Here is a 72,089-nt window from a genome sequence, read left to right as displayed (position 1 = left end):
ACTCTCATACTACAGTATCCGCGGGTGGGGTGGCTCTCCAACCTCCTAAGTTCCATGGGGTTTCATCGAAGTCCACTCAGAAGGGTCCTTAAAATTTAAAACTACAGCCTCAAATCTCCCATAGAATTGTACTGAACACGCAGTCGTGTTCCCACACTGCACCCGTCCGCCATGGGGTCCCTACTTACTCACCTTGGGTGGTTCCTTGGGGTCCCAGCGATTCTACATCCTCTAGACACTGTCTTGACTTGAGTTGTGGTTTTTATACCACTATTTTAGTATATGTTTTGGTTTCCCCCTGGAGCCCACTGTGTATTAGTGCTACTTACCGTTCTTACTGTGCTATAGCATTGTGTGCTTTGTGTTTATATGCGTATAGCAGATACTGTGTAGTATTTAGAGTGTGTTATAATAATAAATACATATTTTTATAACTACTGTGTGGATCTCCTTTCATTTAACCAATACAATAGGGTTGCATTCTGGCACGGCTAGCTGCTTAACATTCCTTCAAGACTAAGCCGGAAGGCTGCTCTCCGCAGCTACCACTTGAAAAGCTTTCTAAGGATACCTTTGACCTCTTAAATCACCAGAACGGTTGCTTGGACTGGTACAGGGTGCCCACTTTAATTAGTGGATAGCATACACCAGGCCAACTTCTCACAATTCCCTAAGAAGGTGTGCTGTTCTGAGAACTTTAGATTTTCTTCTAAGGCTATGTTTTTGACATATTCGATTCTTATTTTCGATGTTAGAACATTCAATAGTGGACAGAATAACAGATTTATCCAACAGCAGATTAGTGTCCAGCACGTTATCAAGATAATAGACACAAATCGAGAAATGACGATGGGCTCTTAAGCCCATAGTGTGTACAGCCATGTTGAATCATGTGACAAAGGGTTCATGTGAGTGTCAGAGTGGAGTGGTGGGAAGTGGTGAGTGGGAGGAGGCTAAATCTTTTAGAAGTTATACGTTTCTGAGTGGTGCCCAAAAGAATAACCAGAAGTTATCCCACACCCATTGGGTTCCCAGTGAACTATATGTACAAAATGTGTAATATCTCCAGCACCTAGTATCTGCATTCATGGCTGGAAGTGGGGAAGAGGATGGTAGTTTGAGCAGACAGCCAGCTTCCAGCAATAGAATGATGTTAGGATCAAGCTTGTTATATGAAGGAGGTAATCCACACTAGACCAGACAAGGGCCCCATATTTAATAAAATGTAGCCCGATCCAATAACCTGTGTGCCAAATGTTCATGTGAAGTTAGCGAGATTTCTATCAAATGTTGTGTTAGAGTGGGAGCCGTTAGCCTTCTACCAGTGCTCAATGATACAGATGTGTTCTATATAGGTCCATGGCCATCCTTCTCCTCTAGTGGGATATCATGTCATCTAGATCAGAGAGGTCATATAACATGCCAGGTTTTGCAAATGGCTGAAATGGACAGTCGCTGGTGGTGTGCAACACCGTGGCAAGTATTTAGACTATCAAATACAAGGCCATAGAATGTGTCAGAGGTCACAGCCAGGTGATTTACATCTCCAACTCTCATGGTTCTGGCTGGCAATCCTTTCTTCTGAGCTACAGAACCCCAGCGGCAAAGGAAGTATGAATGCTTGTGAATGTGTATTCCTGCTCTATCACACGTGCTTGATTCAATCTACTGCTACCTCGCTATGAGGTTAGCGTTCCAGCATTCTCTTGCTCATGTTGCTTGGGAAAGCAACAGCACGAGTTGAACTTCTGGGTTACGCTACATTAAAACCTGTGTCATTTAACTTGGCACTGCTTCGTATTTGTAGAGTTGTGGGCCGTAGGACCTAGGCACACATGCTACTAAAATGATAGACACGGACACAGGGAGTATGCTTTGTTATCTGCTTGGTTAACTGACCACAATCACATGCACTCGGGCCATTTTATTAGCAGGCCCACGTCACCCATGATGCCTGGGTTGGATGGGTGTGGGATGTGAGTGTGGCTGGCCCCCGAAGGAGTGAATGGTAAAACAAATGCCTGCTTAGACACTAGAACATGTCCAGCAGGACACTACATTATCCCCAAGCTTTATTCAAACCAAAACAAGTCCAACCTATGGAAATAACTATACACATAAGACACCATTTAGTCTCTCAGCCTCGAAAAGCAATCTGCTGGACAACGGTGGACAGGTGAAGCTGGGAGCATCCGGGAATCTCAGCACATGTCCATAATTTAACCAGTTGCTACTGGGCACAAACGGTTAGTCCGGACTCTTTGGCAACCTATCCGTCAGATCAATGTTCACTTACACATTGGTGGATAGACAAGTGTGCTCTTGCAGTGATGCTCTAGGGGTCAGACAACTCAAATATTGTACATCAGGAGTGTCAAACCTGCCAAGACTGGGATGGTGTTGATGATGTTTAGGACATTAACCTCTGAACTCCACTGTGCCTCTCGGTACATTCTCGGTGGAGCCACTTCCAGACCATCTCTCAATCTCTCAATGGTCGGTGTGCTTGTCAACAGGACACAGGGGTGGATGGGCAGTCAGATGGTCTCTGGACACTTGGTCTCTCTCTTCGATTGGGGGGCCCCAGTCTTGCTGCATTGCATGTGCAAGGCTCCACCCTGGTGATGATTTGCTCCTGCACTGGATAAGGTGATGCACATGGCAATGATGATGTGTTTGCCATTAGCCCTGGATGCCTTCTACAGAGACTCCAAACCATCCATAACGTCGCAGCAAGACTCATACTCGGGACTCCGTGTCAAGAACACATGACCCAATACCTACAAGACATCCACTGGCTCCCCGTGAAGAAGCGGATCACTTTCAAACTCCTCACCCACGCCTACAAATCCCTCAACAACATCAGGCCCAAATACCTCAACCAGAGAGTTTCCTTCCATGTACCCAAGAGGAACCTCTGCTCTGCCGACCTCACCCTGGCAGAGGTCCCCCGCATCAGCAGAAATAGAACCGGCGGGAGAGCCTTCTCCTACATCGCGGCCAAGTCTTGGAACGATCTCCCTGTGAACATCATACGCTCCCCGACCCTGCACACATTCAGGAAGGACCTAAAGACCTGGCTCTTCGACTGATCCAGAGCTGCTCCACCCTATCCCCCAGCACCTAGAGACCCTCACGGGTGAGTAGCGTGCTTTATAAGCCCCTGATTGATTGATTGATCAATTGAATGAGGGTGACTGGAGGGACTTTGCACCCATATAGCTCGGTGTCTGTGCCCAGGCTGTTCTTCACCTGTGGCATTTACGGTCACGAGCAGGGATGCCGTTTGACTTAAACTGCTGACACTTGGGAATTAGCGGTCGCATTGGGAAGTGTAGGGGGAGAGATGCGGTTTGTGCTTGCTGGCAGCTTACATGTGGTTCTCCCATTGAGCTGTCTTGAGGATGTCACACTGCCTTGGTGTCGGTATTGTGTCTACGGGTGCACTCTTGGCTTGTGATATGGGTCTTCTTTCTTCTCCCTCAGCGTCTGCAATTGTGAGCAGGGGTACAATTTATCTCGAGCAGCCAATGCTTGGGAACTGCTGGTCACACTGGGAAGGGTAGGGTAGAGATGCAGTTTGTGCTTGCTTGCGGCTTACGTTTGGTTCTCCCTCTTTGCTGCCACCAGGGACATCGCCCCCCCTCAGTTAATGTTAATGTTAATGTTAATCGGTATTTGTTGAGCGCTCGTACGCCCGGAGGCTTCATGGCGCTATAGGAAAGAACCAGGCGTGACAGTCAGTAAGTAGAGCTGTAATAGCTCAATAGTGTGCTTGAGAGAAGAGCCAAGTTTTCAGAGAATGTCTGAAGCTGAGGATGTTGTCATTCAGCTTTAGGTGAAGGGGGAAAGAGTTCCAAAGGACAGCAGCAAGGTGGTCGAAGCAACTGCCTCCGAGGCGCTTCCTTTTAAACGGAGGTACAATCAAAAGTGATTTGTAAGTGGACCGGAGGTGACGGGAGGGGCTGTATTTTTTGAATAAGTCTCTGATGAATAACGGGCCAGTATCGTTCAGAGACCTAAACAGAATGCACCCGGCTTTAAAGGCCACACGTTGCTCAACAGGCAGCCAATGTAGCTGCTTCAGACCGAGTCTGATTGATTGCCTCCTGGGTATATTCAGAAGGAGCCTGGCTGCTTGGTTCTGAACAAGCTGGAGACGTTTGAGCTCTCCAATTTGGAGGCCAAGATAAAGACTGTTAGAAAAGTCCAGCCTGGACAGAACCAAGGAGATGACAATCTGTGTAAGGGCTGCTGAAGAAAAGAAGCAGGCAATTTTTTTTATTTTCTTCAGCTGAAAGAAGCTAGAGGATACCACTGCTCCAACCTGTCTTTTTAGCGAGAGATCCTCGCTAATGAAGATACCCAGGCTCTTGACCGAAGATGACTTAGATGGGGGAGCGCCCATACTGGAGGGCCAAAAGCTAGAATTCCAACTGAGTATGCTCTGTCCAGGCAGGACCAGCTCGGTCTTGCCTGGGTTGAGTTTCAGGTGATTGCAGCTCATCCAACTCAAGATGTGGGACATAGTTCTTTGAAATTCAACCACAGAGTCCTTGGTGTTAAGAGGAAAGATCAGTGACTGGCTTGCATTTGTAGGGCACTCTCCGGTGGTGGCCGGGTCTTTAATCTATTCATCCTGTGATCTTGTGCATCTCTGGTCGTCCAGTTCTTCAGTGTGACTGATGAGGTCTCACTCCAATCTCTCTTCTCCATCTCATTTGTTCTTCATGATGTGGCATAATTCCATGCTCCTTCTTGCTTACAATGTGATGTGGGGTCCGGCAACGTGTTGCATGTCTTCAGTGCACATGCTGTGGTGGCAGCTTGCCATTTGGAGTGTGCGACTCTCTCTTGTTTGTCTTGGGCCTCTGGTGACTCCATCTTGTGGAAGTGTGGGGGAGGACACTCTGTGCCATCTTTAGCCCACTGTGTGGCTGTGGTAGTGCAGTGGGTATGTAGAGGCTCTCTCTTTTGACAAATGTGTGACTAAAAAGGACCCCGCCTTCCCTGGGACCATGACGCTGGTATCCCCTATACCTTAGAGTTGCAAAGACACATCATTTACTAACAGCTAGGAAAATATGGTGGGACCTACTTATGAAATCCACTGTGAACCAACCTTATCAGCTCTAATGGAATTTTATTTAGGATGATTTTCACCCACAGGGATTCACATGCCCTGTTGAATGCCCCAGACCTTATAGGCTAGTAACAGTTGGCAGAAACATGTTGGCAAGTTCTTGGGTGTGAGTTTTTAAACACTAGTACCCAACCCATTTCATTTTTAATCTTACCTAGTGTTTCACTAGGTATTTTTAGAATATTCATCTGTATCCCCTGTTACACGGTGTTGTCCAATAAGTTTTATGCAAGAACTCCCTCCTATTTAGTCAGTCTTGAAGGAGGTCGAGTCCGCCTGGGTGGCATTGTCCTACCAGCGTGGGTAGAGGACTCCTATGATGAAGAATGACACTAATACGTGTGTGAGGTTTCCTCTTCCTCTAAGGATGACTTCTCTGAAGACAAGAATCTAAGGTTCTAGTCCTGCAGAGTTTACATATACACCAGAGCCAATAACTTTGGGACTTTGAGTAAACGGTACTATATATCACTGTCACCGTACAATTACATTGTGTTAGAGGCTCTCTCTGCTGCATTCAGGCCACGCTGGGCCTTTACTCCCTTCTTTTTTCCGGAGAGCGCTTTTGGTGGGAGGCTTTGCACTGCATCTCTTTCACGGGCGCATTGTGGGCAACCAGGCTCTCTCTATGACACTGTCTCTTGGAGGGTGCTCTCTACTGGCTACCTGTATGCTTGCATCTTCTTTCTGGAAGTGGTGGTCTGCCTTGATGCTCTCCTTGTGAATTCTGAACAGTGCTCCTTTGGGCTATGGTGGTGCAGAGTCTGGCTCAGTGAGGATCAGCTGTCCTGGTAGGCTCTACATCTCTTTTGCACCTTTGCCTGTGTGGAGCTAGTCTCCATAGCTTTCCTGAGTGTGCCTGGCTTCACACGGTGGGGCATATTTACAAGAATTGCTGCTAAGCAGTTTTCACATTGATTAGCAGCAATAATTTTAGCGCCGCTGATTGCCAAATCCTAACGCTGTGTTTGCGACATATTCACAAGCCATATCGCTACATTGCGTTAGAATCAGCTAGTGGCTGGGAAATTGTCACTAACAGTAGCGTCAAGGCGATAGAAAAATACACGTTAGCATTAAAAAAGTGATGGCCCGCCAATTAACGGCAACAAATTTACGTTAGTCAGCCCAAAGTCACTTTTCAGCATCTAGAGGGAAAAATAACTTACAAATAGACTTCTGAGGAAAAAAAAACTCTGGAATGTAGAATGGAGCAGCCAAGACCCAGTTCAGCACAGGTCAACAACCCCCACCCCCCTCCCCCAAGCCTCCCGACAGCCAGGATGAACAGCCAGAGTCCCAGGGGTAGAGGAAATGCAGATTCAGGGCCTCATTCATGAAGAGTGTTGCATCGTTGAGGAAAACCAGTGATGCATCACTTTTCATTGCGCCATCCTTGTGACACCATGGATGCTCTCCATTTACAGTACGGTGCTCCATTCCGCAATGACTTAACAGATACTTCAGGAATCCTGATGTATTTGGTGCCACAATAATGAAGCATTGCTAGAGTGTGTCGAATAACTGATGCAACTCCAGCAATCTGTCAATGAAAATATAAAAGGCTCTGCGTCTCTCCTTACGCTTGCTTGAAGCAGCCCAAAGGATTGTGACGCAGCCAAGTCGTAGGAGTGGTGCAATGAAATCACATAGATTTCACTGCGCCACTTCTACGAGGCATTTTGCATGTGGAAAGCCCACCCTGTATACATTATATCTGACACAGGTATAATGTAATGCAGGGCTTTACAAAGTGACGCATCTGCCAAAAATGTGTCACTTTGTAAATAGGGCACAGTGTGGTGCTTTATTTACGTCACCTCATCACAAAAAAGTGACGCAACACAGGCACAAGCCCTCATAAATAAGGGCCTCAGTCAAGAGGAGAATGAGATCCTGATTGAGGAGGTGACGGAGCATCAACATCAGCTCTTGGTCAGCTCCAGGGTGTCATTGGGGACATAAAACGCTATATGGCAGTCCATAGTCATCAAAGTAAACTCCATCGCAGAAGGCAGAAGGGCACTGACAGACTGCAAGAAGCACTGGCATGATATCAAGTGCAAAAATAAGCAGAAACTGGCTATCAATCAACAGGCTACATTGCAGACCAGAGGCGGCAGTCCAGTGTACTTTGTGTTCATTTTTTTGCTGTTAACGGTTTAGATTGGATTTTCCTTTGACAACTCATGCACTTTGGAAGTTTTTTCCATTGTGGCTTTGAAAACGTCACACTAACTTGTAATGCAGTTAAAAAATTAACGCTAAGTGGTATGTAACCTGTATTTGAATCATTTTTTCATCAGTTGCATGCCTGGAAACAATCACTGCAATGACTTGTGACATATTTTGTGTATGTGGCTTTCATTGGTCAGATGTCTTTGGTTTTAAATGTGTCCAGGCTGTCAACATGCAAACCTTTACAGACCCATGCTGCGTCATACCTCACAATGTTTGTTTGGCAGTTCATGCAACTGTACAAGTTATACTGTTTCCTTATGTTATATGTGTGACTACATATGTGGCAATAACTCACCCCATTCCAGTAAGGTGTGTACCACTGTCATGGGGTTGAGACACACGTAAGTGTCAACCAAGCCTTTACTCCTATTTCAAAGATTTGAGGGCATGCTCACAATGCACAAACGCTAATGGGACATCAATTGTGTTTATGTAATTGTGGTGTGAATAACATCCCCATATTTACAGGGTTCCGTAAGTCCAGTTAATGTGGATTTATGACACCATGTCCATATTTGTCTTACCACAGCAGTCAGCTACAGCAAGGGGAGGGCAATTGGTGTTGTAACTTCCACCACAACATCCATAGCTTTTGATGAGGCTCCAGATCCACATATCTGGGGCTGTGTCAAATTTGACAACTCTCAAAATGCGATGCTAGACAGGCAAGACTGGGAGATATGTCTTTAGTTCTTGCGCATTTCAGCTCATTCGATGTGTGCTGCATGCTGCAACACACATGGATAAGGCTATTTCCCTTTATAGATTATTTTTGTGCTGGAAGGTGTCCCTTCATACACAGAAAATATAACCAGACAGCGCAGTCGCCCTTGCTACATGGCACACGTCTGCCAGCACTGGCACTGCCCAGATTTGTGGGCACCAGTGCAAGGCTGCTTTTAAACTGACCTCAGGCTTCAGCAGTGCACATATGCAAGTGCAGAAAGGCTGCTAGCCTCTAAACTTCCATGTCCTATTATTTACTAGGTACTTTAATGTGTTTTCACTGTATTCTAAGTGTGTCTTCAGCATTGCACTTTGCCTTGGCCTGGTTACTCAGAGCCCAAGGTCAGTCAGTTACCACCAGTACCAGTCTTTAAAGGATTTGGGGGTGCCCAGGGCACAGGATGACTTGTCAACACTACCTCATCCTTTTCTTCTTCACCCTCCCCACCTTCCAGGTGATCCTGCTCATCATTGTCATGTAGCTATGGGACTTCTATCTTCATAAATATTTTATGTGAGATGCAGCACACCAAAATGATTTACACACCATTGGTAGTGAGAAGAGCAGTCTTCCCCAGATTATTCTATGCACCCGAAGCTGGATATCTTGACTCACCTCAAATGATTACTAGCGCGTGTTGGACCCCTGAGGCGTGAGCCGGGGGCTGTCAGTTTTTAATTGTGTGCATTGAATTACTTGCTTTAAACCTTCGTTATTATTTACGTTTTAACTCACCAGACCAGGGATCTCTCCTGCACTCGTCCCCGCTCCCAGCGCAGCAGAGTCAGCGCTGACGCTGTGCGAGGCAGGGCTTTAGGAGGCCATATTGGGGGGAATCAGGGTTGGCGCTCGAGCTGTTGGTCGCCTCCCGCCCGCCCAGGTATAAAACTGGAATGAATGCGCAAGCTCGCTGATTACTAGCGCGTGTTGGACCCCTGAGGCGTGAGCCGGGGGGTGTCAGTTTTTAATTGTGTGCATTGAATTACTTGCTTTAAACCTTCGTTATTATTTACGTTTTAACTCACCAGACCAGGGATCTCTCCTGCACTCGTCCCCGCTCCCAGCGCAGCAGAGTCAGCGCTGACGCTGTGCGAGGCAGGGCTTTAGGAGGCCATATTGGGGGGAATCAGGGTTGGCGCTCGAGCTGTTGGTCGCCTCCCGCCCGCCCAGGTATAAAACTGGAATGAATGCGCAAGCGCGCTGATTACTAGTGCGTGTTGGACCCCTGAGGCGTGAGCCGGGGGCTGTCAGTTTTTAATTGTGTGCATTGAATTACTTGCTTTAAACCTTCGTTATTATTTACGTTTTAACTCACCAGACCAGGGATCTCTCCTGCACTCGTCCCCGCTCCCAGCGCAGCAGAGTCAGCGCTGAGGCTGTGCGAGGCAGGGCTTTAGGAGGCCATATTGGGGGGAATCAGGGTTGGCGCTCGAGCTGTTGGTCGCCTCCCGCCCGCCCAGGTATAAAACTGGAATGAATGCGCAAGCGCGCTGATTACTAGCGCGTGTTGGACCCCTGAGGCGTGAGCCGGGGGCTGGCAGTTTTTAATTGTGTGCATTGAATTACTTGCTTTAAACCTTTGTTATTATTTACGTTTTAACTCACCAGACCAGGGATCTCTCCTGCACTCGTCCCCGCTCCCAGCGCAGCAGAGTCAGCGCTGACGCTGTGCGAGGCAGGGCTTTAGGAGGCCATATTGGGGGGAATCAGGGTTGGCGCTCGAGCTGTTGGTCGCCTCCCGCCCGCCCAGGTATAAAACTGGAATGAATGCGCGAGCGCGCTGATTACTAGCGTGTGTTGGACCCCTGAGGCGTGAGCCGGGGGCTGTCAGTTTTTAATTGTGTGCATTGAATTACTTGCTTTAAACCTTCGTTATTATTTACGTTTTAACTCACCAGACCAGGGATCTCTCCTGCACTCGTCCCCGCTCCCAGCGCAGCAGAGTCAGCGCTGACGCTGTGCGAGGCAGGGCTTTAGGAGGCCATATTGGGGGGAATCAGGGTTGGCGCTCGAGCTGTTGGTCGCCTCCCGCCCGCCCATGTATAAAACTGGAATGAATGCGCGAGCGCCCTAATTACTAGCGCGTGTTGGACCCTTGAGGCGTGAGCCGGGGGCTGTCAGTTTTTAATTGTGTGCATTGAATTACTTGCTTTAAACCTTCGTTATTATTTACGTTTTAACTCACCAGACCAGGGATCTCTCCTGCACTCGTCCCCGCTCCCAGCGCAGCAGAGACAGCGCTGACGCTGTGCGAGGCAGGGCTTTAGGAGGCCATATTGGGGGGAATCAGGGTTGGCGCTCGAGCTGTTGGTCGCCTCCCACCCGCCTCTAACCAGTATAAAGGGATGTTGTCATCCCGTCCGCGCAGTGGGCAGGCGCAGCGGGCGCGCAGAAGGCGCGCCAAAGGCAAGCCCACCTGCGCCCGTCCGCAACCGGACGGGGCCAGGGGCCACGACCCCTGTCCATTTGCACGGCCCGCATAGAAGATATGACCTCGACGAGTTGCTCAGCTTGAGACCTTTGGCAAAGGGAAAATGTGATCATCTGTATCACCCGTTAAATCTGCCCTTTTACTGTCAACACTGCCATCTTTACCCTAGAGGCACTATGACCACTGAACACCGGCACTCTTTTAAGATGTTTCTTGTAAATTGTAGATCCTTGCCCAAGCATCTCTCAGAAGTATCCCTATTGCTCGAAGAACACAACCCGGATGCAGTCTTTTTTACGGAGACATGGTTAACCCCGTCCTCTGCGCCGGACCTCATTCAAGCACTACCACAGGGCTATCAAATAGCCAGGATAGACGGTATATCGGGGAAGGGAGGAGGCCTAGCTATAGTGTTTAAAGACAGTTACACCTGCCGATGCATTTCCACCTCTGATCTGGACTGTGAAAGCATGTCGTTCAGTCTGGTACTGTCACCAAACTTAAATTTTTCCGGAGTATTGGTTTATCGCTCTCCTGGCTCGGTCAGACAGTTCTTAGACTCCGCGCCCTCAGCAGCTGCAGATCTTGCCACTACTTCGGCTAACTTCACGCTGTTGGGCGATTTAAACATGCATTTTGAAGACATCAACGATCACGCTGCCCAAGAACTAATCGCCGGTCTATCCGCATTACAGCTGACCCAACTCGTCTCCTCACCCACACATGTGAAAGGGCATTTGCTGGACCCTGTGTTTAGCAACTACCCGGATCTAGTGATAGAGCCCCCTATTGTACTCCCGTGGACAGACCATCGACTAAATTGCCTGCTCCTTCGACAGGATTACGGGAAGTTCGAAATTGGCCCAAACTGTCAATAGATGAGTGGGCTCATGAACTTCAAGCTACAATACCTTTTATTACCACAGATCCCACGGCAGCCAATGATACCTTTAATAATTGGATAACCCAGTCATTGGACACCATTCTCCCAGTGAAGACAACACAGGCCAAAGATCTAGGATCTCAGCCCCTTGGTATACTGTAGAGCTTAGGGAGATTAAACGTAAGTGTAAAAGGCTGGAGAGGAAATGGCGTCTGGACTATACAGACCTAGACAAAGCTGCATATAGAAACTCTATCAGGGATTATAAACTGGAGATTAAGAAAGCTCAATCTCGGCACTTTACGCAAAAGATCACCGACGCTAGGTCTAATTCTAAGGAAATATACAGGATAGTAAAAAGCCTCACCGTCCTTCCCCAGCCCCCCATAAACAGTGATAATCTGCAAGTCCGTTGTAATGGGCTGGCAGACTATTTTTATAATAAAATAGACCTTATATACTCTGCCTTTCCAATTGCCCAACCAGATACCCCAGTAGCCATTCCTGGGCATTCCAAACATGGCAAGATAGATAACATGTCACCAGTGCTGGAGAATTTTCCTTTGATGCACTTGGACCTATTAGCCACCTTAATGACCCAGGTAAAATCGGGCTCTCCTAGTGATCCGGCCCCTCCGAGCTTCTTAAGGACTGTTAGTCAAACCATCCTTCCGGTTATACTAAAGGTACTCAATGCCTCAATTTCCACCAACACAGTTCCATCTAGGTGGAAAGAGGCCAGGGTAAAGGCACTTGTTAAGAAGCCCAATCTGAACATTAACAACCTCAGCGATTATCGTCCAATCTCCCTGCTCCCTTGGGCCAGTAAGTTACTGGAAAAATATATCAACAGCCTCCTGACCAATTTTCTAGAGAAGAGACAGTCTGCTTGATCCCTCGCAAACCGGCTTCCGCCCCAAGCATGGGACGGAGTCGGCCTTATTGGCGGTCCTGTAGGAAACAAGGTGCATCTTGGATCGGGGAGGATCGGTGGCAGTCATCCTCTTCCTAAAGTGCCGCTTTTGACACTGTAAACCATAATATCTTATTGCAGCGCCTCCAGGACATTGGGATTCAAGGAGGAGCGTTGGAGTGGATTCGTTCATTCTTAACCGACAGACATTTTCAGGTCTTCGAGGGATCCACCATCTCCTCCAGCAGGCCCTTGGATTGTGGAGTGCCGCAGGGTTCTTCACTCAGCCCGACGTTGTTTAATGTCTATATGAGGCCGCTGGCTGGGATCGTCCGTCCATATGGTATTAAGATCGTGACCTATGCGGACGATACCTAGCTGGTGGTCTCTCTGGCGCGGGCTGAGGACCTTGCGGGTACGGTGGATTTGGTGGGCTGCCTGAGTGAGGTCAGCAGCTGGATGACCCTGTCTTGTCTCAAACTTAATGGGGACAAGACAGAGGTCATGCTGTTGGGTCACTCAGCTCCATCGGCGATTGACCAGATGTGGCCAGCTTGCTTGGGCACTCCTCCAGTCCCTCGAGATGCCATCAAGAGCCTGGGTGTCTGGTTGGACAAGTCCTTGACGTTTGACCATCAGGCTGTTGTACTATCTGCCACCTTTTTTGGCCTCATCAGAATGTTGAGGAAGATTCTTCCTTTGTTACCATTTGAGGCCAAACAAATTGTTGTTCAGGGACTGATTCTTTCCAGGCTGTATTTTGGAAATGCTCTTTATCTTGGGGCCCCAGACCTCACACTAAAGAAGTTACAGGTGATTCAAAACTGTGCGGCCCGGACCCTGCTTCAAATCCCCCGCAGGATGTCCGTGAAACCTGGACTAATAAGATTGCATTGGCTCCCGGTAAAGGACAGGATCAGTTTTAAGTCTCTTTGTGTCGCCCACCAATCTTTCTGGGAAACTGGTCCAGTGATCAGTCGCCCCTTAATTACCCCTTAACTTCCTTGCAGACAGCTACGGTCCACCAATGCTTTACGTGCTGTTGTGCCTAAGTTCAAACGGTCTAGATCAGGAGGCCGCTCTTTTTCCCTGAATGCGGCTAGGCCTTGGAATAGTCTACCTTTTTATTTAAGATCCAACTCAGACCTTACCTATTTTAGGAAACATTTGAAAACTTTTTTATTTAATAAATAGCCTGTTTCTGTTCTGCTCACTAATTCAGCTGATAACACACTGTTAGTATTCAGCGCTTGGACGCCCATGGGCAGCTATCCGCGCTTTAAAAAACACATTTTTAATTTCATTTCATGAATGAATGATGGACCTGGTGCTGCATAGGGTACAACACATCAATCAAATAGCATTTCTCAATGGTGCCCAATCTGCATTTTGTAGTTGATACACACTACATATTTACCGGTAACAAGTAATGTCATAGGTAGTGTCATATTTTCAGCTTGATTATTCTTTTGTGTGACATACTTAAGTGCATTCACTACAGGATGCCAGAGGTATAATGTTCAAATAAGATACACAGAGCTTACAAGATGTTAGATAAGTGACTATTTATTTATAAACATACTCATGATGTAGGGGCATAAAAACAGTGGAAACTTTGCAAGTCCCCTGGTCAGACCACAAGATTATTACCTTCTCCTTGGAAGTTAAAGAAGAGATATGCAGGCCCGCCCCTCCACCTAAGAGCGTCACATACCGGGACTGGTCGAGGACCAATACCATGACTCTATTAGATAAATTTCAGTCATCAAATTTTTAACTTGCCCCAGACAGCAATACCGCCAATGATCAAATTATGGACTGGATAAGTTCTGCAGTTAGTAGTGCAGTCCCTGAAAGAAAAGTCACTTTTAAGAGGAAAACTCCTTCTCAGCCTTGGTTCTCAGAAGCTCTTAGGACACAAAAGCAGAATTGTAGGAGAGCTGAGAAAAGATGGAGGATCACCTACGACCCAGGGCTAAAAGAAGACTATAAAGCCTCCTGGGTCGCCTACAAAAAATTGATTACTGCAGAAAAAAGCAGTTATTTTACACGGAAAATTAACAAGGCAAAAAATTCCATCAAAGAACTTTTTGCCACAGTAAAAAAACTAACGAAAATAGATAGCAATAACACGGTAGCAATGACTTCCGAATTTTGCAACACTCTGGGCGAATTCTTCGTCCATATACTATCATTGGTATATAACTCTTTTAAAAGAATTGACAAAGTCACATCCGCACAGCCAATCTCAGAACCGGACAAGGAACCCCCTCTGATACCTCAGGGTCTTTGGTTCCAATTCATGCCACCCTCAACAGAGGAGATTCTGCAAGTAGTGAAAACCTCCAGATCAGGTAGTCCAATGGACCCTTGCCCACTTAAGGTGATGCAGCTTTTTCCTGAACTGCTAAGTAAACAACTGGAAAAGCTGTTCATGCAAATATTAAAGTCTGAGATTTTTCCAGACGCATGGAAGACCACCTCGGTGATGCCACTTTAAAAAAAATCTAATCTAGACTCCGAAGAACCTGGCAACTATAGACCTATTGCAAGGATACCCTTCGCCGCAAAAATCCTGGAGAAACTTCTAAACAAGCAGCTAGCCCAATTCCTCTCGGACGGAAACGTATTAGACCACTCACAGTTCGGCTTCCGGGAGGGACATGGGACAGAAACTGCACTGCTGACGGCGGTGGAAGAACTCAGGAGTGTTCTGGATGACAGAGAAAAGGCCACCTTGGTTCTATTGGACCTTTCGGTGGCCTTTGATACGGTCAGCCATGAGACACTCCTGACCCGTCTAGCGGAAGCCAGAGTTCACAGCTCAGCACGTGCTCTACTGGCATCCTATTTGTGCAACAGGACTTTTTCAGTAGAACTGGGGGAGGCAAGATCGAAATCATTTAGCTCGCCTTGTGGGATGCCGCAGGGGTCCTCATTAAGCCCTACCATTTTTAATCTGTATGTAGCCCCTTTAGCGGCAATCATAAGGAAAAGTGTCTTTATTCCAGTTTCGTATGCCGACGACACCCAGATAGTGGTGTCCATTAGCAAGGATGCTAAAGAGACAGCGGGTAAATTCAGATCATGTATGACACAAGTCAAACATTGGATGCTGAACAATTGCCTGAAATTGAATGGGGACAAAAGTGAAGTAATGTTGCTAGGGTCAGATTCTAACATATGGTCCCCGGAGTGGTGGCCAGACAGTTTTGGCAATTGTCCATCTCCAGTAAACAAGGTGAAAAACTTGGGTATGGCTCTAGACAACAAACTTTCATTTGATGCTCAGGCTAGCAAACTGGCATTATCAGTCTGGTACATACTGAAAATGATAAGGAAGCTCCTGCCTTACATCCCTTCGGACGCCCGGAAAACGGTGGTAACAGCCCTAGCCTTGTCACGGCTACATTATGGGAATGCCTTGTATGCTGGTGCCCAAGTACAAATTCTAGCAAAACTACAACACCTGCAGAATGCAGCCGCAAGGCTGGTGCTGGACGTCCCTAAACATGAGCCAATCGCCCATAGACTAAAATTTCTCCATTGGCTTCCCATCACCAAAAGAGTGAAGTTTAAATCGGTCTGCCTGGCCTATAAGGCCCTTCGCGGGTCTGGCTCTCAGTTTTTAAAAACCCATCTTAAATTGTATGAGCCTTCCAGGACTCTCAGATCAAGCCAGGCCAAATTAATTCAGGTTTCCAAACACAGATTGGCCAGATGGGGAGGGAGAAGCTTTTTATTACAAACAGTCAAGGTCTGGAACCTTCTCCCAATCTCCATCAAAAACAGTCCATCTCTGCTCTACTTTAGGAAAGCAATGAAAACATGGCTTTTTCCTGCCAGTTAGATCCTGTCCTGTCGATCCCGAGTATCTTGAATTGTCATAGCGCCAAGACGCCCATGGGCATTCGTGCGCTCTATAAAATTATAAATCAAATCAAATCAAATCAAATCATGATTTAATTTATCCATATTTTGACATGAATATTATGTTAATGTGTCAACCTGCAAAGAAATTATTGAAATTCCATCCCTCCTCCGGGTTGCTGCTGTTGTACTCTGGTCCTCTTCTTCCCCTCCATTCTCTTGATTTTCCTGATCAATATTGTTCTCGGACAAAGGTGCATTAGTCCAGACACATATGTTGTGTCTTATACAGACAAATTTGAATTTGCATATCAGTTGTGGTGAGTATAACAGTCGACCGCCAGATGTGTCCAGGCACCTAAAACGGTATTGAAGGACACCAAAGGCCCTTTCCACCATGGACCTGGTGTGGCCAAGTTCTAAACACCTTGGGGCTTTGAGATTATTTGGAATCCATTCATTGTGTGTCTGCACTGGAAATGGAAGTGCAGATTTCCACTATGACACTCACGATATGCTCTTCGGAGACATTGCTGTTAGCTGTCAGGCTTATGTTGGCATCCAGGACAGTGGGAGGAACCTGGAAAAGGATGCTTGTGATACTCCTGCCACTCTGGTGGTGGAATGTTGAAATGTTCCTGATGCCAGCATGTGGAGGACAGTGAGTAGTTTGGTCTGTGGAGGGATGTTGGTGCTCCGCTGGGATGTGGGCGGCAGCTCAGGCTCTATCTGGTTTAGGAGACGGACAATGGAACCCTCTTAAGCCTGTAATGGGCTATGACCTCCTCTTGCCAGAGGTGAATGAGGGTGATCCTCTCTGAGTAGATCCACTCCCTTCTCAGGCAGTGCCATTGTGGTGGTCATGACCCTGCTTCCCCCTGTCCTTGCACATTGTGCACACTCGCACTTCTCCAACCTGGAGTGTAAATAGTGCTATTATTATGGAACTGTCCCTCATGTTGGTAGTTTAACTGTTGCAATGTATCATGTGTGCTACTGATCTGAGTATTCCCTGGTGGCAGTGGTTGTTTCATCCATTACACGTTTGTGCACTCTGAATATGTCCAACAATGATTGTATACATGAGGACCATTAGTTATGCGAAGGACATTAAGCATGTTGCTTTCACAACCATGGCACGTGTACACACAACCAGAGCCTCGCATACATGGCCTAATCGATGGTGACACATTGTCAGGACACCTCCATGTGTGGCAGCTCAAGTGCTAGGCTATAAAAGACGCTCAAACTACCTGCATGTGCTTGCCCACGTCAACGCTACCTTACCTGAGAACCTCCGGTCTTCAATGAAGATCTTCTCTGCTGGGCGTCTCTGCTGCCCCAATAGCTTCTGGTTGTGCTTCTCTCCTTCTTCCACAGTTCCAGGTGGCTCCGGAGAGTCTCTAGCTTTCTGCGGTTCCCTAGCTCTAGCTTAATGTTGCTGATGTTCCGGTTTTCCTAGGTCGGCACGTCCCGTACAACAGCACTGCGAATCTGCAACAGTTAAAAAAAACTGACAAAGAACATTCTCAGGTATTCTTGATGCCACGTCATGCGGTTGTTGATTTGAACTTCCTGCAACATCCAGATAATTAGGAAAATATTGCCATAGAAAAGTTTTGTTTCTTTTGAATATTTATTCTTCTGTGGAACATTATAATATTTGAACAGTGCAATTCTCTATGTGAACTTTATGTGTGATACTGCCTTCTGTAGCACATGACAGAAGTTTTCTTCAATAACGCAAAGAACGGAATTTGCAAAATAGAACAAGTAAAATGCATTTCCTCGTGTTGCTAAAAAGCGGATTTCGGGGACAGAATAGCTTGATTTATTTTCTTTTAATAGGCTATTGTGAATCTCCTGTCCCTCGTTCTTTGTGTAAAGTAGTGGACATAGGTGGTTATTGTTTTGGAAATGCAGAATTCAGTCTGCACAGTAAGTGAAGATCAGTGTCATTAATGCTCAATATTTTGTTACAGAATTCTGACTAATCCCTTTGACTCTCCACAAAAGGGGTTTTTAAGATTGATGACAAGGGCTACAAGAAAATCAAGTTTTGAAAATAGTGCTATTAAGAACCTTGCTTGGTATGTTTGTTCCTTGTATACATGTACAGAACGTTTCACTGTACTTTGATTCTAGGAGTAATAACCATTTCTTATTTTACTACAAATTAGATTCCACCGACATAGGACGGTCAGTCAAAAGACCATCCCACCCTGATCCAGTGCACCCTTGATCCAGTTCCTATCCAGATGTAGATCCCAGGACCTTGATTATCTTTTTTTGTTTCCTTCACATTCCCCTTTCCTTTTGAGAGCTTCAGACGGTGCTCTGTTCCTATTATTACTGCTACCAAGGTCAGCACTTAGAGGGGAATGGGTCTATCCATCACCAAAACGAAACAAAGCAGTTGTTCAGGCGAGTGACGCATGACACGGGTGGTGGTCTCCTTGGTGCTCCTAGCTACAATAGCAGGAGGTTGATGGCGTTGTTGAGCTTGCCACGGATGATTTGGGGGAGTTCTCCTATTATCCAAATGAATGAGGGTCTAGCGGCACTTTTGTACCAACGGAATGCCACTTTTTGTCGTTCCAGGGGCACAATGTGCCACAGCATATTTACAAGGCCATGTAAAGACACATTACTTGGCTTTTCATGGCTTTGTAAATATGGGCACTCTTTCGCACAGAAAACTGCATGAAAGGGCCATTCTATGGGTGTTGCTGTGGGTGTTCAGCAACATCCATGGAATCTGAAGCATTCCCAGATTTGAGAGAAATCATAAACCTGGGATTGCAACTGAATCTAACACCACCCCAGGAGTGGTGTTAGGGAGGTGCAGCTAGGAGAAATGTTTTATTTCTCCTCTTTTTTTCCTTTTTCAATGTGTGCTGCATTTTGATTTTGTGCAAGTGTTCCTTCCTGCACCAAATCAATTAGCCCCACACGGCAGGCACCCTTGCACCAAGACACAAGGGTGACTGAATTGGTGCATGGCAGCCATTGTGTGCCAGCATTGGGGAAAAAGACTGGAATGCACCTTCTCTTATTGATAGGGCACGCTCCGGTCCTTTTGTTTTGTCACAGGGCAGCGCTGCAAGATACCTTACAGCTCTGTCCTGCACCAAAACCTCTTAAATGAGGCCCCAAGTATGTTTGCATCATTTTTTAGACCAGGAAATTTCTGATATTAAAAAACTGCCAATAAAGGGACATATAAGGAAATCCTTGTAAATATCACATGGAGTGTTTTGCAGGAATTTTTATGCAGGAATGTCTACCTTGCATCTCGTTTTCAGTAAGTCACGCCAACAGACGTGCCCCTGTGAACAAGTCACGTTAACTCTGAAAAAATGCAGCTAACTGGACTTTGGTGATAAAAAAAGCTGTCTTAACATAAACAAATGTATGATACGGCGGCGCTAAATCCTTAGAAATATCCCGCAGTGTCGTTTCTTGCTGCTTCGGGACCTGGCAGCTTCCCTGTGCCACACTGGGGACTCATTCCATCCAACAAGCTGGTGGCGTTTTCAGTCTGTTCATCGGGTGAATTGCTGTCGGCATCTGCACGGACTTTGGTGCAGTGTCTTCCTCAGCGCTGCCTTATCTTTTGGGGTGCGTGCAGCAAGTAAACATCCAGGTGGTGCTACCGTCACTCACGCACCGGCCTCAGCAGCATTGTTGAAGCTGCAGACTGTGCTTTGTGGCAGGTAACACCTGTGCAGGTAAGGTTGTTGGCCCTATGCCCACATGCTACTAAACGATTAACACAGACATAGGGAGTATGCTTCATTAACTGGCTATAAGCACGTACACTCTGGACCTTTTATTAGCAGGCCCATGTCACACCTGATGCCTGTGGGACAAGCCCTCGAGGGAGTGGCTGGTAAAACAAATGCCTGCTGAGATACTAAAACGTGTCCAGCAGGACACTGCAGTATTCAGGGTCCGTTCCTGATTCGGCGTTTCCTGAACCAACTAACAGAGCTGTCTGCTCTGTATTTTCCGTTTGCTAGCAATTGCATGATGATTCTGCATACCGCTCTCTCTACCGACATTCCGCCCAGCTGCTCCTTTTCAGCCCTGTAACTACTGCTGTGTGCCCGTAAAACGCGCACTGGAGCGCTTTTATACTGTTGTTATTGGGTGAATATTGAATGGATGGATTGGAAATTTTGGTGAAAGACTGGATGAGAGAAAGTAAAGATTAATCATGGTGGTTATGGGTGAATTGGAGTAAAAGGATGAATGAATATTTGAGTTGCTTGGGTGAATAAGCAAGGCAACTCTTCTCAATGGAGAGGGACATGCTGCTCACCTCCTTCGCTTACTTTGTTTATGTAGGGTTATCAAAGCTATTGTTCAAAGTGGGGGGTATTTTTTAAATTTGTGTTCTTCTACCTTGACTTACTGTATTTGTTAAGTGAGCCAGATGTATCCCATCCATCATTCATCCCACCCCCTGCCCATGGCATTTTGCCACCTATGACAGAAGCGCAGCATGGTTCAATTCAGGATTACATTTTTGGATGTACAATGTGCATCTGCTTCAGTTAATGCAGCATTTACAATGTTTTAATACATTGCAAACCGAACATACCAGGTGTGCTTCCCTTCTCCCACTTAGTCACCACTTCACTTCACTTCACTCTTTTTTTTTTTTTCATACGTTCTTCAATCCCAGCCAACCTAAAAATTGGAAAATCCATTCTTGACATATGCCACATTTGATTTTATAACAATGTGAAGTTAAATGATTCCAGAATATAAATATTTCATGGTTTCCCATAACAGAAGTATTTTAAAGCAGTTCAGATTTTTCCATTTCAACTATGTCGACTGCAGTGATTGAATATGCCAAAGATGACGAATCAATAATCAGTATAGTAACCTCTCTATTTTATATCAAAATCCCTACCCAACCCCCCTAATGACGTTACCCTACGCTGCAGTAGAGTAAGTTAAGTTTCATTTCTTTACTTACTGTCCAGCAAAATAATTTGTTGAAAATAATATGTGGTTGAAAATAATATATGGTGGTGGGCGAGGCAAGTGAGTAAAAGGGAGTACATGCATTATTTGATGTCAAGTTTGAAGTATGGGTTACACTGTGACAAACGTGCCTTATACTCAAAGTGTCTGTTTATAGTTACTTGAAAAGCCTTTAGAAGAAGAAAAAATCAAATCACAGTTTTTTTATTCCACTGTTATTCTGCCTTAGTACTTTTCTGCCACACAGTCAGTGCATTTTATGCAAGGCATCTTTGGGTAAAACATAAAATTGGCCTTGTGACTCTCCTAATCATAATCACATCAAATTCCAAAGGCCCAAGGAGACCGGCAATGTACTGCTACTGTGCCACTCACTGATTTCAAACAATTGTTTGTACAGAGCATTATTTACAATATGCCTTTTTTTCATTCTGTTTTTCTCAATATAGCTACTCCTGTTGGTCCACATGTAGCACCCAACACCAACAGGCAGAAGATAGTGGCCTGTCTACGACGACAGAGGCTGAATTGCATATATAGGAATACTGGCGGCTGGTTGTCCTGGGAGGGGAGGAGGATGAGGTATATGCTTCTCAGCTGGACCCCAGTGCAGCCAGTCCCCCTCAGCCTCCAGTCTCCCGGCCATCCCATCGCCAGAGCTTCCGCCGGCTGACATCAACTGCTGCCACTCCCTCCCACACTGACAACAGCACGCCCTTGCTGTGGTGCATACTGCAGTGGCTGAACCCCATGAGAAACCGGCTCGCCAAAAAAGAGCAGAGCCTGGACTAGCTCTGGACCCAAATACAGAATGCCCTCTCTTAGCCCCTTTTTATTTTGGGTAGAGAGGGAGGGAAGAGACTTGGGACTTGGTTTTATTCTTTGAACATTTCAGATTTTGGGGCATCTGACTTGGGTCAGTTTGTTTGGAGAGGGGGTGGTCATGTTGTGTGGGTGAGAGGGTGGGTTTGTTTGTAAAAAAAATAAAGATTAAACTATATTTTATCAGAATTTATGCCTGAAGTAGTTTATTTTACTTTACTTTTTACTATAGCCTTCAGTTTTCACTGAACATGTTTATTGTAAGAGTGTGTCCTTATGCACAGAGTTATACCTCTCTAACTATCTTGACTATACGGGGAGATGCTGCCATGACCTATAATGTCTACAACAACCTAGAAAAATGATTACTTGTAATAGCAGTTAGTTACTTACTAACTTAATTAGCTCACTTTACTCTAGTTCTCCTCTTACCTGAATATAGATGAAGCAATACCAAGGAAGGCATCAAAACTTCACAAGTGAGGTTCCACTTCCACCAAGGTGATCTCCAACTGTAGGATTAATCAGAAGGATTATCCATCGCAAGCAACTAAATAGAAATAAAAACACTGAGTTAGTGGGTTATATCGAAGCATTAGAAATAATTGACACCAGACTACTACATGATGACACAAGGAGAATTTCTGTTAGTGATAAAAAAAATAACAAAAATAGTAACTTCAGCAATGGGGAGCTACTAGTAACTTACGAAATCTTTGAGTCATAAAAAAATGACTCAAAGTCTAGTGCGGACATGTTTTGGTAAGAATGATGATGCTGACAACTGATGTTCTTTGTTCTATGTCTAAAGTATGGTTCACTTTTTATCTAAGGGTAGGTAAATGGGGCTAGCACGGGCTATTGCTCATAAGATTCTGCAGTGAGTTTCTATTGATTTCACCACATCAGCTCTACCAAGTGTGTGATCCATTGATGGAGTACAGTTAAATGCATGGTAAACAGTCCTTCTGCCTAGAGACCCAAGTTATCACAGATCTAAATGTTGTGTCTTATAGGTTGGGAGTGAACCTACCCACCCAGTTCTCCAAATATGGGTCTTAAAAGAAAAATTATACTCTATTGCAAAATTAGATGGTGCCTCTGCATTCTCTTTGAGAATGTCCTTCACTCTTAGATGCCTGCCTGAACTGGTCAGGTAGGTAAGCAGGAGTGTTGCTCAGCTTTCAGCTGGTTTTAAAACAGAAACTGTATTTTAGAGTAAAGGAGAAGGACAGAAACAAGGTAAGCTTGATGAGGAGTGTATCAAGAAGACTCAGAGGTATAGCAAAAAAACAAGAGGGGGACCCAGAGTTTCACTTTTGACACAACTGCAACACTTATACACACACACACAGCAGCATTTCACAACAAAACACCACTCTCTATTCAACATAAATGAGGACTAGGCCTCAGACTCTTGGTTTACCTTTGAACTTAAGTTGATAACTTCTTCTAGCTGTTGATGAGGTAGTCCCGCAGCTCCCGTCCTGAGTTCTTCCATTTTCCTCCTGATTCCGAGTAACTCCTTCCCAGTCCAGTCATCATGACCAAAACCAGATAGACAGTTAGCGCACTGCTGTTGAAGAACACATAGCGAAACAGAATTGCAGTATTTTACATAGATGTTTGCTTGTTAACTCAAATGACTGTCTGGTCTGTGAAGAACCTGAAAAAAAGAGAGGAACCTGCAAGTAAATCTTGCTAAGTGTGAAAGGGCCAATTAATATCAGGGAAAAAAATATCGCCCATCACTCAGGCCCCAAACATTGCAAATCAAGAATCTCTAGCAAGTTTCCACATTACAGTTCAACACACTTCCTCACTGTCTGCCACCACATGAATCATTGATTATCACTCACAATCAGATCACTCATTGGTGCAATAGTTACCTGTTCCAATCCAAGTATGGTGGTAGGTACACCATCTCCCCTTTGATGCAAGCAACAGATTGGCATTTGTCAGTTTGTAAATCAAACAATCTTATGGGGCAGCCATCCTAGTTGATTAAAAAAACAGAAGGATCAGAGGAGTGGACTGTACAGGTTAATTAATTTTCACTAAGTACGTTTGTAAAGCCCAATCACGTTCAGGGAAAACATGATCACCCATCACTCAGGCCACAAGCATTGCAAATTAATCATCTCAAACAAGTTCCCACATTGTAGTTCAACACCCTCCCTTTCTGTCTGCCACCACATGAATCATCATTCATCATCCCTCACACAATCATTCACTCACAATTGCAATAGTTGTAGTTACCTCTTCCAAACCAAGCATGGGTGGTTTAGGTGTTAGGTATTTATCTAGGACGCAGCAGGCAACACATTAGAATTTGGAATTGCCACTCTTGTACATCAATGATATTCTGGAGCAGACCTGATGGTACTAATTGATGTAAAATAAGATAGGCAATAGGCATGCGAAGGGGCAAAGCATTGTTTCCAATGTCATGAAGGAATAGTGGAGGCTTCTACTGTGCATACTGATCCAAGATACTTTATTGCCAGCCTGCTAAGCTTTGGCCATTGGTGCATCTTCCCATACAAATACATACATGGATTTTGATCTGCAGGGCAGAGACCTCTTTTAGTTCATCCAGAAACTCCTGGAACAGCCTGTGGATGGTCATTGGTGCTGCCACTTGGTCAACCTCTCTTGCCATCGCCTCTGCACTGGACTTAAGCCATGCCGATTGAAACCAATAGAATGCAGAGGTTGGGTCCAATCCTTCTGTTGCTGTAGTTGCAGGTGTTCTGGTTGATGGTGTTGTTGGCTGCTGTGAGACAAGAGCTGTCTTCTCTGGAAGTTGAAGGTGGCACCCCAGAACTGGTGGTGGACCTCTAAGTCCCAGCCAGTCTTCTTCCAGTTCTCTGGCTTGCTCAGCAATCTAGCTCTTGTATTTTGAAACATCCCCTTCAGAAAAAGGAATGAAATTGGACAGAATTGTTTTGCACTGTGGATCAAGTAGTGTGGCACAGATGCACTCTTGGACCTAATGATGTCTTGTTGCAGCCTTGTATTCCAAGCCAGGTGACTGATTAAGGTCTCAACTATGGCATGTGTTTCTGTGATTTCATTCACACCTGCAGGGGGCGTAGCTTCCAGACACCTTCTTTCCTGATCCTGTAAGGGATGCTACAATGGGATAGCTTGGCCCATAGTACTGTCCTCCTTGCTTTCTTCCTGTGTGAAAACCTCAAAAAGGAGTAGCATCTGTGTCAGGCATTTGACTGGGCCCTATTTGTTCGCATCCATGGTCATAGCTTTCCCAACTGCATCCCCTCCTCTTAGAATGAGATAGTCATTGATCTGCTTTTACTGCTCAAAGAGACTTTGCAACATGTAATAGGTGGAGTTCTAACGTGTTGGCGCCTCCTGTATCAGGGCTTTAACTGGTGCTCTAATATTATGCTGAAAAATCCACAACTGCTTCTGAGTTTTAAAAGAATGGCTGAAATTAGTGCAGATTCTTCTGCAGGTGGTCAATATGCTGCTGACTATGTCTTCTTTTTTGAGAAAGTGTTGCACCACCAGGATGATGCAATGGGCCAAAGACAGAACCCCAAAATAGCCTCCGTCTGACATGGCCTTGACTATTTTACTGCCATTGTCAGTGGCAAATAATACAATTCTGCGTCCTCTAGGTTGCAGCCATTCATACACCTTACTATTAAATTAATCTAAGATGTTTATAGCTGTATATGATTTCTCCATGGCAAAGATGGCCACTGTTGCATGCGGCTGAATACTCTTAAAATTTTCTGTAGTTCCAGGACCTGCAGATGTCTTTTGCTTTACCCCCACAAATAGCTCCAGTGTGTAGTGATGCACATTTAATCAGTCGCCTGACAACTGGTCCACATTTCTGTTGTCAGCACTGGAACAACAATTTGGCTAAATAGGTCCGACATGGAACCTTCCACTTTGGGCAGATGGCTGCCACAAATTCTAATCCCACTCCTTCTACATAAGAAAAAGGGAGGTCTAGTGCTAACATTTTTTCTAGGTTCCCATTGTACAAACGTGCGGTTGGGTGGTTGCCACTTGTAGGGCCCCTCTGCCTAAACATGGCCATAATAGTAGCCTAGATTTTCTTCTTTTCTAGGGCCAATGACTGAGGCTTCTTTCAAGAAGTAGATGATGGTGTTAGACTCAATGTGCATCATGGTGGGACAGTTACTGTATGCCTTGGTGTCTCCATCTCACTCAGAGTGTTGTGTTGTGCCATTGTGAAAACATAGGGGTGGGTGATTCTGCTGGGGACAGGGCTGCCTTGCGTGAAGATGTCACCCTGTTCTTTCTCATTATCACCTCCCACCATGATTGGACTTGTTGGTGATGTTCTCCGGCTCTCCTCACCACCACAGCCATGTTCAGCAATTTTTTAAGGTGCTCCTCACACTTGACTGTGTGGTGTTTTTTCAGATTGGTCGTTTGGCCTTGATGAACATTTGTGTGGCAACTGCTGCACACTGCAATGTGCTCCCCATCTTTGCTAACCGTATAAAAGTCCTTAACTGGGGGGTAAGTACATTGTTACTGTGCCACTGCCTGAAGAACTGGAGATAGGTGGGTGTGTTGCCAATTGCCTCCCCGCCTCTCCTGAGGTAGGGTTTGGGGCAGGTCTCACCTGGGCCTTTGCAAATATGGGAGCTGGTGGTGTTACCTGTGCCGTATATTATTAGAGCAGGTTGAATAGCAATGTCAGACTCCTCTGTGTCTTCTTCCATAATGACTGCCTCGTCATCATCACCCTCCTCATTATCCTCTTCCATAATTCTAAGTCTTTTATTAACTTTTCCTTTTCCCTTGCATCTCTTGTTGACTCCTGGACTCTGCTGTGGTCCACCCCATGCCCCTATTATTATCATCAGAATTGGTCCTTGGAGAAGATGGTGGAGATCTGGGAGCCAATGATTCTAAAAGAGGAGGTTCTTGCTTGGAATGGAGCTCAATTTCCTTTTCTGTTCCAACATCAGGAAAATGTACTATGGCTTGCTGCGGCAGCCATCCACTTTGCTCTTTTTCCTGAAACGATTGTGTACTACTTTGCGAAAGGGACAAATATAATTCAATGTCACTCCTCGAAGGCCATGATTGCAGTTGCTGCCTCACTGAAAGACATGGTCCTGGGCTTAGGTTGGCGTGGTGCTGTTGATGCAGGAGTGCTGCTTTCAGCTTGTTTCCTGGAGGCCAGTGTGGCAGGCACACGATGTGGTGGTCCAGAAAAGGTTTGTGGTAACATACCACTGGTGGGAAGCTGCTTCTTCTTACTGTCCACTGTCTTGAAAGCATCTTTCTTTGGGGCCATCTTAAAGCTTTCAGTTGGAAGTGACACTAACCTGCCCAAGTGGAAGAGATTGGAGGACTGACATGTGACTGCACATGCCTTCTGTTTGGCAGTACTGTGGGTGATGTCTCTTCTCTTGTGTACCTAAATGCAAACAAGCAAGAAAAACATTTAGGGCCAATTTGCCACTCCGTCAAAGGTCTCTGTCGCACACTGGATTACAACCACTTTTGTGGCCTGGGGGGCGGGTGGCATGATGGTTCCACTGCAGTGCGTATTTCAAAGGTGGTGTTGCCTTTGAAAGAGGCACCACAATGGGAATGCCACACGGGGTTCCTTCATGGCATGGACTTGAAAGTTCATGCCATGGAGGAACCTGGGTGCATGCACACAGGGGGGCACATATTGTGCCCCCCTGCATGCATCCCCAGGCTGAGAGGGCACATGGGGTTCTGTAGGGTCTCCTTGTTTTCCGCACCGCCAGCCTTTTCATTGAGGAAAGACCTCCATGAAACCGCTGGCTTTCCTGATACCTGTAATATGCATGGTGGTGCTGCAGCAGCACCACCTGCATATTATATAGCCCCTGACTGCCACCAGGGTATGGCGGTTCCCTAGCAGAGCCAGCGACCCAATTACGGTCTCACCGCTAAGATATATATGTGTGGTGGACCACCACTGGTCTGGCGGTTCTTGGACCCCCAGACTCGTACTATAGTACAGACAAAAGCAATATTAGTGTTGTTGTTTTTTTTAACTTGGGTTACCACTTTAACGTCAGTGGTGTTGTTTACCATCAAAACACACCAACATACCACATAATTCCCCATAAGAATAACACACAATATACAGAAGGATAGAGACCTTTCCTTTATGTCCATATATTCTAAATGAGACACCTGTGGCACACAGGGAGCTGAATGGGTAACTGGAATACCAATGGAGCTTAGAGTGCGCCTATGGCAGGCAATGTGGTCCAGGAGAGCATCATCATCATTACACAAATGCTACTTTACCTTGCTCTCGCTAGTTTTAGCCCTTTAGTGCTTGCTTATCGGCTTTTGCACCTTATTAGCATTTTTTTCTGTATATTATTTCTCCCACGCTTTATCAGCTAGTGCTCATTATATTAGGCCCTTCAATCATTTTCCTTCATGACCAGCCATCTTCCTTTTTTGTTGCTGCTGCTCAGAAAGATAAGTACTGCCTTATGAACATTTATAGATGTTACTTTGCATTCTGTGTACTTGATAGATTTAATTGAATTAACTGGGCAGAAAATCTGGATTTTATTAAGAATTATATAGTTCCTTCACGACCAGCCATCTTCCTTCTGTGTTAGAACTGCGAGGAAAGATCAACATGCAGAAACAGGACTACAACTGAAGATAGCTCTCCAAAAGTGGTCCGAAGGAAAAAATAGGTTTCATTCTGAAAGAAAAGAACAACATCTCATAATATCTTATGCACACTGGGATGGGAAAAGGATAAACAAGCGTTGGGATAATATTAGCCTCAGTGTCCTTAATAACATCCAGATTGTCTGCCCAGCAGGCTGTGAAAAATCTAAATTTTATGGCACGACACGGAGGCCATATTATGCAAGTTTAAAGTGCATTAAGAACATTATCAATCAGATTAGACATTGGTCTAAAATAACAAGTCCTAAACATGCTATCATTCGACCAGTCAGCTGCCCTAAGGATATCTTGTGGTCCTCCTCCCATGAAAAAGGCCTTAGAAGCCGAAGCACCTCTGAGGGAGTGAGCTCCAAAGATAGAAATAGCCACTCCACTCTCATACATAACGTCTTTTACCCATCTTGCTAAGGTTTGAGAAGAGACTCCTTTATGAGGAGACCTATGTGAAATCAAAAGTTGGCATTCATTCATTCTTACATTTTTAGTTTTCCTCTCATACTCTTTCAGACATATAACTGCGCAAAGTGTTTCATCCTGTGGAAAGAAAGGATAAAAGATAGAGGAAGACATTGTTTTAGTTCTTTTCTTGAGATAAAAGCAAACACCTTCGGGTTGGAAGGCCCTGCTAGATATATCTAATGCCTTAACATCTGAGGTTCTTCTAAAAGATACTAGACATAGTAAAACAGTAAGCTTGTATGAGATGCGCTTAAGGGAAAGAGAAAAATTATCTCCCCAAGAAGATAGAGTTCTAAGAACAAGAGTAACATCCCATAAGGTGGTGTATTTAGCAGAAGGAGGGTTGATGACTCTCATGCTCCGCATAATCTTTTTTTTTAGTTAGTAAACTTTGGCCAACAGATATACCATTAATAAGAGGATGGCCAGCCGAAATTGCGGATCTATAAACATTAACGGTTCTATAAGATAGACCAGATGTAAAGAGATCAGAAAGATAGTTAACATGAACTAAATCAGTTGAAACGGGATCATAGTGTTGTTAGGCACCAGCGAACCCATTTGTTCCATGCCAATCGATAAGTTTTCCGTGTACCGGATGCCCATGATTCAGAAATGAGTGTGAAAGCATTTGACGAAAGCTCTGGGATTCGCCATTGTCTCCTGAAATCCTCCATGACGTCAGCACTAGGAGACCTTGTTGTACCAGGGGATGAAACTCCCCTTCTGGACTCAAGAGTACCTCTTTGAAAGGAGGGATCAGAATGGGGAAGTCTATAGACATTTCCAGAATTATGGGGAACCAAGCTTGGGATCTCCAGAATGGTGTTATCACGACCATGCTCTGTTTGTAACGTCAAGCATGAAGGAGTAGACGCGAAATTGATGCAAATGGTGGGAAGGCATAAGGGGCTAGACCCCTCCAATCTTTGAAGGAAGGCATCCACTCTGTGAGCTTGAGGATCTGGCCTCCAGCTGAAAAAATTGGTCAATTGAGCATTCAGACGATCTGCAAAGAGGTCTGTCTGAAGAGGACCCCATTGGGATTGGATGATTAAGAAAATCTGTCTGTCTAGTCTCCAATTGCTGGAGTCCCTGAAGTTTCTCGAGAACCAATCGCTACACCATTGTTAAACCCAGGAATGTGTTCCGCCACTACAGATATTCCTTTGCTCAAACAAAAATCCCAGAAACCTTTCGCTAGGTCCGATAAACCCTTGGAATGACGACCCCCTAGTTTGCTGACGTAACGCACCGCAGAGACATTGTCCATCCGTAGCGTTACACAGCATTTCGCCTAATTATGAGTGAAACAGCGAATTGCAAATGAACCCGCTAATAATTCCAAGCAGTTGATATGCAACCTCTTCTCTTGCGGAGTCCAACGACCCCCTGTTGATGAGTTCCCACATCTGGCTCCCCATCCTTCTAAACTCGTGTCTGATTCTATTATTAGGTCTGGTGTCTCCCTGAAAATTGCTCTGCCATTCCATGCCTCTACATTCTTCTCCAGCAGAGGAGTTCGGTCCTCGAGTCTAGATCCAGAGAGATCACATGAGAGTATGAATGGGTCGATCTCAGGGACCTGGCCTTCAGTCTCTGAAGTGCACAATAGTGCAATGGTCCCGGGAAGATTGCTTGAATCCTCGAAAAGAGTAGGCCCAGGATCTTTGCAAGGATCCTTAAGGGAAAAACGTCTAGACTGAGTAGTTTTCGGATTTCTTTCCTCACCTTCCTGACTTTCTATGCAGGAAGTCTTAATTCTGCTTTCACTGTATCTACCATAAAGCCCAGAAATTGTGTCTGTTGACTTGGAATCACACAAGATTTCTTTGTGTTTATATTAAACCCAAGGTGTTGTAGAAGCCGATTTGTGAGGTCCGTGTGAAGAGATACGGTGTCTCTTGATTGGGCCATTATGAGGATGTCGTCGAGATATATAATTAGTCTCACAATCCTCTCTCTGAGCCAGGCGGTTATGGGTCGGAGCACTTTGGTGAAGCACCAAGGGGCGGATGACAGATCCGCAATTTCGGCTGGCCATTCTCTAATTAATGGTATCTCCGTTGGCCAAAGTTTACTAACTAAAAAGATTATGCAGAGCATGAGAGTCATCAACCCTCCTTCTGCTAAATACACCACCTTATGGGATGTTACTCTTGTTCTTAGAACTCTATCTTCTTGGGGAGATAATTTTTCTCTTTCCCTTAAGCGCATCTCATACAAGCTTACTGTTTTACTATGTCTAGTATCTTTTAGAAGAACCTCAGATGTTAAGGCATTAGATATATCTAGCAGGGCCTTCCAACCCGAAGGTGTTTGCTTTTATCTCAAGAAAAGAACTAAAACAATGTCTTCCTCTATCTTTTATCCTTTCTTTTTACAGAATAAAACACTTTGCGTAGTTAAATGTCTGAAAGAGTATGAGAGGAAAACTAAAAAGTTAAGAATGAATGAATGCCAACTTTTGATTTCACATAGGTCTCCTCATAAAGGAGTCTCTTCTCAAACCTTAGCAAGATGGGTAAAAGACGTAATGCAAGAGAGTGGAGTGGATATTTCTGTCTTTGGAGCTCACTTCCTCAGAGATGCTTCGGCTTCTAAGGCCTTTTTCATGGGAGGAGGACTACAGGATATCCTTAGGGCAGCTGACTGATCGAATGATAGCATGTCTAGGGCTTGTTATTTTAGACCAATTTCTAATCCGATTGATAATGTTCTTAATGCACTTTAAACTTGCATAATATCGCCTCCGTGTCGTGCCATAAAAGTTAGATTTTTCACAGCCTGCTGGGCAGAAAATCTGGATTTTATTAAGGACACGGAGGCTAATATTATCCCACCGCTTGTTTATCTTTTTCCCCTCCCATTGTGCATAAGATATTATGAGATGTTGTTCTATTCTTTCAGAATGAAACCTGTTTTTTCCTTCGGACCACTTTTGGAGAGCTATCTTCAGTTGTATTCCTGTTTCTGCATGTTGATCTTTCCTCGCAGTTCTAACAAAGAAGGAAGATGGCTGGTCGTGAAGGAACTATATAATTCTCTAGAATGTTAATTGAAGTTCTATGTTCTTCATTCTCATTGTTACTGCTGGGCTGTAGTAATAAAGGAGATTTGCATAATATTAGCCTCTGTGTCCTTAATAAAATCCAGATTTTCTGCCCAGCAGGGTGTGAAAAATCTAAATTTTCCCTTGGACCTCACTTTATGTTTTACTTTCAGGTTTCCGCTCCCCCCTTTTCTTTTTTAAAACTGGGTGAGATTCAGGGTACTGGGTCATTGACTGTGCCTGATGTTTTATATTAACGATGTGGTGAGGGCATGTCACTTTCCTGGTTTGGCTGGAGGTCAGCAGGCAATTGGGCTACTCGTATTGCCTCCCTCAATCTTCTCCTTGCGTCCTATCAACTTCTGTACTCCTGTAGAAATACAACCCCCTGTTGTGTCCTGTGTTTGTGTGTATGTGCCCTCTAGTCGTCCTCGGCAGACTTCTTACAAGTATTATGTAATCTGGTGGGTGTGGTTAAAGTTAATGATGCAGCGCTTTCAGTTAGTGTTTGCATGCTGAGGAATAAAGATGTGCAAGCCAGAGCTCCATGTGGGGTCTAGTCTGTTATCTCCTCCCAGGTTTGGGAGGATACTACAGCTGGCGACAAAGGTGGGATAAGTGCCCAAAATTATACTAGACTTCTCTCCGTGACAGTTTGCCATCATCCAGCAAACTATTTGTGAGTGCCACATGTGCCTCAAGAAGCAGTCTATAGTTGGCCTATGTTGAGTCAAAGCGCAACTCCAGCTTTTCAGAGTTCCTTGAAGAAGGTGAAGGCCCTACAGAGGAGCACAGTCAGCAAGCCTGCCAAAAACCCTATTGGTAAGGCCGAAAGAATAGATACTGCACCACAGCATAAAACAGAGCCAGCACTGATACAAAGTAGAAATGATAAAGACAGTGACAATCAGGCACGAAGATGCCCTAAAGGCAGCGGCAGCCAGGTGCAAAAATTAGCTAGAGGCAGAGATGACCATGTGCAATAAAACGCTAACGTCAGAGACAACTAGTTATGAGAAAGTGCTAAAGGCAGTGACAGCCGGGTATAGAAAGTACAAATGCACTTACCAGCATAAGCGAGGTAAGTGCCACACGACCTCGATGCATGTGTGTCAACCCAATCCGGTTGAGCCGCTGATACGTGCAAAGTGACAAGCAGCATCCAATACACCAAAAGGCCTTCGGAATCGTGACATTTTTCAATGGCAGCTGAAAAGAGTACCAAATACGATGCAGCTGCATTCCTGAAACCACCACCTCCTTTCAATACCGCCAAAAAGCAGAATATTTGCACCAGATGGACTGCCTGGATGGAAAAATTGGATGACTTCATAGATGCTATAGGAGAAGCAGATGACAAAAAGATCATTAAGTACTTTTGTAGGTGACGGAGTAAAGGAAGTTATAAAGAAGATATTAAAAGCTTATGAAGTAACATATAGTCAAATCAAGAAGACTTTGGAGGCCAAGTTCAATCCAATGCCGAATGTCGAATATGAACGGTACACTTTCAAACAAGCAAGACAGCAACCTGGTGAAATGATGAACGAGTTTGTTGAGAGACTGGATACGCTCATATAGCACTGCATGTTAAATAAATTCAATGATGAAGAATTCATGTCTCCTGGAGTTATAAATGGTTGCCTCTCTGATTCACTCTGCTGATGCACGCTTCGAGAAACTCTAAGTTTGGAGAAAGTGTTATAGACAAAGCAGATGCAAAAAAGATCAGTAAGTACTTTTGTAGGTGATGTAGTAAAATAAATATTGATAATGAAGATATCACAAGCTGACGAATTATCATACAGACAAATCAAGAAGACGCTGAAGGCCAAGTTCAATCCAATGTCGAATGTCAACTATGAAAGGCACACTTTCAACCAAGCAAAACAGCAACCTGGTGAGATTATGGGTGAGTTTATTGAGAGACTTAATACACTTATAAAGCACTGCAAGTTCAAACAATTCAATCATGAAAAAGGCATGCGTCTTAGAGTTATCAATGGTTGCCTCTCTGATTCCTTCTGATGATGCATGCTTCCAGCAATGCTCAGTTTGGAGAAAGTGCTCATGGCTGCAAGAGCTGAGAATACGCCAATCAACAAGCTGCTGATATGGAAGCTAGAACAACCCTAAATGAATCAGTGTTGAACGTGAAAAGTAAGCAGAAACACAAGGCAGAGGCCCACAGAGTGATGCCTCCCAAGAAAAAGAAATTGTGGTTCGGCTATGGATTCTCCTTTCCCATGAAAATAAATGTCCTACAATTGGAAAAATATGCATAGGCTGCGGGAAGGAAAACAATTTCGTAACAGTTTGCAAAGCAAAAAAGAAACTCAGTGCCTCACGAAGAGACAAGAAGATGGATACCAGAGAGTTCCAGAAGCACTCTAGCCACTCCCTCAAGGCCAATCAGGAACATCGACTAAGGCAGGTAGAATTCAAGTGAAGTTGATCATTATCAACTTCATCTTCCAACGGTTCGCTGACATCATCATTGAGTGACAGTGAGGAAACTGGATGTGCGATGGTGATGTCAATCACAGACCACTGTGCACATGTAGGATTGGCCCCTTGCAAAGAAAAATACAAATCTGCAAATAATTGCCACGCAAAGCAACAAAGTTCATTTGGACACTGTCCTAATATCACTCTAAAGGTGAAGGGTTGTCCTTTATTATAGACAGTGGTGAGTCAATAAACATTATGCTGGCAGAAAAGTACAAAGAACTGTTTCTGATACTACATCTCACACCATTGAGAACAAAGGTGTACACCTGGGTAGCTTCTACGCCCTTGCAGAGTAAAGGGCCCTTTGTATCTGGCACAAGAAAACAACACTGCAAGTGCCAATTCATGTTCTCCCAGGTATTTCATTGAGTGCATGCTTATTTAGTTTCGATACTGCTGCTGACATGGGACTGATCTCTATTAACTATAACTTGAATGCCCGTTCTGAAGTATTGAGTCAATTCCCGACATTGTTTTGTCATATGTCCTGTACAGGCACATTGTCGTTTTCCCTAAGTTAGCATGAGCATGTTACAGACTCTGCCATCTGCCTTGAGCACGTTACTGTACAAATGCAGTTTGCTTTGTGTCACACTGTACTTTCACACAGACCGTTTTTTTGCATTCTGTTCTTACCTGGGATTTAGCCTGCATACCGTAGACAAAGTCAAACAGCATTGCTCCCTGTTATTTTGCTCTGGTCAGGCCTTAGCACCTAAACAAAACACACAAATGCAGCTGTTGTTTGGGAACATGTTCTTTGTCATATACCTATGCACAGAATGGGTAACAACACACATGGAGAGTAATCTTTGCAGGGAAGAGATCATGACGGCATCTGAGATGTAGAACTTTAATCTGTGCATGCTAAGGTACGGGGTCTTCAGCAAACACCCAGAGATCTTCTGATATATAATTATTTTGCATCTATAGATGAGGCGGGGTCTAGGCTACCCTGTCTTGTATATTGGCAGCTCCTTTTATGATGTATTGACTACTTACAATGCTGACCGTTTTTGTGTTAAGCCTTTTCTTACTTATTGTGGCACATATACTGCATACTAGAGCACGATAGTTAAATAAACATTTTAATCTTTTCTCATGTCGCTGTCAGATCTTATTGTGGACTAGTAGTTTTTTTTTTAGTTTGTGTAAGCTTTATTCGATTTCAAATAAAATCATAAAAGCACAACAAATACAACAATTAAACATTTCATTATACATTATTACTACAAATATGATTGAAACCTGTACAAATAATCGCTTACTTAGAAAGTTAAAAATCATAATGAGACATCAATTGTTGTGAACTCAAGATCCAAAATCATCAAACAGCAATGTGCTTTGGGGTACCAGGGGGAGAAATGTTTTACCACATAGATTTACAGTACTTTATAACTGTATTTAAAAAACTTGAAACGGCGAGAATCACATGGACATCTTCTAACCGTAACATTCTCTGAAAGGCAGGTCTACAATTTCTCAAACCCCATTGTTTTAATAGGGATTTTAAAAATTGTTGTCTAGGGTAAATGTACAATTTGCAAAAGAACATTATATGTATGTTGGATTGCACAGCAATATTATCGCATGGACAAACCAACTTACTAGATGACCAGTTGTTCACATCAGGTAAGGTGACCATGCGAAAAAAAGTCCCTAGACGCAAGCGGGACAAAAGCATACGGTGATACTGACTAGGGACAACAGTCAGGTAAGTTTGCAAGCCTTCATTGGGGGTGATTTCCTGGAAATTTAAAACTGAGTGTTTTTGTTTTACACGATTCCATCTCCCAGTTTCCAGGTGGTTGATTAGCATTTTTTTAAGAACTGATCTTGAAATACCCTCCATAGTACTTGGATTCTCAAAATATTCTGGATGTCCCAGCTCAAGAAATATTGATCTTACATATGATAACCATCTAAAATTAGCAACCCCATCTAAAGCTAAACAATCTGCTATAAGGTCCCTGTTAAAGCTAGCTTCGGGTGTTACCCACACCTTATGCCACAAGATGATTGGAGACATCTTAATGGTATCACTGAGGTATTTGACTCCTGCCTCGATATGCCCCATAAATGTAGAAGTACTTTTAGGTACTCCCAATAAATAGCATAAGAATTTATTTTCGCAACCCTGCAGAGAGTAGTCGTTTTCAAAGCCCCATAGGCCCGCCCCATAGGTGGCTGTTGGAACACACTTAGCCTGGTAAATCTGTAACAGCTCCTTAGTTGGCTTACCGCCAAGTCTAGCCGAAAAAGTGCGCAAAGCGCCTAAGGTGCGGGTGAAAGCCAGCTTTCTTGCTGCAATCGCCGGCTTCCAGCGGCACCTTCTGTCAAACAAAACTCCTAGATAGCTAAAATTATCAGTTGTAGCTATTTTCTGTCTATCCAGGAATATATTACAAGGGGCTCTGTTAATCTTTCTAGTACATGGCATAGTGAATGTTTTTAATATATTCACTCTGAGGCCTCTATCCTTCATATAACTAGCAAAGTTGGTTACCGCCCTCTGTAAGCCGACTTGGGTCTGAGACATTATGGCAGCATCGTCGGCATACAGTAAAATTGGGACTGGTAAGCCTTTCACCGTGGGAAAATCATTAGATACAAGTGAAAGGTGTTGGCCGACTGAATTAATATAATAAGTAAAAAGCCGTGGGGCCAGGATACAGCCTTGCCTCACCCCTCTTGAGATTGGGATTTTTTTAGTACATTCCCCCTGATTGCCGTACCTCACTCTAGCCCCTGAGTTGTTATAAAGCTCTTTAATAAAAGTAATTAAACGAGCATCAATACCCAGTTCACCCAGCGTGGTCCATAATAATAAATGGTCCACGCAGTCGAAAGCGGAGCTTAAGTCAATAAAAGTTATAAATAATGCTCCGCTTCTGGCTTTGGTGTATTTAGAAATAAGAAGGGATAAATTTAGACACTGTTCGGTTGTCCCTATACCTTTCCTAAACCCATACTGCAAGTGTGATACAACTTTATGATCTTCCTCCCACAATTGTAATCTTTTTAAAATGATTCTACCTGCTACTTTCATAAGGCCATCCAATAGGGATATTGGCCTATAGCAGGTAGGGTCGTCCCTACTGCCCTTCTTAAATATAGGGACCACTATGGCATCCGACCATGTTTCAATTAACCCACTTCGGTTTCCCTGGTTTAAAACATTTGTAAGCAGTGGTGCCCAAAACTCTGGTTCGGCTTTATACACATCTACCAGAGTACAGTCTGGCCCTGCTGCCTTGCCAGATGCGCTTTCCCTTATTGCAGCACGGACTTCATCTATAGTAAAGGTTAGATCTATTGGAAATGGATGAAAAAAGGGATAATCACATCCACTATTAGCTATAGTTTTATCTGCAGCAGGATCCACCCCTGATGGGAGTATCATATCTTCTTTCCTAGTTTGATTATATAGTTGGCAAAAGTGAGTTAGCCAACTTTCCCCAGTTATGGCGAGATCCATTGTGTTACCACTTTCCCTCGGTTGGTATAGTGTTTTTACCAGCCTCCAGAAGTGGGAACTATCTTTCTGTCTAGAGGCCTCCATCAATGAATCCCATGCACATTTTTTTAAGGCCAGTCTTCTTTCTTTGGTGGCCAATTTGTATAGTTTCCTGGCCTCACGTATAACAGAGGGATTTCTTGGTTTCAGGTTCAGGGCTCCTTTTAAGGCTTTCAGCGCTTTTGTACAGTTCCCGTTAAACCACCCCTCAGAGTTTGTTGGGTTATTTTTAGGCATACGGACCAACATATTTTTAATATGATGTTGAATGTTGGCAAAGGCTGCCATGGTATTAATGGGCTCCTCAAATTCTTCCAAGCAAACATTGATGTCACTAGCACAATGAAGAATCAGCTTCTGTAGGAACACGCTGGGCACAATTTTTTTCCCATTTTACCACGTATCCATTAGTTTTGGATAAATCAATCTTGAATGGATACATGCGGGAAATTCCCATTTTGTCAGAGCGCCCTTTTACATTTAGCCCAATTCTTAAAGGATAGTGGTCACTAAGTATGTCTTTGCCAACTTCCCAGGAAGATATAAACCCTGGATTGGCATGAGTTGTAAGTGCAAAGTCAATAACCGAATTACATCCTCTACCAAAGAAGGTTGGCTCAAAAGGGATAGGTGGTGAACAGGTCTGATTCACAAAGGAAAAATCGAAATTAAAAACTATACCATTTAAAAGTGACCCCATCTTTGTGTGGGAGAAATGGATGGGACCCTCCACCCCATAATCTGACAAACCACACAAGTCTGTTTCAATGGACGGGCAGATGGTACAGTTGAAATCCCCAACCCAAATTGTCTTTGCCCACTTTGAGTCTTCAACAAATCGGGTCATATAATACAGCATGTTTGACATGGTAGGCTCCATTTCGCTATTAGGGATGTTGTTATAGAAATTCACCAATACAATTTTCTCATTAATGCCCCATTTTAAAAATAGAATTTGAAAATACAAACTAGAGTAAAATTTATGGACCTTAACATCCGCAGTGGTAGAAACATAAACACAGAGCCCGCCCTTGTTATGTCCCTGTGTTGACGGCTTGGCCGGGGAGTGAAAGGTCTGATACCCCAGCAAATGGATTTCCTCTAACAGCCATGTTTCTTGGAAGCACAGGATGCCATGCCTTTGTATAACTGCTAACCAGGCTTTGTTTGCGACTTTACTTCCTAGGCCTGCCACATTCCATGATAGAAGAGAATTAGAATGGGATACCATACTAGTGGGTACATCTGGGCTCCCAGTGATCCCCATGGAATTTCTCAGGGGCTGGGAAGATGTAATGATAGGATCAGATAAAGTCATAACGCTAGAAATACCACGAGCATGGGGAGTTGGTTGGGAACGATGAGGGACGGGACTAAGTTTCAGAGCAAGTCCTGATGGAATATCCCCCTCCTGCGCCTTAACCTGTTGCTCATACAACGGACTAGTAGGAATATTTTGATCGATGATAAGTTGTCGCACCCAATGCCCCTCACACGTCTTCTCTCTATTATTGGGCTCAATGAGTCATTCATTCTCATCCATCCCAGAAGGAGGATGGAATAAATTAGTCAATGGTATATTCCAAACTTCCTTGGGATTATAAGATTGAGAGTAGTCCCATTGATTATAGGAGATGGAATTTTTGTAAATTGGCGGGAGTTGGTTAGACTGCCAAGATGGAAAACGAAGATCGCTATTGATGTCATAGTGATTATAGGCCTTGGTAGTCATTGGAGGCTGCGAACTATAAGGAACATGTGATATGTGCCTAGTGGGTTGAGGATAAATAGGCATTGGTTGGGAGGAAGCAAAAGCACTTCCAATATGATATCTTTGCTCCGGCTGCAAAGACTAGTACAAGTCTTAGAGCGAAAGAGTATGTCCTGCAAACTGTGATTCCTGAGAGAGTCGGGAGTGTTATGTTCTTGGGTGTCTAATCATTTGTTCCTCTGTGAGTGAGTAGGAGGGCAAGTGAGACACTATAGCTAGTTGGTCCTGGGCTCATGGGTACTCAGGTGGTAGGATGACTCTGTCCCTTCCTACTAATGTTCTATAATCCCAAGCATAGTTGTGGGACCCCACAGGATCCCAGCGAATCCCAGCAACAGTTTCATGGACTTGGGAAACTTAAGAAAATAAGGTACAGCTTCACATTAATGAAGATATTTGCCCTGTTGCACAGCAACACCGCTGTTAGACTTGGCATCTTTTGGCTTGTTACCCCTGAGTTTTTGCTTTCTGACCTCCCAGTTTTTCCTCTGTTTTTGCTGGTGTAGTGCTTCTGCGTACTTTTCTCACTGCTGATCAGTGGTAAAGTGCAAATGCTCTTGTGGAAAATTGTGTTATGGATTGGTGTTTCCATGATTGGATATTTGATTTACTTGTTAGTCCCCAGTAAAGTGCATTGAGTGTGAATCAAATGCTACTAGTGGGCCTGCAGCACTGATTGTTCCACCCACGTGAGTAGCCCTGGAAAGGTAACTAAGACCCGCCATTGCGGAATCTGCATGCAGTTTGTTACTGCCATGTCGACTTGGCCAGTGCATACACTTGCCAGTCCCTCACCTTCCTTTTTTAGGTCTCGCCTGTCGATGCGCATGCGCATCGAGCAAGCGAGACTATAGGGGCTCATCGACTCTTTATCTAACTTGCAAGGAATCGTGGCGATTCCTTGCAGTGCCCGTGACTTTTAAGCTCAATGCGCATGTGCATTGAGCTTAAAAGCGCGTGCACAGCCGCCCGCATTCCTCCGACACCTTTGAAGTGAAGCTTAGCTTCACTTCAAAGGCCCGGCTTCTTCACACCCACATGCCGCTCTGCCCCGCTCCGCCCCCTCCCCTGAGTCATCCTGCCTGCCCTCGACGTTCCCCCCGCCCCCTCCCGCCACGCAATGCCGAGAGCTTGTTTGTGTAACTGTCACCATCACAATCACCACGACCTACTGAGGCCCAATAGAAGACAAATACCCTCATGCAATATATTTCTTCCCATAGATGCAGCGTATTTACGTAAGCAATCTCCTGATTACTGGCGTCTTTTGCTTTTTTTCTTGCGGCCACGTTTAAAGCATATTTGCTGCCGCATCGAATGTATACTCGCGGCCGCGTTTCATGTTTAATTGCGGCCGCGTTTAGTGTTAAGTCTCGTGGCCGGCGTTTGATGTTTAATTGCGGCCGCGTTTAATGTGAAGTCTCGCGCCGCATTCATTGTTTATATTTCTCTTTTTTTCAACACTATTTTCTATCTTTGCCTTCTTATTGTCTTACTTTTCTGCTTCTCACTGGGTCAAAGTTTAGTGACGAGAAACAAGTTTACAGACATGGGAGCCGGCGTTCACTACCTGCACATACAGAACTGCTCCGTGTGCATACTGTGTAATATATTAACTGCCGCGTTTAGTGTTAAGTCTCGTGGCCGGCGTTTGATGTTTAATTGCGGCCGCGTTTAATGTGAAGTCTCGCGCCGCATTCATTGTTTATATTTCTCTTTTTTTCAGCACTATTTTCTATCTTTGCCTTCTTATTGTCTTACTTTTCTGCTTCTCACTGGGTCAAAGTTTAGTGACGAGAAACAAGTTTACAGACATGGGAGCCGGCGTTCACTACCTGCACATACAGAACTGCTCCGTGTGCATACTGTGTAATATATTAACTGCCGCGTTTAGTGTTAAGTCTCGTGGCCGGCGTTTGATGTTTAATTGCGGCCGCGTTTAATGTTAAGTCTCGCGCCGCATTCATTGTTTATATTTCTCTTTTTTTCAGCACTATTTTCTATCTTTGCCTTCTTATTGTCTTACTTTTCTGCTTCTCACTGGGTCAAAGTTTAGTGACGAGAAACAAGTTTACAGACATGGGAGCCAGCGTTCATTACCTGCACATACAGAACTGCTCCGTGTGCATACTGTGTAATATATTAACTCAGAACTTAAAGTGCTAAGGAAAACCGAACGGTGAACAATACCTACGAACGCTATAGAACACCTAAGCATTTGAGAGTCAGGGGAATAAATGGCAAGACTGCATTTAGAAGGGATAGCACTGCTCCGATGCTTTTAATGAGAGAGTACTGACACATCTCAGTACCAAATAGGTACTCTGTAACAAGGAGTACCTGTACTTCAAAATTTCGATTTCAATCACTGGGCACCACATTTTATTGTAAACCTTGTACTTCCCCTCACCCCGGCCTTCAAACATCGTTTCATAGCGTAGAAACCTCTTCAGCTAGTTAACTGAACAACTCATAACTTCTGGTCCATACCCTTCCCAAGAGAAAAACAAACACTAGATTCCAGTGTGCTCAATGATCCCTCGAAGACTTCCCTGAGTGCTCCCTCGTTTATTCTTTAGCAGAATATCTGTAGCAGGTCCCCGTCTGGTAGGATCGTAGTACCTATGGCTCACACTCACCCTCACTCACCCTCACCCTTACTCACCCTCACTCACCCTCACCCTCACTCTCACTCACCCTCAACCCCTCACCCTCACTCACCCTCACCCACCCTCACTCACCCTCACTCACCCTCAACCCCTCACCCTCACACAGTGGAATAGGTCTCGGAGCATTTGAGTTAGAGCTTTTAGAAATGTTTATGGTTTTTTTTTTTTAATTCTTTAGCATTGGCTACAGGAAACAAAAATGCTAAAGATTTACAAAAAAACCCATAAACAATTCTAAAAGCACTAACTCTAATGCTGCGAGACCTATTGCATTTCCAATGCTTGTATTACATGTCAGCCATCCCTAAGGTAGGCCCAAGGTACCCATGTGGGCCGGGTGCAGTGAATGTGAAAGGTAGGACACACCCTGGTGTGTGTGACATGTCCTGATAATGAATTACGGCCAATTTAGTTTTTTGCTATTGCAAGGCAACCTGTTCCCCGTAGGACAGAATGGAGAGTTTGTTTATAACATCTTATAAACATAACTGGCCTGGGGAATTAGGTAGGAAAATAAAGTTTAGTATGCCTGAACTTAGAATCTAACGATGCATCTTTTAGTGAAGGTGATTTTTACATTCTGTGTTTGAAAATACCACTTTTAGAAAGTAGGTATTTTCTTGCTCAGTCATCCCATGTGGATTGCCTGTCTGGGTTTAGGATGACAGAAGGCTGGGGAGCAGGAGTGGCTCCAGATAGTCTAGGTGGGTCCGGAAAAGGCTGATTAGTCCTGGGCTGCAATTGGGGAATGGGGAGGAGATTTCCTTGCAACTCAAAGGGCCTGGTCTGCCTCTGACCATGCCGTCTCCACCTCCTGCCAGGAAGTCACACCAGAGAGGGCAGAACTGGTTCTGGCTGGGCACAGACACTGTCTGCCTAAGAGATCAAAGGGTTTTGGGATATAAATATTGGGGCCCAGACCCCTGAACTTAAGAACTCTTTTGGACAAAGAAGACTGCCAAAAAGAAGACCTGGAGACGCTGTGAGGAGGAAGTGCCACTTTGCAGTGTGCTTTGCTGTGTTGGCCTACAGTGGCTGCTTCTGTCTTGGGCAGTGAAAGGACTGGACTGAACTATCTGCAATCTACTTTTGTGAATTTCTCCAATGGCTTGAGGTAGAGCTTGCCCCTGTTCAAGAAGTCTCAGGAACAGCAAAGACTTCAAGCTCTTCTGCCCTCAGTACTGGGGACTGTGTGTTTTGTGCTGCAACAGAGAAAAAAGCAACCTGATGCAGTCTACGATGCTGCTGCCGTCTTTATGACCTGAAGGCACCGCAGAGGGCACCGCTGCAATGCCGCACTGCGACCCTGGTCTCACCGATGACACCTGCTGACGCCTCCACTGAGCTGCTGCTCGCACCGCGACCTGTAGGCACCACGCTCCACACTGCCTTGCTGGCCTTCCCGACGACGTTCCACGCCGAAATCGACACCGTTGCTTGCACCGTGGTTCGAGGGCACCTTTCGTAAAGTTACACGATGCACTGCCCTCATCCTGCACCGTAGCCTTGGCCTACCGACCCCGGCGCCATCAACTCCAGACAACAGCGCTTCAGCAATGACGACGACGACGCTGCTTACACTGCGACCTGCCAGCACCGTGACGAGCACTGCATTCAATTCGTACCGCGACCCTGGTTTCACCTACAATGCCATCTGACGCCACCACCAAACCGCTGCTCGCACCGTGACCTGAGGGAACCGCATGGCGCACATTGCCACTATGCACCGCAGCACCCGACACCTGTCAACATCAGTGCTCCTGACTTCAACCGAGAGGAGTTCGATCTGCAACACGTTTGACTTTAAGGGCCTCGACGACTCCTGCACCGACCTCCGGAACCAACACCTGCAGATGCCGTGCTTTCGGAAGCTCAACGAGAGGTCGCTGAGGCCCTGCATTTCTAAAACGTACTGTTTGCGGGTCTTCTCGACACCGTAGCTGGCCCATGACGCCACAGTCAGCCAGAACTGTTTGGATTTGTTCGCTCACGACGCAGTGATAGTCCCAGATGGAGCTATCCACATCAAGGAACTGTTTTTCAAGCATATTTTGATAACTGAAGACTTTTAAGTGCTGTATTGTGGATTTTTATCATTTTTTGTATTGTCTTAAGTATATAAAAATATTGGATATTTTTCCAAACTGATGTGGTGTCCCTTTTGCAGTGCTTACACTGTATTACTGTTGGTTATGTGAAAATGATTTGCGCACTGCCTCAAAGATAATCCTGACTGCTCTTGCCAAGCTACAAAGTGGTTGAGCAGGGGTTATTTTAGGAGTGTAACTCCCTTTTCCTGACTAGAGTGATGGTTTCTGCCTGGCTTTGGCGCATGCCCTAGCCTACCAAAAATCCAACCGCTGAATTGCTTTTCAATTACAGGAAGCCTTTGAGAAAGAACTGGAAACACTGTTAAAGCATCACATAATCGAGCACTCTACTGGTCCAACACCCTGGGTTTCACCCATTGTGGTGGTGCCAAAAAAGGACAGTGGAAGTTTAGTGCACATTTGTGTTGATATGAGAAAGGCCGACAAAGCAATCAAAAGAAAAAGACATCTAAGTCCACATATTGTGGACATGATCACGCAGCTAAATGGCATCAAAGTTTTCTCCCACCTTGATTTGAACAAACAGTATAATCATCTTGAACTGGAAGAAAACTGTAGGTTCATTACTACTTTATCAACTCAGGTTGTTGTTAAGGTTCAGATATAAAAGACTCAATTTTGGTGTGTCGTCAGCTGCAGAAATCTTTCAAAATGTAATTTGTCAAATAATTCAGCCTAATCGCAAAAAGGTACAAAGTTCCCCAGGGGAGTGATAAAAAGTATGTGTGTGCTAAGGGGGAGAACCAAGGCAGGGGACAAGATGTTCCCTTATGGGAACTAGAAGACCTCACACCCCCAGACAGCTAGGTGTCATGCTTCATCATTGGTCTCCTGCTCCTCGTCAGACTGGCGCTGCAATGTCCGACGGGCGCCAAAAAGGCGCTCTTTGTTGGAGTTCTTTTGTTCCAGCCAATGGTTGAGTGCGTGTGAGGGGTCTGAGTAAAGGTGTAGTCATGAAAAGGGTGGTGATATTAAAAGAAGGTGGGTCAGTCCACAACGGTCTTTATTCACGTGGCTGACTCCTTTGGTTAAAAGGGTGAGAGGGGAGGTAGGGACTGTAAGGGGTACAGCTGACTAACCCAACCCTCTAGATAGGTCGACATGTTTCTTGCCTAACTGGCAATTCTTCAGGACCTCGAGTGCTCAGTACGTACTACACAGTGAAAGACAACAAAAAAGGAAAAACATACAACCTCACTGGGTCAGTAAGAGGGCAGGCCTAATGGTCCTGCTCTAACGGAGAGACCTAGAAAAAATGCGTAGAAATAAGCCAGGCAGTTTAAACATTGGCGATATCTCATCAACACTAGAACTCCCCAGTTCACCACTGTTCTCCGTGCTGCACACATACAGACATAATTAAAACCCAAAATTATATTTAGAAATTCATTAGATTGGCAACTCGAATTTAGATATCCATGGCCATATCTAAATAGTATGGAAATGCAAAGACACTTCAAACTGGAGGAAAAACGATGTCATAAGGTAGAAATTGCAGGGGCTAGTCCTTACCCTATGAGTGTCCCTAATGGGCCCCGCAGTCTGTTCCCGTGGGGCTGCTCAAAAAGGTAAGGTACCTGTAACAGAAAAAGACACACACGTATACATCATGCACTGAGTGTCAGTTTCACCTTCAGAAGGAGAGGGGTGTGAAATGCACACTGTTTAGATGGCTAATCATAAGATGGATGGGTACGAAATATCTCGAAAGAGAGAAATGGAATTGTTCGCTGTTGTATCGGTCACCGCTTCCGAGATCACAACGAGTCAAACCAGATAACTCCAGGACACTCCAAGAGGTTAGCAACCTATGCAAACCCCGTTAAATCGACGGGCGGACCCCCGGTGCATGAGATGAGGCCTGCCCTGCGCGAGACAGAAGGTGCCGTCAACACCCTGGCCCAGGTGGCGGGAGCAGCCGTGACGCGGCACTGTCTCACCCAAACCAGGTCCCCCGTGTGGCCCGCCCCCCGACCAACACGGCGAGCCTTAGCCACAAAACGCCACACTAGGAATCCGTGTCCACGAGGGTATGTGGATCACTCGAGAAGACCTTCAAGGTTAGTGGCAGAATATCAACAGCGAGATTTGGAGGACACCTACAAACCAACAGGGATCATTTCGTTCACGGACGTACACACCGCTTACCTGTAGTGTGAGCAGCCAGTGTCCGAAACCTACCCCCACGGAGAGAGCTCCAACGGTAGCGCGGAACAGCTGGTACCGGAGTATCAGAGCAACCGGGACTAAATAGTGTCCCGTACTTCCGCAAAACGGACTCTGCCGGTGGGCGTGGTCCCCGGCATCCCCGTATGCGCATGCGTGGGCTTGGTGTTTGCGCGTCGTGACTGACTGTTGATACCCGATGTTGAGAACGTGGCGGCCATATTTGAGTGGAGTAGTAGAGAGGGAAAGGGGAACCCAAGTGCCCACAAGACAGTGCATCCCGGAGTTACACCCAAAACTGCTAGTTACAACGTGGTTTAGATCATGAAGTTACACCCCAACTTGGTCGTTGTAACGTGGTTTAGATTCATTATCCAAGTGAGACAATTGAATGTGTTGGGAGATGGTAATCACACAAACGTACAATGGAATAATTCAGCCTGTCACACATGCTTTTAACTACAGTGATGATATTCTGGTGTTTGGGAATACACAAAAGGAACATGACAAAGCATTTACACAAGTATACCGCCTGCTTGCTGATGCAGGTCTCACACTAAATGCAGAGAGTGTGAATTTCACAAAAACAGACAAATTCTTTGGGCATATTTTCTTTAGAAACGGAATGACTCCTGACCCCGAAAAAGTGCAAGGCTTGTCAGCTACATGACCTCCAGAAGACGGGACCATGCTGCGATCCTTTTTAGGCATGGCCAGCTACTGCTTTAGAAATATTCATGATTTTTCCATGGTTAGTGCCCCTCTAATAGAACTAACAAAGCGAGATGTTTCTTTTGAATGTTCATCTGATTGAAACAAAAGTTTCAAGAAAATAAAACACGCAATTGAAAATGCAACTCAAATGGCTTACTTCCATCTGAAATTGCATACAGAGACTGTGGTGGATGGAAGCCCGATGGACTTGGGTGCAATCCTTGCTCAACAGAATTGACAGCCCGATGCTCAGAGACACATTGTGGCTTATGCTAGCTGGAGCCTAGCTCAGACCGAACATGCTTATTCTCCACCTGAGAAAGAAAGCTCGCTGTAGTATGACCATGTTAACCCTTCCATGTGTTTCTATATGGAAAGCACTTCACCCTTGTCACCAATCATCAGGCTTTGCTCACCATCTTTGGAAATCTGAAAGCCAAGATGCCCCCTTGCATCGAGATATGGGGATTGCATCTGCAGGTGTATGATTATACATTTGTGTACAAAATGGGGAAGGATGAAAACCCTGCAGACCTCTTTTCACTAGTGTCATAGTACAACGTCCAAAGTGGCTGAGGCCTACATCAATTTCATAGTAAAGTCAAGCTTGCATGCATCTCTTTCTATCGAACAGATTTTGTCAGCTACTAATACTGATAAAGACATGCGTAAGTTCAAGCAAATCGTTACAACACAATCAAGGAGGAAACATACTTGACCTCTTACAGTTGATGTACCAGAAGTTAAAGAATGTTGAGGAAGGACGTTCTGTTACCCATGAAGGTGTCATACTAAGAGAGGTAAGAGTAGTTTTCCCTGAAAGCTTGAGGCAACAAGTGATTTAGCTGGCAGAAGAAGGATATTGTGGCATTCCAGCAACTAAAAGATTCCTCAGGGATTGCGTGTGGTTCCCTCCCATTGATAAGCAAGTTGAAAGGAAGCCTAAAGCTTATGATCTGTGCAACTGTCTGTCTCCCAAAATGACTCAGCACCCACTGAACATGTCCGATCTTCCTAAGCAAGCCCAGGATAGGATTGTGGTTGACTTCTTTGGGCCCCTCAGTAATGGACATCCTCTCATGGTAATTGTCAATGAGAGGACCCATCACACTTTAAGCTTTTGCCTCGATGGCATCAGCTCCAGACCTCATGAGTGTGGCAAGTCCACCCGAGTGACCAAGCCAAGCATCCGATTTGTCTACAGAGATGCCATATAAAGGCAGCCCTCCCTATCTGGTACAACTACATCTGGAGTATCAACAAGTATTTATATTGTGTATATGAATATTTATTTGTTAATACTTTTTATTTAACAAAGGGGGAGATGTTGTGTCCGGTGTTTGTGTATAGGAGGCCTCTAGTGGTCCTCGGCAGACTCGTAACAAGCAATACATAATCTGCTGGGTGCGACTGGGTGTGGTTAATAAAGTTTGTGATGCAGTGCATTCAGTTAATGGTTGTATGATGAGGATAAAGATGTACAAACCAGAGCTCTCTGCATGGTTTCATCTGTGATCTGGGCTGACTCTACACCACCTCTCTGCCTACCTGCACTTCCTCGAACATTCGCTTCACTTGGCATCTTCCTATCAAGTCTCTCTGGGATGTCCCTTCTCTCTCTCTGCATCAGGCTCATAGGAATAGGTGTGTAATAGTCTATTTTCTATGTCTATTCTTTCTACTCTTTTTATATGTTGTTATTTCTCTATTTTAATCATCTTCCTTTCTCTTCCAGGAATTGGAGCAGAGGGGCCAAGGGAATGGAAACCCCTCGTAAGTTATCCCTTTCCTCACAAGGAGATGCAAGTGTTTAGAGAAGATTCTAAAGGTGTTTGGACTCTTCCTGCTGTATCCTGTGATAAGACTTACAATTTGAACAGCTTGATTATCTGTTCTGTCATGAACGGTTTTCTTTTTAAGTGGATGATTTCTATTGATTTTTTAAATTTTATTGAAGTGCTTTGTCAGTTACCTTGGAATGAAACCCCAGAAGCTAAGAGACAACTATCTGTTTCTTCTTGTTATATTATTGCCTCTTTGAGTGATTTAAAGAAAGCACCTCTGTTTAGGATGTGCACCAACGGAAGATGCGAATATTGAAAAACTTGTAGCTCTATGTGTATTTATATCATCCTTGTACATGGTTTCCTGGCATGGAAACTGTATATTTAGTCCGATCAAGGTAACTGGGTCTAGACTGGGTCTAGAGGAAGTGCTTTTTGCAGGGCGAAATAATCTCCACACGAAGCAGCCTCAATCAAGTTACATTTAGACATGCGCATTGGCGTCACAATAAATAATTCATGTATGATAATTTACGACTAGTTGGAAATCCCGCATGCATAAATGTTAGATTAGTCAAAGAAAGCTATAATTGTTGATTTAATCGAGTATCCTTTGTGAGTGCCAGAAAAGTAGGACATTTACTCTAAATGTAGGAGTAATCCGACCGGAATAAAATGTCGATCTTTTGAAGCCTTAAATTTGTGAATCCAGCCTGCAGCGATTAATTAACATAAGCAAAGGCAGTTATAGCACTCATCTTCAAGGTTCATACGAATACGCGCTTGCAGTGTTATTGTTGGCTTAAAGTTTAAAAGGTTTTGTTGGTCGTTCTCAGTTTAACACGTACAGTTGTAATAGAAAAAGCACCTTGTAATTAAATACCGAATACCATATTGTACACGTCCCCTAAAAAGGACACAGAGCGCTGACTCAAGAGTAGTGGTGATTATGTTTTCTTAAAATGGCCTGAAGGCAACATGCATGCAATAAAAGAGTTTAACCATTTCAGTGGCGATAGTTCTGAAAGTGCTTTTCAAGCGCCTGCCTTATATTAAATTACACATTTACATGACTCACCTCCCCGGAGGACCTTTGATCACAGAGATGTAGATGTTTTGATACTCACTGTCCTGCAACTCTCTGCTGACACAAGCAGCTTGGAGAATACTTTACACAGTGCTTGCTTCCTCAGAGCTAATTGGTTGTCTCGTTATCTCTCTTAGATCATAGAATTCCCATAAGATTCCATGTCCTATTAAATGCCTCGACAGTGGACAGAAATACCTATCACAGAAGGCGCCAGCTGTTGTGATCCTTAAACTTGGGGCTTTTTCCTTTTATTTGTAACCAATCGGCAATTATCGCTTGTGGAAAGATTTTCTCTTCAGCTGTTTCTTTTTTTTTTTTTGTTAAATATTTTTATTATAATTTTTCGATGCAGAAGTTGAACATTAAGATATGTGTTCATATATTTTCGATTTCAAGTGACTGATAGATCGAAACTGCGAAGTGTTTGCTCAGGTTGTGCGCCATAAATAGCATTCATAAAAATATGTTAGCTCTTAAAATGTCAAAAATGACCATTAAATATGAGTTAATTCTATGAAGGTTTAACATGATATGTATATATTAGGACCAGATTTACTGATGCTTTGCTTCTGGTTTGCTTTACCTTTGCAAAGCAAACCCAACGCAAAATGTTAAATTGGTTTTCAGTATCCCAAAGTTTGGCCAGTATTGTGGGAATGAAGTAGAAAAGCTATATTCGAGAGCAGCAGAAAGGCATACTGTCACCCTAGATTTGGAGAGGAGGGGCCTCATTTATGAAAAGTGACGCATCGCTGCGTGAAAACAGTGATGCGTCACTTTTCATTGCGCCCTCCTTGCGACACCAATGATGCGTCATATTTACAGTATGACGCATCATGTCGCAAGGAGTTACAGATACGTCAGTATTTCTGACGTATCTGTAAGCGCAAAAGTCACGCATTGCTGGAATGTGTCACAAAAGTGACGCAACTCCAGCAATGCGTCCTTTCACATGGGGAAAGCCCCATGTGAAAGGGCTTGCGTCAGTCTTACGCCTGCTGTGAGGCAGGCACAAGATTTTGACGCAACAGCGTCCTAAAAGTGACGCAGTGAAATCTCATAGATTTCACTGCGTCACTATTACAAGGCTTTTTGCTGGGGAACGCCCCCTCTGCATACATTATATCTGACCCAGGTATAATGTAGCGCAGGGGTTTACAAAGTGACGCATCTGCTTAGATGCGTCACTTTGTAAATGTGGTGCAACAAGGCACATTTTTTACTCCAATGTTGCGTCTCTAAAAGTGACGCACCAGTGGCGTAAAAGTGACGCAAGGGCTCATAAATGAGGCCTGAGGTCTCTAAGGCGTAACTGCTGTGATGAAAATAAATGTATTTTGTTTTAAAACACGTTATGATCTTGCAGGACTCTTGTGGGATTGTGAATAGTAAAAAGAGGTAGGTGAGTTCTGAATACAATCTACTAGCAGAAATGCAAATTGTGGTCCTTGGTATTGAGGGGATGTGTGTATGCCACAAGTACTGTGATGAGTAGAAGGTTAATTATTTTTGTTAAAAATGTTACAATCTTGCGAGACTCTTGCGGGATCGTGAAAAATATGAAGGAGTAGGTGATCTTTGAATACACTCTGGTATGTACACTTGTTATTGTAGGAAGGAGTCTTAGTGGAGGTTGTTTTTTTTATCATAGTTTACTCTTTATGCCCACTGGCTTGCAAAGAGTTGTGAGTAGAGCTAAGGCTCTTCTCACACCCTACTATCCACACCTATCATCCAAGAGAGGGATCTCAGTGGAGAGGCCAGTCCCTCACTACAATCTACCATGAATATCCATCATCTGAGAAAGGGGTTTCAGCAGAGAGGCCAGTTCCTTTGCACACCCTACTATGCACACATGTCATTTGACAGAGAAGTCTCAGAGGAGATGCCTGTTCCTCTCTACATCACACTTTGCATATTCATCATATGACAGAGAGGTCTCCATGGACCAGTCCCTCCTGCACCTTACTACACACACCTGTCATGCAAGATAGTGGTCTCAGCAGAGGGCCAGTCGCTCCCCAAGCCCCACTATGCACTTATATTGTCCAAAAGAGAGAGCTCAACATAGAGGCCAGTTTCTCAAAATGAAGAGTCTCAGTGAAGAGGCCAGACCCTCAACACCCCCTACTATGCACATCCATCATCCAAGAGAGAGGTCTCAGCGGAGGGGCAGTCCAACTCCACAATCTAGTATACACACCCATCATGCAACAGAGATCTCACATAAAAGGCCACTCCCTGTCTACATTCTACTATGCACACCTGTAACATTAGGGAGAGGTGTTAGTGGAGAGGTCACTTTCTCCCCATGCCCATCTATGCACACCTTTCATCCAAGAGAGAGGTCTCTGCGGAGAAGCAGAGAAACCGGTCTCTCCTCACAGGAGATTGTGAGTTCCACTTTCACAGGTGTCTCGTGAGAGTTATCAGTTTGTAAAAAATATAATAAACATAACAAACATAAATTAATTCCTTATTAAAGATTGGCATTAAATAATAACAGAACACCTGAAAAAGAACTCTATACAATATTTTACATAAAAAATGAATAACTATACAATATCATGAGAGTCTCGCAAGCGGATCGCGAGCCTCTTTCGAGTAATGAAACACCTTAAAAATAGATATGCATAGTTAAAATAAATATTATCCATTATTGCTAAAACTGATCACTCTCTTTCTGAATTCTGATTACCTCTTTAATGTAAAAACATATACAAAGCCATTGAAAATTAAAAGAATGCCATTAGATTATTAATGAATATGCCGGGAAGATCTCTCAATGTTATAGTTACTGGAAGGGGATGGACAATCTCAACTGATGTAAAGCTGTATTAAAGGGTATTATACTAAGACTTCATTTTTTAAAAAATGTTTTGCAAATTTTGGAGACTTTCCTGATATGTTTCAAAACAAAGCCATTCCCTTTCAAAATGATGTCTGCAGACAGGATATAGTCCTCAGTCATTCTACCATACACACACTCAAAAAATAATTAATTTACTTTTTAAAAAAACTAGAAAATCCCTTAAAAAGCAGAGATAAAATAAACATTCTAGTTAAGTGTGATGAAAATATCTGTTTTCGTTTAAAAAAAATAAGGAAAAAAAGAACCTTAGAAATTCACTGAATAAAACAAACGTTAAAGTATACTGTCGGGTAGGTGAATTTGTTAAAAACAACATTAATATTTTGAACTTAAATAAAACACTGAAATTTGCCAGTTCTTGCATTTCTGCCATGCACTGCATGTGATCTCACATATGACATTACTCATGACATGTTTTATGGCATGATTTATGATCTCACTAGTGACATATCAAATTACATCAGTGTTGACATCACTGATGATATCATTCAAAAAAAATTTATACACATTGCTCTGTAAAAGATATACCATTAAAGCTATGAAAGTAAATGCAAAGTATCTCAGAATATTTTAAAGCTTCTTTACTGCTATCATATATGCAACCACCTTAGGTAAATCAAGCTTGTGTTATTTGCAACATTGACACTACACCATACACTTAATGGGTAGCCGAATTCATGTTTACTATGAACCACAGATGAAAGAGTAACCTATCCTGCAAACGGCGTTTTATCTGTATAAAATTGTTCAGGGAAAACCAAGATCCCCCAGTTACTGAAGCCCTGTTACATAACTAATGGCCTTCTACGGACACTATTTGCCTGTATCAAACCCTTGACAGTTGCTCAACCTACATTGAGAAATGGATTGTATATGAGTAGAAAGGTTGGTACTGTTAAATCTATTTTCTCTAGGGAGAACGTTTACTGTGTACCACACTATTGGCACATAGTGAAACTTTCATGAGAAATACACCACATAGTAGTCAAAATGTATCTGCTAAGCTCAGTGTACTCTATATGCATAACTTGTCCAAAGACAGAGTATTCACTTAAATTAAATAAGATCTTATGGTGCTAAGGATCATGCTGCCGAAAGTCTTGATACAGAAGTGAAAACTTTAAAGATACCCATCTTCTGGAGCAAAACAAGCACATGCACATAGCTTAACACCTAGTGCATACAGTCTTCTGTGTTATGTGGCAATTGTCAGGCTGACGCAATTCTGTCTAATAACTAAGGGGTGCTAACAATACTTAGTATGTTGTAAGTAAAATTTTTGCTCTGTTGCAAACGTGTTCTACAGAGCCTAAAAATGTGTATGAACATAATGAGCACAAGTTGTCAACTGTCATCTGCTCACAGGGTTACTCTTCAGTACAAACATTTCTAGCATCTTCAATACCTCAGCACAACTCTGATACATTATTCACACATGTGTTTTGTAAACAATTACACCTATTAGCTAAACCCTGGCTGTACAAAAATAGGTACAAAAGTAATATGGAAGTTGCTCGCTACTATGAAAACTATAAAACAAACTAGAACACTCATTGGTTGATGTCATGAGTGACGTCATCAATTATGTCATTTGAGGTATCATCAGTGATGTCATTAATGATGCATAGAACATGTCTTGAGTGATGCCATATGTGTGGCCATAAGCAGTGCATGATGGGGGTGAAAGTTATAGTTAGCCCTGCTATTCCCTAAGCGTGGAAGGGTATACTCAGACATGAGTCCCTTGCTCATTGCACCATCAGGATTCAAGCAAGCCGGGCCGAAGACGGCTGTAATGCCAGAAACCGGTCCCCGGAAGCTTGTTTCCTTCCCAGTGTAAGAATTGGCTTTTGTAGTTTGGTTTGCCCTGTTCCCATCATGCACTGGGACAGGAACAGACTAATTTGCATACAGCCAGGTTCTGAAACTGGGATGGTGCAGTGAGCTAAAAAACGGTGTTGGATCTAGCCCTGATCTCTTGACTGGGTGAGAGTATTCTGCTTAATTCAGAGACTCTGTCCCTCACCACCCCTTGTTGTAAATATTTTTGTCCACCCTAAGCGTGGAAGGGTATACTCAGACATGAGTCCCTTGCTCATTGCACCATCAGGATTCAAGCAAGCCGGGCCGAAGACGGCTGTAATGCGAGAAACCGGTCCCCGGAAGCTTGTTTCCTTCCCAGTGTAAGAATTGGCTTTTGTAGTTTGGTTTGCCCTGTTCCCATCATGCACTGGGACAGGAACAGACTAATTTGCATACAGCCAGGTTCTGAAACTGGGATGGTGCAGTGAGCTAAAAAACGGTGTTGGATCTAGCCCTGATCTCTTGACTGGGTGAGAGTATTCTGCTTAATTCAGAGACTCTGTCCCTCACCACCCCTTGTTGTAAATATGTGTGGCCATAAGCAGTGCATGATGGGGGTGAAAGTTATAGTTAGCCCTGCTATTTAGAAGTAGTGAATTTCTGTTTTTTTCTTTAACGAAAACGTTAATGTTGTCACTGACAAAATCTTCTAATTATAATGTTCCATAACATACACAGTGAATGAAGTTTGCCAATTTTAAATTTAGTTGCCACACCACGTGATTAATGAACATAGAAAAAATACTATTCACCATTTTGGCATTTCATTCAGTTTGAAGTCTGTTTTTCACTTCTAATCGTGGTTTTTGCAAACATCATCAATATGACAGTAACATACTTTTAGATGCTGTCATGAATAAATATATACATTTATATACATATTAAAATAAATACATAAATATTATGATTCATCATCCATAAATAATGTTGCTAAGTCTGCGATAAAACCATGAAATAACATAAGTTAATATCTGCATGTGCAAAATCGCAAAGTACTAAGGACTGTCTAATTGACCCTGCTTGAATTCTTACAGTCAAAAAGTGTAAGACAGTGCCTAACTAGACCGTACTAGATCGTACTGGTAACCAAACTGGTATGATAAAGAATTATAGAAATTGTAAAAATTGCTGAGAAGCGTGGAATGTCCATCATGAACTGCTTAAATGCAAGCAAAGGTATTCTTATGGTCCTATCTTAGATTGGTAGAGCGCATTATTCCTGAATAGGCGGCTTGAAGGGGAACAGGGATATAGGAATACAGTACAAGATAGTGCAAATGGAATTAAAATTACACATTCTGTGGCCATATATTATAAAAAGTAATGAAGGTCCTCAGTATTATTGAGGCCATTTGGCACCTTGCTGTCTAATTCCAAAATTGTAGTTGATTCCAGTTTGCGTAGCATTTTCTCCCTGTCACCACCTCGACGTGGCTTCAGTACAGCTTTAATGACATAATATCGCAGACATTTGAGATCATTATTGTGTTCTGCTTTAAAATGTCATGCCACAGGATACATCGGGTCATTATTTACAATGGCACACAGATGCTGTAATCTTCTGACATGCACCTGTAGCTTAGTGCTGCCCACATATGTTAAGCCACAGGTGCATGTCAGAACATAGACAGCATAGTCAGTACTGCATCCAACATTGCCCTTGATTGCGATTGCCGAGGGGCTAAGCGGAGTAAAATATTCCGTAGTGTTCACCCCAAACTTGCACGCACAGCAAGAGGTGCATTTAAAGAACCATCGTCTAGTTAGCCATGTGCTGGGGGCTGGTAATTCTGGACTACTATTTACAATCTGCGTGCGCATTGAGGAACCTTTTCTAAAGGTGATGGTTGGTCAGGAAGTCTTGGGGCTAATACACCAACCGTCATTATTATAGGCCAAATGCGCTTGACAATCGACCTGATTGTCCTCTCCTGCCTATTGTATGTGGTGATAAGCGTAGGTGTTCCGTCTTCTGGAATTAATTCATTATCCTCTTTGGGTTTGGGAAGAAGAGATTCCCGAGATTTCTTACTTACTTTATTCAATGCTTCCTGTAACCTTTTTTCATTGTACCCTCTCTTTCTAAATCTGTCCAAAGCTTCCTCACAACATATTCTGAAGTCATCTCGATTGCTATATATATATATCTCAACACGAATCGGTCAGAAGCGGGTTCTCAACTGCTTGTGCCAGCGTTGGAATGAGACCAAAGTCCCCAAAGTAATGGTTTCTCAAGCATAAATCAAGCTGCACTCTCATGAACTCCAAGTTAAAAAATATATTTAATCATTATTTTTCTTGCACCAACGCATTTCTGCCATTACACCCTTGATCACGGTGGCATGTCTGAAAACAATTAAGTTGTTTATTTCATTTCCCTTTATCCCTTAGTGGGAATGCTGGTACTCGTAGTGTTCACTTTTGATCATGAAGCAGTTTACTGAATTTTTTTGCGTTATTAAATAAAAACACAGTTCATATTTAATTCTGTTATTTATACGGAAATGATTAACAAATTAGACCATAAATAAAGAGTTACCAGTATTTTCATCATGGAGTTCATAATTGTTTCCGTTTGTCTTGGATTTTCAGGATTGCATCAGTACGTGAGATTTGTGTGCCAAAATTATGCCATCACCATCCTATGTGAGGCTATCTCTGGCATTTCTGCTATCCCGTGGTAACACACATGATGCTGTTTGAAGAGGTTGCCTATTCGGGCTGGCTTAGTCTTCAAATGTTGGTACACACGCAGGAGACTGATGTCCCTTGTATTCCCTTTATGATAGAATCCAGGTTTGTATCATGTCCTCTTAGTTGAAGTAAATTAATTAAAATGTATTTCCTATGGAGTTCCATTTCTATTTTATGCCCATCTCACACAAGAGATACATTAGTAGCCTCTGTATCTTGTATAAGAAATTGGGTTATTAATTCAGAAGGGGGAGAACACCATTCAAGTAATAAATACAATCCTTGTCAGGGTGAACCACAAATCAAACCTGTGCTTAACCCTTTCGTAGTTTGGCACAAAAGCAATCAGAAGTAACTTAGTGACATGTTTAAAGTATTTATGCTGCACTCCCACTGTAATAAAGCCAAAACACAATAAAAGAGAACTCCAAAACAATTTAAATGAAATAGAGTACATTTTAATAAATAAAACTACACCAAAACTAATAAGGAGTTATGAATTTTTAAATCTTCAGATAAAAAATTGCACCAAAAAGGACAAAACGCCAATAGTGGTTATCTAGTTACGCTGGACTGGGTTCAGAGTGACAAGTTCAGGGTGACTGAGATGGAACACAGGTCGGATACTGTAATCAGGTTGGCCCCTGTGGAAAGTTTACCTTCCTAGTTAGTCCAGTTCCATGTGGTGAACATCAACCGGAGCTGTGTGTTGGCTTGAGCTGTAAGAAGATCACTGTGGGCACGATGATCTGGCCCCCATCAGAGGTTTGTGTTAGCGGGAGACATGGAGGGTCATTGCTAAGGAAAAGAGCAGGTCACCCTCTGAGTACCCCGTTTTCAGAATAGTAACTTAAAATACGCATTTACCAATAAACTGGATTTCAAATTACAATTCAATTGAGTGGATAAGTGTTTCTCTAGCTACTCTGAAATTGAAATGATCACTTCCTAAGGGTGCTCCTTACAATGTTGGGTGGAAACTCTCCGCCCGACACCTCCTCGAAATCGGAACCCACCGACTCGCACTCGGCGGTTGCACCAGACCGATTACGATACGACGGACACTGTTCGGTCGGAGTCCCATTGTTTCCTAAGGGAGCCCGTGTTCCGCCCTACACGGCCCATAACAAAGGCTCCTATGGGGAAATAGGGGGTGTGAGGAAAACCCTGCACCCTCAAAACAGTGCAGGATTTTACAGGGAGGTCTCTTAGGTACTCTCTTGGCCACAACTGGAGGTTGCAGGATGATGGGGCGCCTGCTAGGGGCCACCAAAGTCACTTTCTGAAAGCCTTTTCATGTTGGGTAGGCCGACTTGGAAAGGCTGTTGGAAATTGGCATTGTAATCGCGAGGTCGACAAAGCTGTTCATAGAGGTGTACGATGAGGTTCCGACCAATACAGATACTCCGAGAGCCAGTTGGAACCAATTTGGAATGACCAAGCTGTTTACATTCTGACTTTGAACATCGGAATCGGTTGGGCGGATTGTAAACCGACCAAATCGTTCGGAAGGGTTCCAACACGGACTAAGAGATTCCAACTGTCTGTCGGAGGCTTTCCACCCGACATCATAATCGGCCCCTAAGTGTAATAAGGTAACCCAATGTTAATGTATGAGAATGTTAGCCTTTCTACAGTGAAACATTACTTTGGGAGTTTTTCACTACCAGAACACGTAAAACTTGAGTGCACATGTCCTCATTTTTAAATACCATGCACCCTATGATTTATTTGAGCCTATCAGTGGGTAAGCTTCCCAGGTCAACCTGGCAGTTAAAACTGAGCACACACACTGCAATGGCAGGTCTGATACACCTTTGAAAGGCTACTTGTGTGGATGGCACAACCAGTGCTGTAGGCCTTCTAGTCGCAATTTATTTACAAGCCCTGGGCACGCACAGTGCACTGCACTAGGGACTTACTAGTAAATCAAATATGCCAATCATGGAAAACCAGTCATAACACCATTTCCTGTAGGAGCCCCTGTACTCTAGCACTGAATAGCGGTGAAAACGTGGGCAGAGACACAAAACCAGCAAAAAAAGAAGTCCAGCATACCATCACAAACAGGAGGTCAGAAATAAAAAAGACAGGGAAAACACCCCAAAAGATGCAAGGTCTAACAATGTGCCCCTAAATGTCTAACAGGAATAATTGCACAGATACCTAAGTATAATCTTGCATAGCTCTAGTTTCAAACCTTCTTTGAGTCTGATGCCAGGGCCGGACTGGCCATAGCGGGCACCGAGCAATCCCCCGGTGCGCCACATGGGTGGGGGCCAGTTTTGGGCACCTGTGGGCCATTTTTGTTACAGGGTCGTTTTTGCAACATAGCTGCAAAATCGGCCCTGTACCAAAATCGGCTGCAAACTGGCCGCGGCAAAGAGCTCGGCGGTACCTCCAACCCCCCCCCGAGCGGGGAGGAGGGGCCAGCTGAGCACTTTGCCAGGGCCGGTTGTGGTTCCCAGTCCGGCCCTGTCTGATGCACAAATGTTTAGTGAAAAGAATGAAATGTATAATGTGGCCCTATGATTTGCGTAAACATCTGACTTTCTTGGGAGTCAGAAAAATCCACAGGGAAAAATGTGCTTCTGTATTTTGCTTGATAATTTTTCCATATGTTCCTAAAATAGGAAGCACATGATAGTGAATATCCCCAAAACTACAAGTTTTGTGCTTTTCTATTCAATTTTCCATGGCCTTTCCTCTGCCCATCACACTTCCTTTCCATAAACACAGCTTGGAATAAGTACCATATTAGCAGATTTTCATTAATAAATGTTTCATATGTGGTCATAATTCTTTGCAGATCCTAATTATGAGAATACATTATTTGCAGATCATAATTTTGAGTATAATCTTCTCGGAATCTACACCCACAGAAGACACTGTGCCCAACTGTGTATGAGGTAGTTTGTTTTGTAGCCCCATTCTTTAATTTACCTGAGTATTTCCTGTGGATGATATGTGGCTGCAATGCCGATGGCCAAATGATTGTAGGGTCTTACTGAGACTCAAAGTAATGCCTTTCAACCACCATGTGATACAGCTGTGCTACCTCTATAGTCTGAGACAAGCTCATGCTATAGATAATAGGGTGAACCCCTTCGGCACTTATGATGAGCTCAGCTCTTCATGAGGCACAGTGGAGCTGTGCTCATGACGAACTGAGCTTGTCATAACTGCCGCGGAACGCCCACGCGGGGCTAATTCCCCTCCTATGCGGATGTTCCACGGGAGTACGCGGAGTCATGATAAGCTCAGCCCGTCATGAGCACAGCTCCACTGTGCAGCATGACGAGCTGGGCTCGTCACGAGCACCACAGCGCCGCGCGCGCCCCCCCTCCCATCCCCTCCGCACCGCGGGGGAATTAGCCCCGCATAGAAGGTGTTTACTAACAGCTCAGTGAAGTTAAGGGGTAGGCCCTCTGCTGGCTGGCTTTGCTTCCTGTACACAGAATAGTATGGTGCAAATACTTAACTGATCCCCTAATATGAAAGTCTTCAAGTGAGAAAGATCAGGGAATTTTTATACTTTAGCAGGCACAGCCCGTCTATATGGGTGAAGGAGCCATGCCCCCTTTTTAGGGCTCGGACTCCTTCCCAGTGAAACTGGGAGGAGTTTCGAGATCCTAATGTTATAAGAAAAAAAAAAGAAGAAGAAGAAGAAGGGCCTTGGTGAGAGGAATTCCAGACATTCCTTAGCGTTTTCTGTCATCTGGTCAGTGATTCGTCTTCCTTGTGTTTTCGTTTTAATAGGCTTGAAGTGATAGGGTAAATGTAGTTTTGTTCCGCCATTTTGGGCATATTTCGTGCGTGCTTGCGCAAAGAAGTACATAAATTATAATTAGGAGCTGTCAGGGTGCCTCCGTTAGTGAATCCAGATGGCCGTGCGCGTTCACAATTCTGCAGCGCTCAGCGCGCAGCTTCCTTGTTCTTGTTCTTGAACACACGGGGGCTGTGTTCGTTCCAACTTGTAGCTGTTTCTTAACAGAAAATATTACGAATGTATGTTATGTGGATCGCACAGGCGCGAAGGCTCTGGTCTAAACTCGGCGGCCGGCTATGCGCGGCGTGGAGATGATATTTGAGTAAGTGGCCATCGATCAGCTAATGCCTGCCGCGGCGCTTGTGAGCAAGGGGCTTTGGCTTTAAGTAATCACTGGCTGCCTGTGCCAGCAGCAGCAGGAGCTGCAGTGCCTGCCTCTGCATTGAGGGAGGGAGGCAGGGAGGGGAGGGCTTGCCCTACAAGGAGAACAGTAACCTGCAGCGCCAGCGCGGACAGCATGAGATGGGGCTCCCAGAGGCGCTCGTGTGAATGTGGCCAGAGCCAGCCCGGGCCCCGGCGCTGCTGCCACCTGTGCGCCCTGGGGGTCAAGCAGAGGGCACTGGAGCCTGAACATGGGCTGCTCCAGCAGCAAGATGAGCCTGAAGTCCCCATGTGCGGCGACCAAGGTAACGGGGGAGAGTTTGGAGTCAGGCCACTTGCTGCAGTTGGGTGCATGCTTAACATCTGGCAGCTCCGGAGTCTGCAGTTTCTCGACGCTGCATGTTGTGGGATTAGTGCCCAGCCCCGGCATCTGGAAGGATCTAGTGCGGGATACTGCACCTCAGGGCGCCGCGGCTCCTACTCAGATGTGTGCACTGCTGGCTGGACCCATGGACAGCCTTTTGGCTGCGGACTTGCTCGCATCTCTCTGCGGCGTCTGTTTGTGTTCTGTGTGTGACAGTTCGCAGGTCATAGAGGTGGCACACGTGCCGGTCTCACTTGCTAGGATGAAGGCGACACATGGGTTGCATCCGGCCGACTACTCGCTACAGGGGTCCGAGGGAATTCTCTACAGCGAGACTGCTGCCCATTTCCACTTCCCGGATACCCGCCCTTGCATCACGGTCTGTGTTTATAGGGTGCACATTTAGGTTAACCTGTGGAGAGGTTATTATTTCTTGACGGAACTTGAACAAACCTCGCAGGTTGCTGGCACCTGTATAGCGCCCAGAATGCGGCGGCGTAGTAAGGGTGGCATCGACCCTCTCATGCAAGAAAATAAACTACTCCCTTGCCACAGTGTTATAATAAAGTACTGCCACACTTTTGGCCCAGAAGTATCCTCACATCCCTGGGTTCCCGTGCCCCTGCGCCCGTTGCATTATTGATGGGTAGTTCAGTTCCCTGACGTACAGGGCACCGACCATCATGTGTGTATTGTGTGTAATTAAACGCAATAAAATCTGGCGTGTGTACGTCTGTGAATATAGGTCATACATTCACACGAATGTGTGGGAGCTACACACACATGTGGGCATTTACATTATTAACTGTATTTTCCAATCCGTGGCAAAGTGTTTGTTATTACACCCCCCACACCCTCTCACCTCACACCCCCTCACACCCCCTCACACCCCTCACCCTCACACCCCCTCACACCCCCCACCCTCACACCCCCTCACCCTCACACACCCTCACCCTCACAACCCCACACCCTCGCACCCCTCACACATCCCTCTCACCTTCACACCCCCTCACCATCACACACCCTCACCCCCCTCACCCTCACACACCCTCACCCCCTCTCACCCTCAAATACTCTCACTCACCCTCACCCCCCTCACCCTCACACACCCTCCCACACACCCCTCACCCTCACACCCCCTCACCCTCACACCCCCTCACCCTCATACCCCCTCACCCTCACTCACCCTCACACACTCACACACCCTCACCAGCATAGCACAACATAATACATAGCATAGCATAAAACACAACAAAACATAGCATAGCAAAACAAAACATAGCATAGCATAACAAAACATAGCATAGCATAACAAAACACAACAAAACATAGCATAACAAAATATAGCATAGCATAACATAGTATAGCAAAACACAACAAAATAGCATACCAAAACAAAAAACACAGCATAGCATAACAAAACATAGCAAAGCATAACAAAACACAACAAAGCAAAGCATAACAAAACACAACAAAACAGAACAGCATAACAAAGCATAGCACAGCATAACAAAACATAGCATAACAAAACAGAGCATAACAAAACACAACAAAGCTTAGCATAGCATAACAAAGCATAGCATAACAAAACATAGCATAGCATAACCAAACACAACGAAACATAGCATAACAAAACATAGCATAACAAAACAAAACATAGGATAGCATAACAAAGCATAGCATAACAAAGCACCTCATAGCAAAACAAAACATAGCACAACATAATACATAGCATAGCATAAAACACAACAAAACAGCATAGCATAACAAAACATAGCATAACATAACACAACACAACAAACCTTAGCATAGCATAACAAAACATAGCATAGCATAACAAAACATAGCATACACACACAACCACACCCACAACCACACACTCAACCACACACAGCCACACACAGCCACCCAACCACACACACACACACAACCACACACACAACCACACACACCCACAACCACACAACCACACACACCCACACTCAACCACAAACACTCAACCACAAACACAACACACACACAACCACACACAACCACACACACAACCACACAAACAACCACACACTCTAAACCACACACACAACCACACATACCACCACACATAGAACCACACATACAACCACACACACAACCACACACACAATCAAACACACACAACCACACACACTAACAATTCCAATCCAACCCACATAATTCCACTACACACCACATGCATACACTCCATAACACATGGCTAAAAGAAATTGCCATTTACAATGCCATTAGCTCTAACTCAAATAAATCCGAGACCTATTGCATTTCCAATGCTTGTTTTAGAGAGGAAGAGTGACTGTCAGGTTGAGCAAAGGTCAGCTGGACAGACACTCTTCTTGTTCAGGTCAAGCAGCCAGGAGCTAGATATGTGCTAAATGCGTAGGCTCCTGGCTGCCTGAGCTGAACTTTGCCAGGCTGAGGATTTCACAACCCTATAGGCATAACCCCTGCTTGGCAAAAGTGCCTCGAGGCACTCCCCCTCATGACGAGGTGGAGCGTCACTGATTGCCTTGGACCTGGGCACATCAGTTTTAAGCCCTGAAGTGCCCAGGGCTGAGTGTCAATCAGTGAAACCTTATCACAGAGTGGGGTGGTGTCAGCAACTTTCCCTGAACCCATCCCACTCAGTGACGATGTTGGACTGCTGCCTTCTGTCAGCCAGTGAGGGAATGCACCCGTGCCAAACCCCCTGAGACCTCCAAGGCTTTCCTTTCCCAGAGCTTCAGGACAGGTAAGACAGGGAGAGGAATACAGATTGGTAGGCTTACTAAATTAGAGAAAACACAAGATTTGTAATAATAGACAACATTTTTAAAGACTTTCTAAAAACGAGAGGGGGAGAACGTGGGCACGCTTTTGCCTGTGTTTGCAAAAATCTCTGGTGAAATCCAACAGAAACCTAATCATACCCGGCTGAAACTACTTGTACCCCACTATTTAGCAAAAAACATATTAATTATGGCCAAAGCTACTCCCCTGATCTTTGGGATCCTCGAATTTACCTCTCTTTATGACACTGCACCCAGGTATTAGGTATTGCTCCAGCCCCAACTCTAGGGTAAAGTAGTACTAGGCGCCTGCCTCTTGGGAAACCATCAGAGGCGTTGGAAGTTCCACCTAAAAGCAGCAAAAAGTAGAGAAGTTCACTTCTTCCGTATCGCTCTTGGGAAAGGTGTGGGGGTGCAGTGTGATGTCACTTTTCTTAGGATGGTAAATATTATTGCACCATCTTTATATGAAGTAACGTAGTCCTTCCACAGCTCCTTCGTTTTCGTGGGATCCCCGAGAGGTAGACCATGATCCCAAACAACAAATGTTGCAGTATTTATACTTAAGCCACAGGTAATGGTAAAAAAAACGCGCTAAACAAAATCAGCAGGCTTTAACTTACAGTTTACTGGACTTCAGTTTTTGCAAACTTTGAAAGGTGGAGTGGCTCCAGAGAGCACAGTTCTGAAATGTAAATATAAGGTCAAAAAGTTATGCAAATCTTAAAATAAGTTGTGCTTGCATTATGCATACCTCCCCCGCCTGAAACCATTTTTGTTGTAATTATTCTCCACATTGGCCAGCCAAAACCAATCACCCATTCACTGGGCCGTTTTTATTAGGACTTGATCATTGACAATAAAATGCCCTATTTCGGTATTCTGTTAGGCTCCTTGCTGCCTTTTAAGCTAGTTGTTGTGCTGAGAGGATCTCTGCTTTATTAATTCTGGACGCTGGTACAAAAGAGCAGTTATCAGCCAGCGCTTCAAAAAACAGCCAGGAGATTTATGCTTTGGCAAAGCAAGCCATTACCTTCAGCAACTTACAAAATTAAACTTGCTGCTCCTGAATTCCCGTGTGCCTGGAGTACAAAGTGAATTTAAAGCAGCATGTTAGAGTGAACTGCGTTTCTAGGTAGCGTTTTAAGTGGCTTTTCATTCCTTCTATATATTTCTGCTTACTGTGTACTTATGTCACATTTTCTCCTGCTCCATGCTTAACATTTTAAACACCCTGTGCTCACAAGGGTTCAGAGTGAGGAGGTGAGAAGAGTTTCAAACAGAAATGTGGTTAGGTGTTGTCTGAGGGAGCCTGCATGGCAGAATACACACTGCAACCCAAACAAGCTTAGACAAAGCCAGCAGGTCTGTGTTTTTGTTAGGAGAATGCTTGGTAATATTTGAGCAACCTTGGGGCATATGTATTATTACTGTTTCATGCAGGGCTGTGTTAGACCAGGCCCTTTTGACAGGTGTATCCCCAAACTTTTTGCCTTTTGCCTCCTAGTGTTCTGAGCCTGATTTCATTGGATATGTGAGTCTAGGGACTTTACCACTGCTGACCAGTGCTAAAGAGCATATACTCTCTGTATATATTGTGACAATGATCGGTTATCCACGATAGACATATTTGATCTACTGATAAGTCCCTAGTAACGTGCACAATGTGTGCCAGGGCCTGTAAATGAAATGCTACTAGTGGGCTTGCAGCACTGGTTGTGCCACACACATTTGTAGCCCTGTAAATGTAACTCAGACCTACCACTGTAGTGTCTGTGCAAGCAGTTTTGTACTGCCATGTTGTTGTGGCAAGTGCACCCACTTGCCGGGCCTAAACCTTCCCTTTCTTTACATGTAAGGCACCCTAAGGTAGGCCCACGGTATCCCTATGGGCAGAGTGCAGTGTATGTGAAAGGTAGGACATGAACTAATGTGTATGACATGTCCTGATGGTGAAATAGTGTGTAAATCGATTTTCGCTGTTGAAAGGCTATCTGTCCTATAGGCATATCATTGTGAATGAATGAATGAATTTAAATGTATATAGCGCGTAGCTACCATGAGGCCTCCTAGCGCTTCTGGACCGGGTGGCAAAGGAATGGCACTGTTAGAGCGAAGCCTTGAAGAGATGGGTTTTAAGGAGCTTGCGGAAGGCCAACAGATTAGTTTCCTTCCGCATAGTGGGGGGAGGGAATTCCAGAGGGAAAAAGAGCGTCTGCCCCATCTGGTTCTTCGTATTTTCCTCTGAGTGGTCAAGAAAGCAAGGCTTGAACGAAGATTCCTAGGGGGGGTGATGGGGAGTGGGTAATGACAGGACCGGTCTTCCGGATGGCTCTGTGAGCCAGGCACATGGCTTTGAACTGTATCCTGGCCAAAATTGGGAGCCAGTGAAGGCTCCTTAATGCCGGTTTTGCCGAATGTCTTCGAGAAAACTGGAGGAGTTAGCGGGCCGCACAGTTCTGAATCACTTGCAGTTTCTGAATGGTGGACTGGGGGGCTCCCAGGTACAGAGTGTTCCCAAAGTCCAGGCGAGAAAGCATAAGGGCGTGTACCATAATCTTTCTCCCCTGGAAGGGGAGAAGGGGAAGGATCTTCCATAGCATTCTCATCAGGCCATAACAAGTAGCTGAGAGCTTAGTGGCCTGGTGATTAAAACAGAGGGAGCTGTCGAGCCACATGCACAGGCTCTTAATCTGTTCCTTTGGAGCTGGGGCAGGGCCGAGACAGGTCGGCCACACAAGAGCAGGATTGGGTAAAGGAGAGTTGCCCAGGAGCATAACCTCGGTTTTGCCCCCAATTAACTTAAGGTGTGAGAGTTCCATCCACTCAGCTATCGCCTCTAGGCAGGGACCTAGGGTGCAAGATGACCTCTCAGGGTGGTTTAATGCCACTATAACATGAGTGTCATCTGCGTAGGTCATGATATTTATGCCGAATGGATGGACAATAGGGCTCAAGGATGAGCCTTGAGGAACCCCACAGCTAAGAGGCAACCGGTTGGACATAGCAACTCCCTCAAAGACTTGAAAAAAGCAGTATCTGAGGAAGGACTGGAACCAGGTTAATGCCATACCTGTCACTCCTAGGTTTTTGAGTCGATAGGACAGGATGTTGTGATTGACAGTGTCAAACATTGTTACATGTGTAACTTGCAATAGGGACAAGATAGGAAAATTAAGTTTAGACTTTCTGAACTCAGAATTTTTAAAGCACCTTTTGGTGAAGCTGGTTTTTAAATCCTATGTTCGAAAATGCCACTATTAGAAAGTGGGCATTTTCTTACTTCATCATTCTGTGTGCCTCTGGCTGTTTGTGTATTCAACATCTGGCCTGTGAGTGACAGGAGCTGAGATGTTCATCCACTATAGGCAGTCACTGGCGGGGAGGTGGTTGAGCTGTACCTTGCCTTGTCTGGGTGACTCATCGCAGACCTGAATCAACCTGGTCTGCATTTAGAGTAGTGGGAGGAGTCGTGATTACACCTGAATACGCTGTGTCACCTTTTGCACAATCCTTTCTCCGCCACCTGTGGTCATGCTGCACCAGTGAGGGAGGAAGGGTTTGGACTGGGTTCAGAGACCCTTGCCACAAAGAAAACAAAGACATTATGGGGTATAAGTAGTACACCTAAAACCCCAAGACTTTAGATTACTTCCAGGAACAAGAGGACCCTAATAGGAAGAAGATCTGCAGAGTTATAAGGAGGGGTACTGCCCCTTTGCAGTGTGCTGTGTGGGGTTGGCCTGCAGTTGCTGCTTCTGTCTATGAAGGAGGAAAAGGACTGACTCTTTTTGCCATTGTGTGGTGTCCTGCTTGGGAAGAATCTCTAAGGTCTTGTGTAGGCTGGCCTCCTCTTGAACGTCTCAGAGATACAAAAGACTTACAGAAAGATACTGGCTTTATTCAACCTGCCTAGAGCAGTTGAGAGGACTGGACAGTTCTTTTATAACGTGGGCAAACAGCGCCTGGTGAGTGCTGTGTTCTTTCTCCCTTTTTGTTGTTGCTTTATCAGAAATTCCTATTGCTTTTGGAATCTCTGGTGCCATTTTTAAACTCCACTGCGGAGAAGTTTCTGCATTTATTTGGGAATTACCAGGCGCTTTATCTGCTTAAAAAATTGCCCTGAGCTTGTTTGGCTGGGGAGCGGTTCTGTGCTGCCCTGATTGCACTACAGGAAGACCAGGTGTTGCTGAGCAACTGGCGAAGCGACTGCAGCCCCACCGATTCTCTGCCCTGAAGCTCGAGGCTGCGATGTCCAGGAGGTAAGAGGAGGGCCAGCCGATTGGCAAAGCAGCAAGGAATGACGCTAACCAGGGGACCCGCCAAAGTCCCAGGGACCGCCCACCACGCCATCATCCAACGCAGCCGCGAGATCAAGAAGCAGAGTCTCGCAGGCTCCAACTAGATGCCCCTGTCTCCCGCCTTGGAAGTGTGAGAGGAGTGCACACGTCAGCTAGGGGTCTCGTCGGAAAAGGTACAAGAGCAGCGTGAGGGCGGGGCTGCTCACCGGGGTTTGGAGCCAGCCGCAGCTGTACAGCACTTGCCACAGCTGCCCCTGAAGTAACGCTGAATGCTGGGGTACCAAGGAAAGTTTTCTGCCGACATTGGAAATGGGTACGCCCCATCGGATTGCGCACATGTCAATGAGAGGGGTGAACCGGGTGAGGTTCCCCCGTTCACGCCTACAGTATATGCCTCCCGCCCTCACCTAAAAGGATGCAATATCAGGGGGCATTTTATTGCCTATGGCAAAACAGGGTGAGACTTCAACGGAGGCCCCTGCACCGGTTGTACCGTGCCTTAGTAGGCATACAGGTGCCCCCGTGTTCTACAGTAGGGGCCTTGATGAGTGTATAATGTTATCCTCCCCCCAATTAAACTGCTGCATTTGCAGTTCCTAATTTTATGAGGGAAGTCATTGTAACATTTGTAAGCTACCAAATTATAAGTCTTTCTTTGGTACACTTGTAATGTTATGACCAATGCCTTATAGCAGTGTGAGTATTGACTAATGATCTAGGTGATTCGTGTGTATTATACACATATTGATGACAAGTGCCTAGTGGCAGAAGTGATATTTGTTATTGTGGTCTAATGTGTTTTACATACTGAGAAGTGACTTATGACCTATATGATGTCATACACATAGCAAACAGAAATAAATACTTCTCCAAATCTTGATATAGCAAAAACAGTACGTTTATGGTATACAAAAGCCATACGTCAGACCAGCTGAGTTTATAATTTATTCATTTTAAGTACAAACATATGTTTTTTATGCTTTTTTTTAGAATCAAACGTTTTTTATTAAGCAGCGACATATCATTGAACACAGCTGGGCTGCCTACATCCACCGGCCGGCAGAGCATAATCTGACAACACTGAAACACAGCCATGGGGTCTACATCCCGGAGGGCGACCCGGCGAGGATGAACTGACGGCCAGATGGTGCAACCAATTCTCTTGCTGGTACTGCATTTTATAGAAAAGGAAAAACAAACACTAACAAGAAAACAGAGACCTACCCATCCCCTCCCACCCTCACCCCCCCTGGACCCCCTCCCCCTCCCCACTCCGCATCAGCATCTTTCGAGCCTCCGTCTCTGCCCCGAACCGTGTCATCGCCCTCATAAAGCCACTCCAATCCCTTTATGAGCTCGCCCGCGCCGGTTCCAACGGGATAAGCTGCAGAATTTGCAAGAACTTGGGGCATGTTACCTCCCGCAGATCGCGCGACAGCAAATGTATGAATGGTTCCCATAGCTCCGCATACGTCTCCCCCTTGCCATCCACACAGAGAGAGAGCCGCTCCATACCCAACAACAACCACAGCCGTCTAATCCAATCTCTCGGGTCTGGGGCAGCAGGTGAGCGCCACTGCGCAAGGATGACTAGGCGCGCGGCCAATAGAGCTAGGGCTATCTGCCTGCCCCGCAGGGAACGCAAGGGGAACGCTTTAGGGTGAGGGAGACCTAGCAGCACATGTTCCGGGGCCCTGGGAAAAGAATACAAAAGGCGTCGTCTATGTCATCCAGAACTACCTGCCAGTAACGCACCAGCTTGGGGCAGTGCCAGAGCAGATGAGACAGGGTGCCCGTCGCACCACAGCCCCGCCAACAAAGACTCGGGCATTTGGGATCCCACGCGTGGATCCTAGCCGGCGTGTGATACCAATAGGAGACTATTTTGTAGGCCGATTCGGCCACAGCTACATTAGAAGCGGTATGGTGCGCGCGATAGTGCACTCTGTCCCATTCTTTGCGCGTTAGCGGGCGGCCCAACTCCGTCTCCCAGCGGACTTGCGCCTTGGCGCGCTGTGCATGTGGACGCGTGATAATTAGGGCGTAGAGTTCAGAAATAATCCTGCGGTCATCCTTCTTACAGACAACCCAGCGCTCTAGTTTTGTCATGGGGCGGGACATGTCCACCACATTAGGAGGCAGAGTGACTGAGTGAGCGACCTGTGAGTAAGGGAAGGCATCGGATTCCCGCAGCGCAAAGTATTCTCGACGGACAGAGGAGAACGGGATCAGCCCCTGCAGATGGAAGAGGTGGCCCACCCTCTTACAGCCCAGCTCCCTCCAGTGCTGAAACACCGGAGAGGCGCATCCCGGGGGAAACTCCGGGTTGTCCACTATAGGCGTCATAGGTGACGGAAAGGAGGTCCAACCCCGCCTGCGTGCCAGCCGATCCGAAGCGTCCATCGTTGGGGAGGTGACCGGTGATGAGTATAAGCCCCACGCCCTGTGTTTACGTGGGAGC

This window comes from Lissotriton helveticus, chromosome 2_1 (genome assembly GCF_964261635.1).
Source record: "Lissotriton helveticus chromosome 2_1, aLisHel1.1, whole genome shotgun sequence".
Classification (NCBI taxonomy): Eukaryota; Metazoa; Chordata; class Amphibia; order Caudata; family Salamandridae; genus Lissotriton; species Lissotriton helveticus.
Note: the sequence above shows the minus strand (reverse complement) of the source record.